The following is a 72,089-nucleotide window of genomic DNA, read 5'->3' on the forward strand; positions in this document are numbered from 1 at the left end:
TAATAAGAAAAAGACAAAAAAAAACGGAACTTTGATTTATATATGTTGGCGGCAGCAAGACTATTTTATGCACAAAAATGGAAGGACATTTCAATTCCCACCATGGATGTATGGCTACAGAAGCGGATGGAGTTGGCAGAGATGGCTAAATGACTGTTTCGATTAAAAAAAAAAGAATATAAATACTTTCGTTGCTACATGGAAACCGCTTCTGGACTTTGTGCTTGCGGTGGATTTGGGGTTTTACATTGATTTGTTGTTATAGAAAAGGCTAGTTTATATTATGGAAAAGCCAAAAGTTGAATTTCCATGTTAATGCTTTATTCTACTGCAATAAAGAGAATAAGAAGTCAACACTTTTCTTCTTCCACTGCTCATTTTTCTTTGCCCCATTCCTCCCCACTGTGTCTTACTATTTGCTTTTGTATGTTTGTATTTTATTTTGTAATTTAATAAAATGTTTCAAAATGAACAGTAAATACAGTGAAATGAATGCTACTGTATCCAGTGAAAACGCTGGAAAGCCCTAGAATAGTACTTTGAATAGAAGCAATGCAATTAGACCAAATAAGAAATAGGTAACCACAAAATAAACATTGGGATAAGATATTCGTATAAACTCTCAAGGAGGATATATCAAAAAAGAACCATAATCCAGGTGCTGATAGGTTTCTATTTCCAAAACATTTGGCAAAGTTTTTTTTTTCTGATTAAGCATCTCTGAAAAAAAATCTAAGACAATCTACATGTTCCAAAGTTAATTGTTTCCACTTTATTAAATGATTGATCTGACTTGTTTTTCAAAAAATGTATTAAAAAGTAACTTGAGAAAGTTTGTATATCAATAAATATGGTCAGTTTGGTCTTAAAAAGCTGTGTTGCTTTGTTAAAAGCTAGCTAGGATCTAAGAACTCGGGTTGGTGTTCTGCAAATTTAATCATGGAACTATCAGTTGCTGCACCAGAGCACTTGATCAGCGGGCAGAGAAGTGCCAGGACTGTGGTGCAAGTTTAGCAGTGATCGTGCGAATCGGATTCTTCCTGATGGATAAAGCCCTCCATGGTAGTGGATCTGGGTACTTGAGAGACCGCCTCCTGCCAATTACCTCCTTACGACCTATTAGATCACACAGATTAGGCCTCCTCCGAGTTCCATCTGCCAGTCAGTGTCGACTGGCAACTACGCGGAGGAGAGCCTTTTCAGTAGTAGCTCCGACCCTTTGGAACGATCTCCCCGTGGAGATTCGTACCCTCACCACCCTCCAGACCTTCCGCACAGCCCTCAAGACCTGGCTATCCCGTCAGGCCTGGGGTTAAAGATTATAATCCGTCCCCTCCCGAATGATGAATGAATGTTGCTTCTATTTTTAAATTATGTATTGTTATTATATGTCATTGTGTGTACTCCCTTCCCTATTCGTTGTAAGCCGCCCTGAGTCCCCTCAGGGAAAAGGGCGGCCTATAAATAAATTTATCTACAATCTACAATGTACAATCTACAATTGACAGTAAGCTTCAGTTCAAAATGTATGCGGTGTTTGGAAAAGCAGAAACTAGAAATCAAGTGTTATACAACTAAAAGAAAAAGATGAGATGAGGAAGCTACAGGCAGCTATTCTGTCTTTTAAAACATGTTTCTTTCTTTTCACATCCAGAGAAATATTCTGCCTTTTCAATATTTCCTAGGATATTTCTCTCCTTGATTAATTTCCATGCATTGTTTCTTGTTCTGCCCTTGGGCATTTATTTTATAGGATTTATGGAATCCTAACCATAGTTTGGGAGCCAGTTTTGGTGTAGGCTAGAAACGGGGGGGATCGTGAGTTCTAGTCCTGTCTTGGGCACAACGCTAGCTGTGTAATCTTGGCCTCTCTCAGCCCTGGGAAGGAGGCAAATAAATCGTCTGAAAAACCTTGCAGGGACTTATCTAGAATCGTCTCCCAGAATCTCAGGCGAATAAACGAAAGAGAAAAAAATATATCTGTCTTCTCTTATTTTTTCTTTAAAACTAAGATATGTGAAGTATATTGATATGGAAGCATAAATACCATCAACATAGAATGGAGTTTGCTCAGAAGCTGAAATACACCAATGAGAGGAAGAGTGGGAAACAGAAGGGAGAAGAAAGATGGGAAGCGAGGGATAGGAGAGAGGAAGAGTGGGAAACAGAGGAGAGAAGAAAGATGGGAAGAGAGGGATAGGAGAGAGGGTAAGGGGGGAAGATGAGGAGGATAAGGAGGAGTGGAATGAAGAGAGAGGAGAAGGAGAAAGGAAGGGGAAGTAGAGTAGGAAAGGATGATGGAGGGAAGAAAGGAGGTAGGAGAGAGGCAGAAGAAAGAGCTGTATGGAGAGCAGAAGAGCTAATAATGGGTTTTTACCTTTCTGGGCGTTGATGACGAGGAACTGATGTAATGACCACTTAATATAATAGGATATTGGCTATGTAATAGTATACATGTGATTATATGCTATGAAAATGGAAAATAAAAAAGTATATTTAATGAGAGAGAAAAAAATCACGGTTAGTCAAAAATCAAGCTTAGCGAAACGGAGTTTATTCCCAACCAATAATCACAGACCGAAGGTTAAATGATACGTTTTTTTTTTGCCAAGGCAAAACGAAAGAAGCTACTGCAGATGCTCAGACCGACGCCCCAGTTCGCCCACTAGCGGTTGATATGGTCGCTGCAACGCTAATACAGACGAGGAGGCAGCGTTCGTAGAGATAGAAACAAGTTAGAAAGACCATTTGGACTAGTCATCCATTGAATTATTTCTCCATCTTCCGAAGCAAGTGATGTTCTCTAAATCTTAAGGCTGGTCGTATAAGCACAGTGGTCTTGGCAACTTTAAGACCTGTTGGACTTCAACTCCCAGAGTTCCTCAGCCAGCTTTACTTTGGGATATTTGGGGAATTTTGGAGTCTTTTGGGAACTTCCCTTATGTCCATGATATGAGATATGTTGGCATAGTTGGAGAAAAATGTCTAGCAGACATTCTCCTTTCTCAGTCATCTAAGTCAGTGGTCTCCAACCTTGGCCACTTTAAGACCTGTTGGACTTCAACTCCCAGAGTTCCTCAGCCAGCTTTGCAAAGCCTTAATGACTCAGAACATGGATATCTAGGACAATGGCTCCCAAACTTGGCAACTTTAAGACTTGTGGACTTCAACTCCCAGAATTCTCCAGCCAGCAGAGCAGAGCTGGCTGAGGAACTCTGGGAGTTGAAGTCCACAGGTCTTAAAGTGGCCAAGGTTGGAGACCACTGGTATTAAGCATCATCATCATCATCCTGTGTCCATAAGGCTGCCTGGCTTTCTTCTTCATATTTTGATGGGACATGCTAGCGACGCCTCCCTCCCTCCCTCCCTCCCTCCCTCCCTCCCTCTCTTTCTCTTCCTATCTCTAGAGCCGTTCTCCCTTTGGCTAGCTTCTCTGTGCTCTGTGCACTGTGCTTCCGTGCTCACGTGCCCGTCCCGAGTGGAGGATCTTCGTAGAGTTGCGTGAGGAAGGGATGGGGAAGGCTGCGGGCGGGGAGGAGGGTTTGCCTCCTTGGGATCCTTAGCATCTAAGGGGAGGGGGGCAAGAGAAGGGAGAGGAGAACTTTGTAGGGAAGCAACCAGAGAAAGGGGAAATCAGTTGAGCGTTGCAAGTCTGCGCGATTTCTTGGCTGAGAGCCATGGCAGTCACGTGCTGCAACCAAACCGTGGTGTCTTGCATTAAACCACAATTAGAGGAGTTCCAATACCAGATCATCATTTGCAAGCTACGTTAGGGGTTAATGCAACGCACCAAGCCAAGCAAAACAAATTCAACAGCGACTTGGAAGCCTGAAGGTCTCTGGATTGCGCTTAAGCACCTCGGCTGAGCGCCCCAGGAAAGCTTCCTTTATTATACTTTTAGTACAAAGCACGTACGTTTTTATTCTTCCAAGTCCTTTGAATATGGTAGTGTTGGGGGGGAAAAATCCGGTCCGGTTTCTAGCCAAAAGGTTCTGGAAATAAAATAAGAGACTGATTGGAAAGGAGGACTCTTGTTTAGTGATAAGCAGCACAATTCTGGGACGGTTGACAAATTGGTTTGATGAGTACATGGATTTTTATGTATATTTCATACTATATTTCAGTTGCTGCATATTTCATACTGGGGAGGGGGGCTTCTTACAGTAGTATATTGTCAGACAAGGCAAGCTACTATATATAAAGAGAGCAAACCTCTCTCCCTTCTAACATTAAGGTGTTACCCAGTCTGATAATGAAATCTGCAAGCAATCAACCAAACTCAGAGAGCCTCGAGGATTCCATAATTGCAGTAACGCTCAAATGTTCCCATTTTCTTCATATTTTTTTTCATATGTATTTATTTTATGAGGCTTATATGCCACTCCAGTCATCGACTGATTCTTGAGTGGCTTAACAATCCTACCTTGCATTAAAAATGTTAAACTAAATTGCATCTCCATTGAGTTATGGGTTATTTACACAGGAAAATCCCTCTCACGTAATGAACCGTTCAGAGCACTGTTACAATAACTAGGCTTAATGGTTTCCTAAATCTCAATAATGCCAGGGTACGTTGAATCTTCAGGGGAATGCCGCTGTAGAGATGTGGGCAGCAACTTCTCAAGAAGACCAAACTCTTGGAAATCTACAGTATAAACAATTTCAGAGAGGGGACTTGCTGGGAACAGGGAGGTCCCCTAGATCAGTGGTTCCCAAACTTGGCAACTTTAAGACTTGTGGACTTCAAGACCTCTGCTGGCTGGAGAATTCTGGGAGTTGAAGTCCACAAGTCTTAAAGTTGCCAAGTTTGGGAACCACTGTCCTAGATATCCATGTTCTGAGTCATGAAAGGCTTTAAAGATGTCAACTGCAACTTGAATTGTGCTCAGAAGCTAACTGATAATTAGTTAGCATTCTTGCACCATCGACATTAAACGGGCATACCCATAACTGTTGGAGCTGCTGCATTCTCGATGACATTAGTTTCTGAATGCTTTTTAAGGGCAGCACCATGTAGTATCCTAATTTATGTGTATATTTAATGATGTAATGTTCATGTTTTGCTTTCATGATTAGATTAATAAATTTTACGTTCTTTGGAATATGAATAGTCAACAGCCGAACATAATACCAACAACGCGAGAGTGCATATCAAATATGGCATATTCGAACAATCGCCATAAATTAATAACTTTACTGTATGCTTTTTATTTAGCCTGGTTTTCATCACTAGAGTACAATTGGGAGCTCAATTTTCAGTGTATGTATTTGTACGGTCTGCTTAATGCAGTGGTTCCCAAACTTGGCAACTTTAAGACTTGTGGACTTCAACTCCCAGAATTCTCCAGCCAGCTCTGCAGAGCTGGCTGGAGAATTCTGGGAGTTGAAGTCCACAAGTCTTAAAGTTGCCAAGTTTGGGAACCACTGATTTAATGGAATGAATATAAACTAAAATTGAGCAGAAGTGGACAGAATAAAACGTTGTTCTTGTGAATGGGTTTCGCCTGGGAGGTTTTTCAATTCTGTTACGTTTCCTTGATTTGATAGGAAAAAAAGAGATGGCTTTGGTTCCTTATGACAGCACAGCTCTTTGGGGAATGCAGAAGTTACGTAAATCTTCCTCTACATTCTGTTTTGCCAACCATACAATTCACATTAAGCAGAATTGGACCCAGCTGGGCGTAGCTGCTGTGGTTTGGGACGCGGTGCGTATAATTTGCATTGATTCAATTGTGGAGAATTGTAATGGTTCACTCGGGAGGTCTGTAGGAACTGGACGTGGCACTTTAGCCATTGAACTAATATCTCTGTCCTCTCTGAGGTCGTAATGTTTATTGTGTGCAAAAACGAAAGGGACAGAATTCTAAAATTATAAATCCTATTTAACCGAAGCAGGGAGATGCTTGGAGAACTTTTCATCTGAGAGACAAGCTAGGAGTCTATGCTTTCTGGAAAAGATATGTCAGTTATACAGGGAGAGAAATAAGTAACAGATTTGAACTTCCCGTGACCCGTCAAAAGCGCGGACGGCAAAAGCGCGATCGACAAAATCGCGCCTTTGACGTCATCACAGCGCGACGAAAAAGATCGAAAAATTCAAATAAAAATTAATAAAAATTAAATTAAAGCAAGCCGATTCGCATAAAGGTAAGGGTTAGGGTTAGGGTTAGGGTTAGGTTAAGGGTTAGGGTTAGCTTTAGAGCGTTAGCGTTAGCGTTAGGGTTAGGATAAGGGTTAGCGTTAGGTTTTTCGTTACTTTAACGGTTAGGTTTTGGGTTAGGTTTAGGGTTAGGTTAAGAGTTAGGTTTAGGGTTAGGTTTAGGGTTAGGTTTGGGGGGCTTAGGGTAAGGTTTTCGCTTTATTTTTACAATTTTTCGATCTTTTTCGTCGCGCTGTGATGACGTCACAGCACGCTTTTGTCGAGCGCGATTTTGTCCTACGCGCTTTTGTGGTGGAACCGAACTTCCAGGATTAGGGATAATAAGAGAGAATTTGCATTTAACCCCATGGCAGATGGTAATTATCTGCTTTATATGGCTTCATGCTAGTGGACAGTCCAATTCTTATATAACCTTATAATATTGTGTGTCTGAGAGCCTCTGGCTGAGTGGTTCATTCAATTTTTTTTGCTAAGGTTTTGATAGGGAACTTGACATTTTCCAGATTAGCTAGATTACAACTCTCATCATACCCCAAAATGGAAAACCATCAGAATGAGGAAGGCTGGTGTAGATTTTCCATTCCTTCCTATCATGATTACCTCTTGTTCCCTTCCATCCCATCCAAAATTTCCAACAGCAATGTTTTTTGAGAGGATAGTAATGTAATTATGGAATGGTAGATTTTTCACATTCCTCATTGAGATTCCTATTGTTTTTCCTCACTGGAATTGGCGCTTAGATGAAAAAGTCTTTCTGTGACATGGAGCTGAATATGTTTTCTACTTCATTTGCAGCCAGCAATCAGCAATAGCTGAGATCAACAACAGACCATATAACTTGCACCCAAATATCTTCCTTCAGATAGACCAGTGTCTCTCAACCTTGGCAACTTGAAGATGTCCGGACTTCAACTCCCAGAATTCCCCAGCCAGCATTCGCTGGCTGGGGAATTCTGGGAGTTGAAGTCCAGACATCTTCAAGTTGCCAAGGTTGAGAGACACCGAGATAGACAACAGGAGACTGTGAGTTCTAGTCCTGTGACTTTGGGCCAGTCACACACAATCAGCCCACTCCCCTTACACAGTTGTTGTGGGGAAAATAGGAGGAGGAAGGAGCATTAGGTATGTTTTCTGCCTTGAGTTATTTCAAAACAGTAAAGATAAACTAAACAAAACGAGATTTTTTTTAATAAAAAAAATAATGAACTGTTTAGGAAGAGGCTTAGGCTGGGATTAATACAGATCTATTTTAAAGATAATTTAATTGTGGTGATACAAAACATGGCTCTCCAAGAGAGACTGTAGTTTACTTTGTGGTGGCAAGTAGTTCATTAGAGTTTCTTTCACAGTTCTTAGTTTGTCATCTCCTTAACTTGTCATAATAACATTGTTACAGAAATCAACAATTTCCTGACAACTGTAACACCTTGTGTTGAAGACACTTGGTAAATAAGTGTCAATATTTTATATTGGTCAAAAATAGTTCTCTAAAGGTGGAAAATTGAAAAATTACAATATATATATTTACTAGAAATTCTTATAGGGGCTCATTTCCTATAAGTGGATCTAGGACTGCAACCTGATGGAATATACTCTCATTTATATTCTTGCTGCCTTGCTAAAATTGTTTATTTCGGTATGAAAGAAAGTGATAAAAGTGGTATTTGTTTTCTGAGCACTGAATTGTTCAAAGATCTTCAAAGATGTCCGTTTAAAATTTTTAAAGATATTAGTTATATAGCACTGATTTTAAGATAGGATAACCTTTATTGCCACTTTTTTGTGTGAACACACGTGCTATATATGAATATACATACATACATGTGTGTGTGTGTGTGTGTGTGTGTGTGTATACCTTAAGTTGAATCGGTTGAATGTATGTGTGTGTGTGTGTGTATACACACACACACACACACACACACACGCATATACACATACAATACTGTGCAAAAGTTTTAGGCAGGTGTGAAAAAATGCTTTCAGAAATATAAATAATGATTGTTTATTTTTGTCAAGTTTCAAAATGCAAAGTGAGTGAACAAAAGAAAAATCTAAATCAAATCAATATTTGGTGTGACCCCCCCCCCTTTGCGACAACAGCCAGCGCGGAGAAAGAAGGGCGCTTTAAATAGCGTTTTGAAAGCAAACCGATTCAACTTAAGGTAAGGGTTAGGTTTAGGGTTAGGTTAAGGGTTAGGTTTAGGGTTAGGTTTAGGGTTAGGTTTAGGGTTAGGTTTAGGGTTAGGTTAAGGGTTAGGGTTAGGGTTAGGATTAGGATTAGGTTTAGGGTTAGGTTAAGGGTTAGGGTTAGGGTTAGGATTAGGATTAGGTTTAGGGTTAGGTTTAGGGTTAGGTTTAGGGTTAGGTTTAGGGTTAGGTTTAGGGTTAGGTTAAGGGTTAGGATTAGGATTAGGTTTAGGGTTAGGTTAAGGGTTAGGGTTAGGGTTAGGGTTAGGTTTAGGATTAGGTTTAGGGTTAGGTTTAGGGTTAGGTTAAGGGTTAGGGTTAGGGTTAGGATTAGGATTAGGTTTAGGGTTAGGTTAAGGGTTAGGGTTAGGGTTAGGTTAAGGGTTAGGTTTAGGGTTAGGTTTAGGGTTAGGTTTAGGGTTAGGTTTAGGGTTAGGTTTAGGGTTAGGTTTAGAGTTAGGTTTAGGGTTAGGTTAAGGGTTAGGGTTAGGGTTAGGGTTAGGTTTAGGGTTAGGTTTAGGGTTAGGTTTAGGGTTAGGGTTAGGGTTAGGATTAGGATTAGGTTTAGGGTTAGGTTAAGGGTTAGGGTTAGGGTTAGGTTAAGGGTTAGGTTTAGGGTTAGGTTTAGGGTTAGGTTTAGGGTTAGGTTTAGGGTTAGGTTTAGGGTTAGGTTAAGGGTTAGGATTAGGATTAGGTTTAGGGTTAGGTTAAGGGTTAGGGTTAGGGTTAGGGTTAGGTTTAGGATTAGGTTTAGGGGGGTTAGGTTTAGGGATTAATTTTAGGTTTAGGGTTTACAGCGTGCTTCTGTCTCCGCGATGTTGTCACCCTTTTGATGATGTCAAAGACGCGGTTTAGTTGGGCGTGGTTCAGTCGAGCGCGGTTTTGTTGGTGAACCCATTTAAAAGTTCCAAAATAAAGACTTTCACTTAGCCCAAAAATCACATCTTGTGCTTAAAACATTTTTTATAAACTTCTCATAGAGGTGACGGAAGAAATGCTATTTTCTGACTGGGCTTGTATGAGTATTCTTAATTAGATTTTGTTTCCTCCTTGCGTAGGCAGTGATCTTGTGCTCTTTCCTGGAGACGGGGGGCATTGATCTGCAGGGACGCCGGGTGATCGAGTTGGGAGCTGGGACGGGCCTCCTTGGAATTGTTGCTGTGTTACTTGGTAAGTTACTCTGGATCCAGTGTAGGCTAGCAATCCATTTTGGCATCCAACAGGGATCTCAAATGGTAGTTTCCTTTTAGCTTTACTAATATTAATGGAACAAAAAGGATGTGTGCATTCATCTTTGAGTTTTCCTAGAATATTGCTTATCTTTATCAGTTTTCCCCCTAAATTTATTCGAATAAGGATTCTCTTCACAGTCCTCCATGTTTCTCTTCTTTTTTTAATTGAGTTTTTAATTTTTCCATTTTCATAACATATAATCACATGTATACTATTACATACCCAATCTTGAGGTGGCACAGTGGTTAGAGTGCAGTACTGCAGGCACTTCAGCTAACTGCTAACTGTAGTTCGGCGGTTCTAATCTCACCGGCTCAAGGTTGACTCAGCCTTCCATCCTTCCGAGGTGGGTAAAATGAGGACCCAGACTGTGGGGGCGATATGCTGACTCTGCAAACCGCTTAGAGAGGGCTGAAAGCCCTATGAAGCGGTATATAAGTCTAACTGCTATTGCTATATTGTATAATTAAATTTTACATCAATTCACCTTACCATCAGTTCCCCAAAACAATTATTGGCTCTTCTGCTCTCCATACATCATATTTGTCACTTTCTTCTCCCTCCCTCTCTCCTCCTCCCTATCTCTTTTCTTCCCTTTGTCATCCTTCTCTACTTCCCCTTCCTCTCTCCTTCTCCTCTCTCCCCTTTCCTCTCCTTGTTTCTCTCCTCCTCTTTCCCCTTGCCCTCTCTCATATCCCTCTCTTCTTCCCTCTATCTCCTTTATTTCCCACTCTTCATCTCATTTACTTGGTGTATTTCAGCCTCTGAGCGAGCTCCATTTTATGTTGATGGTAAAAGAGCCAAGGTGGTGCAGTGGTTAGGGTGCAGTGCTGCAGGCCACTTCAGCTGACTGTTATCTGCAGTTCAGCGGTTCTAATCTCACCGGCTCAAGGTTGACTCAGCCTTCCATCCTTCCGAGGTGGGTGAAATGAGGACCCAGACTGTGGGGGCGATATGCTGACTCTGTAAACCGCTTAGAGAGGGCTGAAAGCCCTATGAAGCGGTATATAAGTCTAACTGCTATTGCTATTTATAATTCCTTTTCAGTATACACATTTCATTTTGACATATATCTTCCTCTAATTTTTGTGAAAAGAGAACAAAAAGTATACATATATAGTCATTGTACTTTTAAACCCACCCACCCCCAGCCTGTTTCTGTCTGAGATGTAGACCTGGTTACAATTCCCAGCTATTCTCATCATTATATTTATATAATTATACATCCTTACACGCCCCCAATTTGTGATTCTGTCTTTAAATTTCAATAGTTCCCCATTGTAAATATATTTTATGTTCCCTTTCCATGTTTCCATCATGTTTTCTCTTTTTAGGTGCTCAAGTTACAATCACGGACCGAAAGGCAACATTGCCCTTACTTGAGTCAAATGTGCAAACGAATTTACCTGTCAACCTTCAGTCAAGAGCAACAGTACAGGAACTCACCTGGGGACAAGATTTGGCAGAATTTTCTCCAGGAGAATATGACATCATCTTGGGTGCAGACATCGTTTATCTGGAAGAAACATTTGCAGATCTTCTTCAGACACTGGAATATCTCTGCTCTGACGAGACTGTAATCCTGTTATCATGCCGTCTCCGCTACGAGCGAGACCAGAATTTCCTGAAGATGCTTAGAGAACATTTTACAGTGCATGAAGTGCTCTATGACCCTGGTACTGATGTGCATATATTTAGAGCGCAAAGGCATGTCCTGAAGAGGGATTTGTGATTGGTCTGATGATGATTTCTTGCCAGCTCATGTCTTCTCTTTCCTTCTCATTGCTCCAATACTTGGATCAAAAACTCCCATGCAGCATCTCCCCCCCCCCTTTCTCTCTGTCGCAATGAAAGTACTTTATGAGAATAAAGTGAAACTAATCTATTTTTTTTTTGTTTCCTTATTTGGAGTTAATCGGGTTGAGTTTCCTATAAAGACCGTCTTCTTGATTTACTCATTGTTAAAATAAAGAATTAATCAGGTGAGCCATCGAAGGATAGCAATCTATTACCGTATTTTTCAGAGTATAAGACACACCTTTTTTTCCTCAAAAGGGGCTGAAAATCTGGGAGCGTCTTATACACTGAATACAACATTTTTGCCTCCCGAAACCCTGCCCCCTTCACTAAAATGGCTGTACATAGTTTGTAGGAAGCTTTTAGAGAGCTCCTGGGGGATGGGGAGGGCAGAAATGGCCCGTTTTTGCTCAGTTTTACCCCCCCAGCCCCCAGGAGCACTCTATAAGCTTCCTAAAGGCTATCCCGTGGCACGTCAAAACCGCGCTAGACAAAACAGCGCGGACAAATACACGTCGACAACCACGCTTAGTCATTAGCGCGCCCACATTACCGCGTCGATATCGGCGCGACGACGGCAGCGCAAAAGTAAAGTGAATGCTACGTTTGTTTAAAGGTTTATTTAAATATTTAAAGTGAATGCTACGTTTATTTAAAGCGCGGCTTGCTTCAGTGACGTTTAAAGGTTTATTTAAATATTTACATGCTTCAGTGATTGTTGCTACGTTTGTGTAAAGGTTTTAAAGGTTTATTTAAATATTTAAAGTGAATGCTACGTTTATTTAAAGCGCGGCTTGCTTCAGTGACGTTTAAAGGTTTATTTAAATATTTAAATGCTTCAGTGATTGTTGCTACGTTTGTGTAAATTTAATCACTCAGCCTGATCTAGTAGGATAGGCAGAAACTATTGGAAGTAGGCAGCCTTGCAGAAACCCTGGCTCCATGTCATGCAAACCTTTAAAGGTACAACCAGCATCTTCAACCGCACTCATTCGGGGGGGGGGGGATTATATGGATGAATATTGTAATGCACCCAATACTCCATGAATTGTTATGTTTTGGACCAGCTGAAGCTTACAAATGCTCTTTGAGGCCCACGAACTCTATTGCTACAGTTCAGTTAGGAAGTGACTTAAGGCACAAGTGGCCATAAACAGTGCTTCTTGATCTGGGAGTAGGCACAACGGTTCCACCACAAATGCACGCACAACAAAAGCATGCCTCACTAAACCGTGGTGACTAAAGCGCGGTGACAAAACCGCGCGACGAATGAGCAACAAATTAGCCCTAAAGCGCGCCGACAGAAGCGCGCTGTAACATAACCCTAAACCTACCCCTAAACCTAACCGTAAACCTTACCTTAAATTAAATCGCGCTTCTGTCGGTGCGCTTTTGACATCGCGGTTTTAGCGCCACGGTGTTGTCGGCGCGCTTATGACGTTAGCGCTTTTGTCGGGTCACGGGCACAACTATAGTGCACAACGTAATCGTGCAAAGGCCCTCCTGCACAGTTGTCCCCTGCTCCCAAAGTATGCTGTAAATCTAGAACCTTCAGATTGCGCATTAACCCTGCCTTTGGGAGCATGACTCTATCCAGAATTATCCAGAGCAAATTACTGGACGCTAGATCTCCAAACCCCAGATCCAAACTATTTTGAATTGAAATTCGGAGTCCTTAAATAATGTGTTAAACTACTGTAACACCAAAAAGCTGAAAAACTGATGAAATATTGTTTTGGGACAGCCTATTTCATAACAAAATTCTGCCCAGTGCAGAATTTTACGGGGTTTTCATATTTAGCACAACACTTTATATTTGTATATTCTAGGTCTAGTACATGGGTTCAGTTTCTTGAGCATCCCATAATAATTATATTATTTTGATTAGAAGAATGGTTATTTTTCTCTTGTGTAATAGAAACAATAAAGATATGGTCCAGAATAGGGGTGTGCATTTCCGAGGGACATTATATTACATTTTTAGAAAGCTAAACAAACGTATAAATGCACTCAAAATAGATGCAAATTCAAATTAAGTATGGCGAGCAGCCAAAGAGAAGGAGGTGAAACGTGGCCTGGGAAGAATGGTATATACAAGAAAGGGCAGCAGCGTGTCAAGGAAAGGGTGGCAAATCATGTGAGTGAAAAAAGACAGGGAGTTAAGATGCAATGATGAAATAGCCAAATAAAGCACATGGTCTGTGCCAATTGCATTTTTGCATTCCTGCTTCAAGAAACACATGCTTAATCTTTTTATATTTGTCTCAACTAATTGACAAATGATTCCATTTAAATATATTATCCCATCTGAAAAAAGAGACTTCAAAAAGATTTTAAAAGCAGGTTTATGTATCCGCACATAGATGTGTAAAAAGAGTTTTATGACAGTTTATACCACAAACTTTACAGTAAGAAAAAAGCACTTTATGACAGTATTTCACAAATTCACAAATATCACTTTAATATACAAAGCAATAACTAGCTTCTGAAACGTAAAGCAGTTAGTATGTACATAATGTTAATAAAATGCAGTATAATTAAAAAAAAACACAAAAAAATACAACTGGATAAATTACAAAATTAAAACTGGGATATTTCAAAATAATAAGGAATTCTCAATTTAACTTAATCCATTTCTAGTTCATATTTCTCTGCCTAGTAATTTAATTCGCAATAAAAACATTTTTAAAAAGTTCGGTACCCTGTTTTTTTTTTGCTGATTGTTTTGGATAAAGAATCAGTTACAGGGAGAATAAATTTTATTAAATAAAACTAGCACAGCTGTCCCTCCTCCCATAATATTCTAAAGAATATTCATGTGAGCCTCAGATCCAAACAGAACAAGAATAAATTGATCAGAAGTCGCACAACTCTCCCATTCCTCAAATTAGAGGGTGAATCATACTTGAATAGTAAAATCTTAAATGGAATTAAAGATCTAACATTCCATGTATTGTTTCACAAATAATCTCATGAGCCCAAAATGGAGTGGCACTTGGATAACATACAACTTATAGAAAGCATTTCAAAACTATCCTAGAGTTTTTGTTACGAATTTGTCATTACAACCAGCTTGCTTTATTCTTGAAGCTTGTTTTTCAGAATGTCAGTAATGCATCTGGCTAAGTCTGAGACTCAGGTTGAACAATATGATACAATACTCCCGTGAAGTACAGCAAATACTTGGTTTTGAAACACTTAGGCATGCACCAACATTTTATTTGTTACATGATCAACAGGTCAATTGATAGATAGCATTCAGGTGAGGAGAACTCCACAGATACATAAGAGTGTTGAAGTGCCCTGTGCTCATTGGGGGTTTAAAAGAAACCACATGTAAACACAGCTCAATTATGTTAAAACATAAACTATGCCACAGAGTGGCAATGTTAAAATGTACAGAAACCCTGAGAAAGTGGGCAAGTGGATGCAAAAAGATATATGAGGTTCCTTGCAGATGTAACTAGGAATAAGTATGCATAATAACAATTCTGAATTAACTCCAAGAATTCCTAACCCTAGAGGCAAATTTTTAAAAGGCTTGAAATGGCTAGTAGGAACCAGTACCTGCAATACCAAAATACACTTATATTTATTATTTGTTTGGGGCTACAGCTGCATTTTTAAAAAAAATAAATGTGAGATTGAAATATTTATAATTCAATTCTGACCATTGGCCATGTTTATGCTATATTCAAAATGAAAATTGTCGTTACAAAGCTGTAGATTGCTAAAGTTTCAGCACCATTTCTTTATTTAACAGTCCAAAGGTGGCTGTGCTTTGTCAAAATATTCAGAACTCTTTTGAGTGCTCAGGGTATTGTACATGTATCAATAGGCATGACATCTGCAAACATGGATCCATACAAGGTAAGAAATCCCAAAGAATGCTATAAACACTACATGCGGTAACTAATACAATCTCATCTCAATTGGCACTGGGAAATATTGTGCTTTTAAAAATATTTATCTATTGCTCATTCCCTAGAATTTCTTTCTCTTTCAAATATTCTAACCATTAAAGATCAGCCTTTCTCATTGGAATCCCCCTGACTTGAGATCTCAATCTTTGGTATTGCCTTGTGTAGGTGCCTCTAAAAAAACCAGCTGTCTCTTAGAACAGTGTTTTTCAACCTTGGCAACTTGAAGATGTCTGGACTTCAACTCCCAGAATTCCCCAGCCAGCATTCGCTGGCTGGGGAATTCTGGGAGTTGAAGTCCAGACATCTTCAAGTTGCCAAGGTTGAAAAACACTGTCTTAGAATTATCGTGAGTCCATTGAGTAACAACATCCAAGCATAGAAATATTAAGCAGGAGCACCTTAAAATTACATTAATACACTCAGATGTATCTGCTGCTGAGCCCCATTCCTCTGCAGGCTGTAAGTGGAAAAATGAACACTTGCATCGTTGTGTAAGAAGAATATTTCCACACATCAAAACTGTGATGTCAGAAGTAGAAAGCATCTTTCTCATTGAACATGCTAGCTTTTTTTTTTTTTTAATGTTCATGAATGCTTCATCCTTGGTACATATCCACAATAAAACAGGTATCTGCTGATCATGTAGTTATAATTTTGATGAAAGCTCTCCTCTTTCATAAAATTATATACTTGTCATTATGCAATTTTATAATTGTTTTGTTTTATAGAACATGGTAGATTGCAGAATGGACATACCAATTGCCAAATGTATGTATTAAGCTTTCAAATTCTAGTTACAATGCTTTCCATTACTTTACGTTTAGGGTAAAATTATGCAAATAAAATATTGAGCAACTACTTTTCTCTTTCGTTCCCTCTATATAACCCAAATGTTTTCCAATTGTTTTGTCTTAAATGAATAGCTGCCCAACAGACAAAGCACAAAGTGAAGAACTTGGGAACAAGAGGAATTTTAAATAGTTGCTATCACTTCATAATTCACCATCGTAACAAATACAAACCGCAGTGAAATAAAGTAACTGAAAATGGGTAAGTAACAACGGTACAACATATCAATAAGCGCCAGAATAATATAGCTCAAAATTTGGGAGGGGGGGGAGGGGTGGAAGAGAGAAGAAACTATAAGCATGTATCTGCAAACATACATACTATTTTTTCTGACCTCAATATACTATAATATTCAGCATTCCTGACTTAAAAGCTCTCAGAGCTATAGATTATATACTGTGTATATATATTTTATATATGTACATACTTTATACATAAACCTTTCCAAGAATATCTTTTAGAAGAACACCTCAGGCAATATTTGTATTGCCTGAATAATGTTTTTTTTTTCTTTTGTAAAATATAGAAATTGTACTTCAAATCAATTCTATGTATGATGACTATAAATGGAGCTAGCCCTTTCTATGCCAGTTCTTTTAGTTCAATCTGCCAATAAAACTCAACAAAATTTTTGTTATGGAGCAAAGGGGCCGAGTGTATAACAGAGACTAACTATTCAATAAATTTATTAACTCAATAAATTATTAGTAATATACAAACTGAGGGTTGGTTTTTCAGTACTATCCCCTGTTCATTTTGGCTGTTATTTGTAAAACACATATTGGAACCAACCAGCTCTATACTTGGGATAATTAAAACATAAATCAAAGTATCTATGGAATGCCAGATGCCTACGTAACACGGTGTAGGATAAATAAAGTGAATTGAAATGTTGTTTATTGCTGGTGAAAAATCTCAGAATGTAAATTTTATATTTACTATAGAACCAGTACAATAGATCCTGTGATACTTACAAGTGATTGAGATTTAGCCTCTATCATAGAGCACTTATAAAAGCTGTAAAGGGTATTTATCTACCCCGGGCCCAAATAGCCCGCTCAGCTGGTGGCTTATCTGCTAAAATACAATCATATCCAATAATTACAAATGATGTCAAAATAGTGGAGAGAGTTATGGTGGTTGCTTTTCTAGTACTTAAGTCTTTAAAATACATCTTACATTATTGCATAATTTTTATACAAGTTAACCCATTTATGTGATCCCAAAACAGCAAGCTTTTATGAGATACTTTTTCAAAATTATCCAAACAAAAAGATACCACATACCATGACGACAATGTTACAAAAATGACTTCTGCAAAATCAGTGAGTTCATGATTCTACCATATTTTCAGGGAAAAGAAGAAAAATTTCACAACGAAGCTACAAATTGTGGATTTCAATTCTCTATAGCAGTGTTTCTTAACCTTGGCAACTTGAAGATGTCCGGACTTCAACTCCCAGCATTCCCCAGCTGGGGAATTCTGGGAGTTGAAGTCTGGACATCTTCAAGTTGCCAAGGTTGAGAAACACTGCTATATAGTATATCTTCCCAAATCTTTGCTAGACCAAAGTACTTGTTTTTTTTAAAGATACAATGAAATTTTCGGAATAGCAGCACTTAATCATTAATTTATATGCTTTCATTCTGTTTCATCCAATTTATGAAAGAGCACAATCCATATATAAATTACTTACACAGATGTTCAGGTTTATGTCAGGAGGAGGATAAGCAAGTCTGTCTAGCAAATTAAAAGGAGAGTGGAACATTTATCTTTTCCAATCTAGAATTTGTTTTGACTTATAATATAAACAAAGAAAAAATTTATTTGTTCCTATATAAAAAAATATAATGCTTTTAAAAATGTAGTAATCCCTATATATCATCACATTGTTAAATGCACCTGATAAATTCTCCCTAATATACCATGGCATTTTTATCTTTCAGAACAGCAACCATTTAAGTTTATTTTAAATACCTTGTGTATGTATATATACATACATACATACACATTGAAATAATGACTGGGCTTAGACAATTTTCTCCACGCAATTCCCATTCTAACCCTAATGGATCCTCAGCTCCAATGAACTCCAGGATATGTTTTCTTCACCCCAAAAAAATTCTAATGGTTTCAAAAGATTTAATATTCACATGGTGCCAGATTCTTTTATTAGCTTCTGCAAATTCTGATTAAAATCTTTGCATATGGCAAATATATAAATCTTATATATATATATATAAGATTTTTTTTTACAACCCCCGGTATGCCCAAATATGGGAGGAAGATCACTACTTCCATTCTCTGTCCTTCGGCTCGTCACAAGAGACCATCCAGGCAGAAACCCAATATTTTTACTGTTGCCTTTTTGTTACATTTTGTTGTATTTGTGCTGATAAATAAATAAAGGGAGACTAGTATAGATCTATTTCAAGCTACTTAGCTCTCATCAGCTAGCCAGGTTCAAATCCCAGTAAGGGTATGGCTAGCTGATGAGAGCTAAGTAGCTTGAAATAGATCTATACTAGTCTCCCTTTATTTATTTATCAGCACAAATACAACATTATATATATATATATATAGTAGGCTGCATGAAATGTGTTTGATAAAAATGTCCAGGGGATAAATGTAACACCATCTGAATATACAATAGGTAGGATTTTAACCAAAAAAAAAAAATCTTTATCATATCCACACTATACATGCAGATGATGCAACAGAGAATGTATTTACCTTTTTTTAAAGATATATCAAAGGAGGTTTTAAGCAAAACAGAAAAGTCAAACATTTCGAGAGGCAAAGTTTCAAAATTATTACTTGCATGATACGATTAGGACAGCTGTAAGGTTTCTTTTCCCAAAGTGTGCATTAGGCTAACTATGCTTCTAATCGTTACCTTGGATAATCTCGCTTTTGGATACAGAAAAAGGAAACAGTAGTGAATGTACTATGATGTTCCCATCTTAAACATATACTTCTCTATTGCTTCCTACCAGTTCACATCCCAACCAAGGTTAACGCGAGAGTTGTCATTTCAATTCAGAAATCTGGTTACATTAAGTTTATTAAAACATTATAGAAAATAAGTGGGGTTTTTTTTGTTGTACAAAAATTGGATTGGGTTCATAATTGTCCCACTTGCCTCTTCCTTAATTTCTTCAGCTTACTCCTATTCCTCTATGTTTAGTATACCTGAAACGCACCTCCTCTGGCATTATCCCACCATATAGATGTTAACTGTACTGCTGCTAACATATATTGGAAATTATGCAATAACTTGGCAACCACAACCACCTCAGTACATCATACCTTGGTTATATATGTGGCCCACTGAGTATTTCAGGGCAAAAGTCCAGGGTAACACTAAGAAGGCATTCAGATGACATTATGCTGACTCTTGAAAATTATTGTTAAGAAACTTCCAACTCTTGCAACTTCACAAATGAAGATTATTATTTCTTGAAGAGGAAGTTTGATTTTTTTTTCTCTTCAGAACCAGGGTGTACTGTGATGAAATTGATTTCAGGAGGGGAAGAACTGAAGGCAGATGTGCAACATTCACAGTTTAATGCCAAGCACAGATGAATCAAATTCCTTAGTTGCTTTTCAGACAGTTGTGTATGTAGAAAAAAAAAGAAAAAGAAAAAAAATGCTTAGAAAATAAAAAAGTTTGTTTTGTCTGTTTGGCTATTACCAAACCAGTCTTTTTTCCCCATTAACAAACAAAAAACGGGGAATTAAAATTAATCTGATTTGTGGCAATAGAGGTCCTTAAGTGCTTTTAATTCTTCAATTAATGTCTTGTTTTGGTTTTCAAGGACAGCTACTCTGTTTTCTAGACATTTGACGTATTCTTTTTTCTTCCTGCGACACTCGCGTGCTGCTTCCCTGTAGGCAAAATAAGAGAAAATATTCAGGCTCGGGACAATTTTCAACATTCATAGCTGATTTTAACTTCAGTAATATAGTAATTTTAGAGCTAGAGCAAACAGAGTTCTCCTTCCCATCCATATAAGCAGTAAGTTACCACATTGAAGGGCTATAAGTTTAGAAACCATCAGGGATAAACAGAACAAGTGTAATAACACCTTCCATTACCAAATCTCTTGTAAGTAGGCAGTAACTAATTCTCAAAGCATTAAAGGAACCATCTTCTCTACAAGGCCCAGTGCAATTAAAGGTTTTGTCTCTATATATTATGCCCTGTGACCCCATTAATATGCATTCTTCTGTTCTTGAGTTGGGATTTTCAGCATAAGCTGTGCTCCCTCCATAAGCCAGGTTTACATTTCAGGCAATTTTGCTGCACTTGCACAATTTAGTAAGAGACCATTCAGGGCAGCGGTTGAGACTGATGGCTCTCCGCTATCTGTTCTCCTCCCACTGTCCCTCCCAGCAAGAAAGCCAATCACTCTCCTGAATATACAGTGGGGAAAAGTTAGGGTTTCAAGACAATTTTTATTATGCATTTAGCCTTAATTTATTATTTATTGGATGCTTCTTCTGACAAGATTGTTATTTATACTCCTCTCTCTCAGTCTCTCAAAAGTCTGCCAGATTTGGAATACAAGAAAAACCCAAGCTAGAGAACACTTAGTGCTGAACTGAGAGTTGATTGTCAGACTGATAAGAATTCAAACAATTGTTGTGTCAGTAATTCACCGCTGTAGATTTCTCCACTTTATCAGAGTTCTGCTTCCTCTCTGGTCCATAGTCAACAGAGGTGAAATGAAAAATGGAATCAGGAAATCTACTTGTATTCAATACAATCATTCTAAATGAAAAATAACTCATTTTTTATTGAATACTGTACCTCTGCTTGCATCAAAATAAAGCTTTGTAAGAGAGAACTCGGAGATTTCTGCTTGCAGAACAATCACTTTCAGTCTAGTCAGCTCCAATTGGTGCCTCTGAATTCCCCCACCCTCCTTTCTCCCTCCCAAAGCTAATTTTCCCCATAAAGCTCTTTGGCCAAGGAAAGAGTATCTTCTATCTCTCGTCATTCCACATTTGTGTATCTCCTAAGTTTTCCACTTTTTACAATTTCCCCTATGTAAGGGTTCATGCATATACACACTCCCAAGTAGCAGTTTAACTGCTTTTGCTTCGTCAGAATAGAATAATTTGCACTTTCCACTGCTTCTGAGGTCCCTTCCAGCTCTATGTTCTTCTAGTGGTCTCTGGGAAAAAACTGCCTCCAACCTGGTCCCTCTAAAGGTATACTTTATTTCTTTTTTAATATATTGAGATAAATCTCCTCTCTGGTATTTGATATCCCATGGTTAAGCAATTTTCAAAGGCCTGCTAAACTTGTACAGATTCTTAAGAGTCCATGACTGCGTTCTTATTGTAGTGGTTGTCCTAGAAATCAAGCTTTCTTGTAAGCAAATGCTCCTATTAGATGTCCGTGCCAATAAGGTTCAGGAGGAAACCTCTCTATGCAAGTCACATATCAAAAGTATAACGACAAAATCAGTGAGTGCAAGGGCTAATGTTTCTACGCATTTATTTCCTGTGTGCCATCATAATATTGTGAATAAAAAAGATGGTTGGGGAGATTTTTATCTAGAGATAAAAAAATTCTGATTTTATTCTGTAATACTGAGGCTCAGGTATTGATTAGAAATACATGGAAGCTCATTCCAATGGCTGGAATTATGGGTAATATAGGACACGTGGATTCAGTATGGACAAACATCAGTGCTCAAATTAATACAGGAAGGATCTGAAGACAAGATAATGTTTCCCTTACTGCTTAGTTATATTAGTTGCACTGCACAGGTATTATACAAAACAATTGTGCATTCAGATAACTACTGAAAGAGCCAGTTTGAGGAGAGTTAACCAGATCTTCCAAGTCATTGTTCTACTGCATTTTATGGTAAAGATTAATGAGAGGTTTAGCCATTTAAAACTCGTTTATATTAAGACATTCTGCAATGAATGTTTAAGAACTCAATCCCTTGCATATTAATTTCGATGTAAATTTTACTATGTTCAATGGTTTTATGCTTTGATAAGGTTAAAACTTCTCAATTACATTAAAGGGAAAAATTCCATCTTCCCATTTTTCTCTTGCAACAAGTTCCTCATTTTCTGTCTTTTAGGCAGTAAATCTGCCTAAAAGTTATCTAAAATAAATGCTCACAGGTTACTGTCTCAGAAATGCTTCAAAAATTATAAATCACTTGGTCTGAGAGGAGTGAAATAAAACGTTACTGCATGACAGTTTTCATTACTGTTCAGCTTTTTCTTTAATACTTTTAATATTTTTACATCTCACATATTTTTTTATCTTTGAAAGGACCCTAAAAACCAAGTAATATTAATGTAAAAGTATTATTAATTAATTAAGAGTGGCTGTTTTTTCCTCTCTGCTGCTAGTAAGTCACTATTGCTTAGCCTAAGGGCTCTTCTGAGGTATTGAATAATTTATTGAGCCAGCTGCATAATAAAACAAGGTAAGACATGGTTTAATGATCACTAACAAAGTGCTGTCACATGCTGTATTTGCTTCCCCCCCCACCCCCAGCAAGAGGGTCTATCTAACAAATTAAAAATGCTCCAACTCTGCTTGTTTATAAAAATGTGCTGCAGAAAAGTCCAATTGTTTGTTTCTTTTGGCACATTCCAAGCAATAACAATAAAAAGGTGAGCTCCTTCTTCAGACAATAAACTAAAGGAAAGATGCACAATTAAGGATGACATTAGTTTTTAAAGAACAGGAGCCATGTGTGAGTAGAACTTCTAAGGAGCTTTAAGTTACACACTGACTACACAACTTTGCATTGAACAGATATTAAAAGAATAATCTATGGTTTTGGTTGATATACTTGCATGGGGAGCCAACAAATATTTTCTTCGATAAACTATAATTGGACTGATCAAATCATATAAGTTGACTGAAGTAAGTATCATTCTGTTGTCTTGCTTGAAATGATATGGTTCTGACTATCAACAAGATTAATTCTGGGCCCATGACCAAAGAAAAAATACTTGTCCTGAACTTTCTGGTTCTGTTAACCACTGCAACACAACAAGGGGGTTGCAAATCTCCTTCCCAGTTATGTATGTTTTCAGATAAACTAATAGGTTTTTTTGTACCATCAATTCCATTTTATATAATAAAACTTTCTTTTGAATGGGAGTAAAGAAAGTTGTTGCTCTGCTTTTCAAATACAGGTAGTCTCATTCACTTACAACCATTCACTTAGTGATTGTTTGAAGACCGCCTGCTGCCAATCACCTCCACTAGACCGATTAGATCCCACAGATTAGGCCTCCTCCGAATTCCATCCGCCGGCCAGTGTCGACTGGCGACTACCTGGAGGAGAGCCTTCTCTGTGGCTGCTCCGACCCTCTGGAACGAACTCCCCGTGGAGATTCGAACCCTCACCACCCTCCAGGCCTTCCGCAAAGCCCTTAAAACCTGGCTGTTCCGACAGGCCTGGGGCTAAAAAGCTTCTACCCCCTTCTCGAATGGTATGACTCTTGTGTGTTTTAAATTATGTATTGTGGCGTGTCGTTTTAATTTTTGTCTGTATCCCTCTCCCTTGGTTGAGTTGTGAGCCGCCCTGAGTCCCCTTCGGGGGAAAAGGGCAGCATATAAATAAAATAAACATTCAACATTCAACATACAATGGCACTGGAAAAAGTGACTTATGACTGTTTTTCATACTGACAACTGTTGCAGCCACCCCCATTGTCACATGATCAAAATTCAGATGCTTAGCAACTACCTCATATTTAATATGGCAGCAGTGTTCTGGGGGCTCACGTCATCACCTTTTGCGACCTTCTGACAAGCAAAGTCAACGAGGAAACCAGATTCGCTTAGAGAGCCGAGGTGGCGTAGTGGTTAGAGTGCAGGACTGCAGGCTACTTTAGCTGACTGCTAGTCCGGCAGTTCAAATCTCACCGGCTCAGGCTTGACTCAGCCTTCCATCCTTCCGAGGTGGGTAAAATGAGGACCCGGATTGTTGTTGGGGGCGATATGCTGACTCTGTAAACCGCTTAGAGAGGGCTGAAAGCCCTATGAAGCGGTATATAAGTCTAACTGCTATTGCTAACTGCGATTAACAAACGTGGTAGTAACTTAACAACTGCAGTGATTCACTTAACAACTGTGGCAGAAAGGTCATAAAATGGGGCAAGACTCACTTAACAATTGTCTCCCTTAATAACAAAAATTCTGGGCTCAATTGTGGTTGTAAGTCAAGGAGTGCCTTTAAAAACATTTTTGGCTATTGCTGAATTGTATACAAACCTATTCTTCATTAGACGGACTTCTCTTTTCCGCGCTGCTTCTTCTGCTGGTTGAGTGGGAAGAGCTGGGGAAGATGCCATGACGACACCAGGTGCAATGGTGCTTGTGGGTGCTGTGCGAATTTGGTAGGTCTGAACATCTCCTGAGGCAGCTAGAAAGAATTACAAAATATTATATTTGACAATTCTTAAAAAGATTTTAAGCTCTTTTAATACTAATTGGCAGTTCTCTTCTTCCTTTAATGCAGTGTTTCTCAACCTTGGCAACTTGAAGATGTCCGGACTTCAACTCCCAGAATTCCCCAGCCAGCATTCGCTGGCTGGGGAATTCTGGGAATTGAAGTCCCGACATCTTCAAGTTGCCAAGGTTGAGAAAAACTGCTTTAATGTAACTAGCATGGTTGACTCACTCATACAGACTCACCGCAAAAATACAAAGTTTCTGCTGTTCTGTATTTATAGAAATAATATACAATTCTCAAGCATTTCTTTTTGCATTAAATATCCTCTTTTGACTTCGGTCTCCTATCCCTCTTTCTTAGTTACTTTGCTCCCTGGTCACTTTCCTTCTGAAACTACTTAAAACAATATCTCCCCCTTCCTGTTCATATTTCCTGCCCAAATCACCTTTGAGAGTCAAAGGATATTTTAATCTGAATACCGCTTTTACCCAGTCTTAAGCGTGTCTTCTCGCTCTCCAACCCCTTCTCCCACAACCATTGCTTTTGTTCTGTATCTCTTTTGCTCACAATATATTTACTATCAAGTATTCTATCTGTTTTCCGCCTTTACATTTCCCACATGTTTTCTCCTAAGGTTTCCTTTCCTGTCTCCCGTAGGCTCCTGATTTACATGTCTTTTGTAACTCAACAAATACATTCACCAAAGCCAGAACAAACTACTGGGCTTTTCAGAAATCATATGATAGAATTACCGTATTTTTCGCAGTATAAGACGCACCAAGGTTTTGAAGAGGCAAATTAAAAAAAAAAGTTTTTTGCACTCTGCAAATCTCCTAAAATGGACTGTTTTTCGTGAAAACAGGCCCCCCCTTTTTTTTTTCCAAATAAAGGGCATGAATGCCATTTAGGAGGCTTGTAGAGTGCTCCGTGGGGGTGGGGCCACAAATGAGCAAAAAACGGCCCATTTTTCATCAAAAAAAGGGCATGGATAGCCTTTAGGAGGCTTATAGAGTGCTCCTGGGGGCTGGGGGGACAACAAAATTGAGCAAAAACCAGGCCCTATTTTGCTCATTGCTGCCCTCCCCAGCCCCCAGGAGCAATCTGAAAGCCTCCTAAAAGCTATGCACGGCCATTTTATAGCAATAGCAATTAGACTTATATACCGCTTCATAGGGCTTTCAGCCCTCTCTAAGCGGTTTACAGAGTCAGCATATTTGCCCCCAACCACAATCCGGGTCCTCATTTTACCCACCTCGGAAGGATGGAAGGCTGAGTTTGGTGAAGGGGCGGGGTTTTGGGAGGCAAACAAATGCTGTATTCAGTGTATAAGACGCACCCAGATTTTCAGCCTCTCTTTTGAGGGAAAAGGTGTGTCTTATACGCCGAAAAATACGGTAGTTTTTATTGTACTATGATTAACTATGATTAAAAAGCATTATCAAAATAATATAAATCCCAGATGCAGAGAAAAAAAAATCTATTCAGATGTAAATAGACAGGTACTATAAATGCATCAATTTACCATGTATACAAACTATGACCATATTATAGTCTACTGCTGTAATGGTAAACCATAAGATCCATCCATATTTTATAAAATTGTAGTTCCTGCTTCCATTCTTTTAATTTTCTTCTTTTTAATAAATGATATTTATTTCAAAGATAGGGTATTGAAAACTACAAAATCAGAAAGAAAAAAATAATAAAAAGTATGCACAACATATATAGAATCAACCAGTGGTGGGATTCAATTTTTTTTACTACCAGGTCTGTGGGCGTGGCGGGCGTGGCAGGAGAAGGATACTGTAAAATCTCCATTCCCACCCCACTCCATTTTACTGCAAAATCCCCATTTCCCCCCTATCACCTGGAACTCGGGAGGCAGAGAATGGATGGGGGCAGGGGCAGTCAGAGGTGGTATTTACCGGTTCCCTAGAACTATTAAAAATTTCTGCTACTGGTTCTCCAGAACTGGTCAGAACCTACTGAACACCATCTCTGGAACCAACATTAAACATACATCGTCTACACTGGTTGAATATTGACAAACATATCTCAAATAAATCTAATAGATTCCCTCCCTTGCACAGTGGGTCTACAAATAATTATAAACTTTCTGATATATACTTGCTATTTATTATACTATTTTACATCACAATTCTTTAAAAAATATCTCAAATCTAGAAATCTAATCTCTTATCAATCAGATTGACCTCGTATCTGTTAACTCTAAAAAGGCCCCGTTAACTACTGGCCCAAAGAAATAAGCTAATCTTAACATCTCCATGAACAATCCATTATTATATTAAACTTGCAAAAACTCCATGGATGGCTTCCATTCTCTTATAAACATGTCCATAATATTGTCTCTAAGTTATATAGTTAATTTCACCATATCTACCAACTCAATCAGTTCCAGTTGATAATCTTTCATTTTATAATTTCTGTTAGAATTAATTTTATATATTAATATATTTTCCCACATTTTCTGATTTTCGCAGATAAAACTCTTTTGAACCCTTTCCCTCATTTTCTAATAGGCCTCTAATTCTATTTTAACTTTGCTTCTAATGTGGCAATTAAAGTGACCTTGTTAATTGACATCCCAATTATGTTATCTAGTTTTTTTCAATATTTGGCAATTAATTATTTTAGCTACTTTAAATATTCTTATTTTTAAGTTTGAGACATGGTGCTGTAAATAAATGCAGAAAGCCTAATTCTGGGGAACATTCAATTCTTTAAGTGACAGTATCTCCTCAAACTTTTACCTCAAAAAGTTATAGCTTTATCAAGTTTGTTTTTGACAACCTGTCCAATATTTGGAAGAATAATTTTGATATACACGAGCCCATCTAACTGGAGTCAAGTGCCAGCAATGTATAATCTTCCACTGCAGTTCTTGCATTGAGACAGAGATTAATCCATCCAGTTTTCATAATTTTTGCCAATTTGCCGTACGTATGTAATTACCAGACCAGTATCCTAAACTTCCTTTAAACTATGTGATGGATCTCCTGTCAGTTGCCACCTCACAGTTGCAACCATTCAATATCAGCTAGTGGGGGCTAGACAGGGAGGGGGATGCATCAAGGTTCAATGCACCTCGGTACACCCACGTTACACCTATCCTCCGCGAGCTGCACTGGTTATCGATTGGTCTCCGGATACGCTTCAAGGTGCTAGTCGTCACTTATAAAGCCCTTCATGGTATTGGACCTGGGTACTTGAGAGACCGCCTGCTGCCAATTACCTCCCAAAGACCCATTAGATTGCACAGGGTTGGCCTCCTCCGGGTTCCGTCTACCAGCCAATGTCATCTAGCTACTACCTGGGGGAGGGCCTTCTCTGTGGCGGCTCCGGCCGTTTGGAACGAACTCCCCGCAGAGATTTGGACCCTCACCTCTCTCAGGTCTTCCGAAATGCCGTTAAAACCTGGCTGTGTTGGCAGGCCTGGAGTCAATGAGTTCCCTTCCCTTCTCGAATTGTGTGGCTGTTGGTTGTTTTTAAATGCCCTGTACTTTTGTACTTTTTGTGTTTTTTCCCTTCCCCTCCTTGGGTTTGTGCGCCGCCCTGAGTCCTCCCGGGAATAGGGCGGCATATAAATAAAATGAAACTCAAACTCAAACTCAATGTATCTTTCAGAGAGTAGCTTCAAGGTCAACCAGTTGGGAATGGAACACAGCTGCATACCAAACCTATGGCTGAAGTGACTGTTCTGAAAACACCTTGTTTGAATTTGATTAGACACGAGGGGCCAGTTATGGGAGGCAACTAAGGGGAAACTTAGACTTGGGAATTTTGCCGTATGATTTTCAGTTCTGGCTATGCATTACTGTAGTTTACTTCTAGTAAACTATACATTTCTCAACAAATGGGTGTTAAGGATCGTTCTTAATCAGAGGTTCAAGCTGGGACAGGTCTCACATCTCCTATTTCTAATTGCAATAATAACCTATAGTTCTGATAGTATAGTTGCTCCAAAAACTGTTGCTACTAATAAAGCTGAATAGAATTTGGGGAAAATCTGAAACAAAACTTTAAAGAAAAGATTAGAGAGACCATTTGCTAAGAGTTTAGAGGGACGCAATGTGAAAATAGCCCAAATGAAATATTGGGCTAGTTTCACATAAACCCATTTCTAATTTAAACCCCATGATGCAAGATGTCAAGATAAATTGCTGGTAGAAATTATCTATCCCATTCCTGCACTGTCTACTTAAAAGGGACAGAAAATTGTAAGGAACGAGGTATTAAGGCATGCAGAGCGTGGCCTCTGGAATTCTTTCTAACCTCTTTACCAGGGATTCAAAAACCTCTGAATTTATTTCCTTACGTTTGTGTTGTGATTGTATTTCTGTTCTCCCTTAAGTTTACATATTTGTATCAGAAAAAAACAAAGTATGGTTATAGCTCTTGCTTGTTTCAGCTCTATTCCTTATCTCCCAGCAGATTTCATGTGAAGAACAGGAAGAAAAGCCTCTCCTATTCGAGTAACTAGCACTTTAACAATTTCACAAATAAAAGAATGAACGACTCAATAAATAAGTAAAGCATCAACCTTGAGTAGATCGTTTAAGAATGACCTTATCCTACCTTGTACCACTACTTGGTTGCTGGGTACCAGAATCTGTTGTCCGTCAGTAGTCTGCGCATACTGTAAAATGGTGGTACCAGGCTGGGTTGCAGCAGCATTGGTCATAGTTAGAGTCTGCAGGCCTTGGACTCCATCCGTGCCATTGTTTGCCAACTGGATTGCCCCTCCCTGGGTGATAGCAACTGGAAACAGGCAGAAGCAGGTAAGCAATTCAGATATTAAGAACATTGTGAATAATCTGAAAATAGCAATAGCAACAAGACTTATATACCGCTTCATAGGGCTTTCAGCCCTCTCTAAGCGGTTTTACAGAGTCAGCATATCGCCCCCAACAACAATCCGGGTCCTCATTTCACCCACCTCGGAAGGTTGGAAGGCTGAGTCAACCCTGAGCTGGTGAGATTTGAACAGCCGAACTGCAGAACTGCAGTCAGCTGAAATAGCCTGCAGTGCTGCATTTAACCACTGTGCCCACCTCGGCTCGAAAATAAGGTTGTTTAAAACAATTAATTTTGTGATGTTTCCTGTGATTACATTATGACTCTGAATATATTTTATTCATTACAACGATTAATACAGATGTGATCTTGATGCAGCAATTTTGGTAAGTGATAGATAAATCACCACACGAGGCAATGCTGAAAACCATTTTGTCAATGGTATGTTTTTCTTAAACCTGTTATGGCAGGACAGTTGAAGCATTCCCCATCCCCTGAAATGATTAAAAGAATGTACTCATGTACTTCTGAAGAGATATTGAATTTTGTTCACCATGTAGGAAAGTGTAATTTGTTATATGCATTTTGCAAGATGTGATTTTTTTTTTTAAAGATTACAATTTATTTTGTAATTCAATCAATCTATCAATCCAGATGCTACAATTTAATAACAATGTGCATTTATTGTGTGACTCCTCGGTTTTTTGGTAATGAAAAGTATATGTAATTTGGTGGTAATTTTTTGCTGATGATTAATGAATATAGTAAAAATTAGCAATTTGTTTCTGATAACCGAACTCTATATTCATTCCAATGGTCTGATAGTTAAGGCACCAGGCTAGAGAGTGGGAGATTTCGGTGAGTTCAGTTCCTATCTTAGCTATGAAAGCCACTAGTGCAGTGTTTCTCAACCTTGGCAACTTGAAGATGTCCGGACTTCAACTCCCAGAATTCCCCAGCCAGCATTTGCTGGCTGGGGAATTCTGGGAGTTGAAGTCCGGACATCTTCAAGTTGCCAAGGTTGAGAAACACTGCACTAGGGTGACTTTGGCTCAGTTACTCTCTCAGCCCAACCGCTCTTGCAGGATTGTTGTTGTGAGAAAAACAGAAGAGGGAAGATGTGTTGATTATTTTTGTCATCTTGAGTTATTTGTACAAAAAACAAAGATAGGATGCTAATCAATAAAATAAATAAACAATGATGTCCCCTCTATCTTATATATTTTGTTCTTCTTACATCTTTTTATCAGTTTCATCCTTCATCAGTCGCTCTGCTCTGCTGCCTCTGTGTTAGTTTCCTCTTGCTCTTCACATACAATTACTGTTCTTAATTTTTTCTGTACTTATTTCCGTATCCACTTTTACGAAGCTCCTCAGTCTGCTACACCTCACTCATACTGCATCAAGAATACCATTCACACATGGTCCCTCATCCAATGCTGCCAGCATCAATTCCTCAGCTCTACCACACACACACACACACACACACACACACACACACAGCACATTCATGCAGACAATACCTGCATGCACAGCATTGCCATATTGATGGTGGATATCAGCAACACCAGTCCCTAAAAGAAAATCAGGACCACACTGGGGACCAGAGCAAATAATAATCATAAACTCTATGTCCTTCATCCACCCTCCCAGCCTTGATCACTGACGATGTAAAGGTGATTTCACATGGCAATGCTTCTGTCATGAGATAGACTAGAACACAAATCGTGCTTTCATGCAGTAACTATTGTGAGCAAAGAATTATGTATTGTAATAATTCTCCATATGAATGAAATGCAACATTTTACTGCCTGGGAATTTGTCACTTCAACTGATGGTGTAAATTGGTCCTTAAAGCCAAGGTTGTATGTGGATAGGTGAAGATTATTCTGTCCTTTACAGTAAAGTGGGCAGTGAAATACCTGTTGGGAAAGTAATGGGACTGAACTATATCCATAGCATTAAGAAGGGCGCTAGAAGGCACAAGCACGTTAATTTTCCAACTTATCTTTAATCAAAAACAAAATACCTGTATGTAACTAAGTTTCATTCGCCCTGCTCCTTTGTTGATGTGCCACATTTGTATGCTAACGGTTCGTTTAATGACAAATGTTTTGCTTTGCCAGCAATCACTGGGTATATCGTTAAGTAACAGCATGACTGCACAAACATTTTTCTTAGGTTCTCATAATCCCTTGGTATCTTGTCATGTATTGTTATCAGATGGGACACAATTTCAAAGTCCAAAAGTGACAAATATGGAGCTCCCAACATTTTTTCAGAGGGGAAATTATAATTTGGATACTAGGTGCATTTTTGATGTTTAATTAAGACTTTATGGACCAGTGTTTCTCAACCTTGGCAACTTGGAAGTCCTGTGGACTTCAACTCCCAGAATCCCCCAGCCAGCATAGCTGGCTGGGGAATTCTGGGAGTTGAAGTCCACAGGACTTCAAGTTGTCAAGGTTGAGAAACACTGTTATAGACTTTCTTTATTGAACATTTATAGGCCGCCCTTTTCCCTGAGGGGACTCAGGGCGGCTTACAACAATGGGGGAAGGGAGTGCAAGACAAGACATAAAAGAAAAACGTGAGTAAAAAAATTAACCATAAAACACAACATTCACTCAACATTCGGGCGGGGTGAGAGTAAATCCTATCCCCAGGCCTGACGGGATAGCCAGATCTTGAGGGCTGTGCGGAAGGCCTGGACTGTGGTGAGGGTACGGATCTCCACGGGGAGGTTGTTCCATAGCGTCGGAGCTGCAACTGAGAAGGCTCTCCTCCGCGTAGTCGCCAGTCGGCACTGACTGGCGGATGGAATTCGGAGGAGGCCTACCCTGTGCGATCTGATGGGACGCAGGGAGGTAATTGGCAGGAGGCGGTCTCTCAGATAGCCAGATCCACTACCATGGAGCGCTTTATAGGTGGTAAGTAGGACCTTGAAGTGCACCTGACGATCAACAGGTAGCCAGCGCAGCTCACGGAGGATCGGTGTTATGTGGGCGAACCGTGGTGCGCCCATGATCACTCGCGCGGCCGCGTTCTGGACTAGCTGAAGTCGCCGGATGCTCTTCAAGGGCAGCCCCATGTAGAGCACATTGCAGTATTCCAGCCTAGAGAAACTTTTAGTTTCCTGCTATTGTATAAGAAACAGAGATCACCTACTGTATTGCCCACTGCTTGTTTGATAAATTGGAGTTGGCACGGTGACAGTAGTAATAGCCGGTGCTGTTGCTTCCTCTTCAGATTTTTCTTCTTCAATCCTTGGCACCCCTGGGGCGTCTGAGGACAAATCATTCAATATTTTCCTAAAAAGAAATAATGTTGGAGAAATATTAACCAATCCAGTAACTACCAGCTTTATAGTCATCTTACAATACATATAAGAGAAGACTTGTAAAGAAACCTGAGAGCTGAGGTGGCGCAGTGGTTAAATGCAGCACTGCAGGCCACTTCAGCTGACTGTTATCTGCAGTTCGGCGGTTCAAATCTCACCGGCTCAGGGTTGACTCAGCCTTCCGTCCTTCCGAGGTGGGTGAAATGAGGACCCGGATTGTTGGGGGCAATATGCTGACTCTGTAAACCGCTTAGAGAGGGCTGAAAGCCCTATGAAGCGGTATATAAGTCTAACTGCTATTGCTATTATGAATCCAACCTTTCTTGGAAGTTTAGCATGAAAGCAATCGTACTTCTGCTCTTGCAAGAATTCAGACATATGCTGCCTCTGAATCAAATATAATAATCTATAATATACCTGTCCTCTTATCCATGAGTTGTTAATAGCACTGAAATTTAAAAACATATTACGCACTATGATAAAGTAAAAGAGTCTTTCTTTTGTCCTCCAAATCAACTACTCAGAGAAATTACTGAATTCTGTATTACTGTCTATTACTGGGGCAGACTAACCAGAATACTGCATTATATCTTAAAATGAATCATACTATAGATTTGTTAGATTCTACTAGATCAGGGGTGTCAAACTCAATTTCATCGAGGGCCAAATCAGGATTGTGTTTGACCTTGGAGGGCTGGGGTGGGCATAGTCAGCATGACATCACTCATGTTGGGAGGCACCTGTGGTGGGCCCACTATAAGAAAGCATTTGATTCAGTTCCCCATAGCTGGATCAAGAAATGCCTGAAAATCTTTGGCATCAGCAGCGACATACAAAAATTCATGGAAACTTCAATGAACCTCTGGAAAACGAAGCTTATAGCTAATGAAGAAGTACTGGGTGAAGTTGAAATTAAACAAGGCATTTTCCAGGGCGATTCCCTTTCACCCCTACTTTTTATACTCTCAATGCTACCACTGACAATCATTTTGAAGAAGATGAACTGTGGATAGGAACTTGCAAAGAAAGGACTGAAAATTTCACACTTGGTGTACATGGATGATTTGAAGCTGTTTGGTAAAACAAAAGCTGAACTGAATTTATTAATTGATTTATTAATTTAATAGCTGTCAATAAGAAAGACAAAAAGTCTAGAAAGTGGATGTGGCAGTGATCTGGAGACAGTGAAATAGAGGAGAAGAAAATGGAAAAGATAACAAAATACAAAGACCTGCAAATAAAAATAGAATGTTTGTAGCAAAAGAAAAAGTAATAGGCCCTTGGGGTGCAATCCCAAAACAACTGGAGCACCACTTGAATACCATCTATATTGACAAATTCACCATCAGTCAATTGCAAAAAGCTTTACTCAAAAAAATATTCCAACCTGGGGAGGCGGTTCTCACGTCACGGCGATACGACGTGCGATCTTGCAGCTCCAAGATTGCAGTCGATATCTCTGCTGCTGGACGGTCCTTTTGGACCCAAACCGTTCCATAGAGACGGTGACAGAGAAGGGGACATCCTGCTGATCCCAGGGACATCGCAAAGTCCCTGGTTGATCCAGGAGAAGACTTTTTTTTCTGGTGGCTACAAGGCAGCCATCAAAGCTGAAGTTGGGGAAAGCTCTGGTACGGAAGAAAGAGCAGGAGAGAAAGTGTGTCGATATGGTGAGAGGACTTTTCATCATTATTATTTGAGAGAACACCGTAAAATATTAAAAGTTAAATTAAAATTGAAGACTGAAGAGGCTAAGCAAAGAGATTAAGCCAGAGTCAAGTTGAGTTTTTTTCCCTTCCTTTTTATTGTTGGAATTTGGCTGGATTTCTGCAAACGTCTATTACTTTTTAAACTGGACTTATTTTTTTTCCTTTTCTTTCTTAAATATTTGCATAATAATTTTTACTGTTTAAGACTTCTTTCCCCCTACTTTCCCCTTAGTATGAATATACTATCCAGAATTTTATATTTGTTCCAGACAATTCCAATTAGATTAGGGAAAGATTATTTTGACGATTTAAATAAAATAGTGTTGAAGTATATTTGGCAGGGAAAGAAAGCGAGAATAAAATTAGAATTGTTACAAAATGCTAGAACAAGAGGAGGATTTGGTCTACCTAACTGGGAGTTATATTATCAGACAACAAATTTGATATGGGTTAAGGAATGGATAACATTAAGAAATTCTAGATTATTGACTGTAGAAGGGCATGATTTGCTGTTGGGATGGCACACTTTCTTATGGTATAAGGGAAGAAAAACACAGGGGTATTTTAGAAGACATTACATACACGAGGCTTTGCTATTAAATTGGGGGAAGATTAAAAGGCAGCATTATCTAAAAATTCCAGTCTAGTTATCAACTATTGAAGCATTTTCATATCCAATAACATACAAAAAGGAACAAAACAGTTAGATATGGTGAAATATTGAATGCAAAGGGTGAACTTAAATCTATGCAAGAACTGGAACAGCAAAGTATAAAGATGAACTGGTTTTCATATGCGCAAATACATTCTAGATATGATAAAGATCTTAAAATGGAAGGAAACAGACTGAGTCTAAGCTGGAAAGGCTAGCACAGAGGGCTAGTCAATTTGATAGACACAGTCCTATGGGATACTGGCTGGAATACCCATGTCTGGATGATGTCTCCACCTACTGGGAGAATGACTGAGTTAAATAAAATTTTGATAGGTACTGATGAAAAGGTGATTAAAAAAACTGTAGAGGTTAAGTTTAGAAGAAGAACAAGTTAAAGAATCCATGATTGCTTGGGGGAAAATCTTTGGATGTGGGATTGACTTAGAGAATTGGCAGAAATTGTGGTCTCAAAATTATAAAATGACAATGTCAACAGCATATAAAGAAAATTTGTATAAGATGTTCTACAGGTGGCACCTATCCCCGCCGAGAATAGCAAGAATGTTCAAGAATAAATCGGAAAAGTGTTGGAAATGTCATCAGATACTGGGTTCATATTACCATATGTGGTGGACATGCATAAAAGCTAAAAGATATTGGACTAAAATCCGCACTTGGTTGGAAAAAATGATACAAAAACATATAGACTTTAAATCAGAGATCTTTTTATTGGGAATCATACCGGAAACATACAATAGAGAATTGAAATATTTGATAGTAAATGTGTTAACAGTAGCTAGAATTGTATTTGCTAAAAATTGGAAAAATGAGAAAATACCAATGGAGGAGGAAGTTATTCACAAAATAATGGAATGTGCTGAAATGAGTAAATTGACATTTGAAATTAGAGAACAGGAAGATAAACAATTTTATAAGATATGGGATCTATTTTATCAGTGGTTAGATTAAAAAAAACATGGAAATGAAAAATGTTAGAGGATGTTATAAATACAAGAAAAATAGAATGATACAAAATATAACATAAAGATATATTATTGGATAAATTTAAGATGATGTAATGACTTGTTATAATATAAATGAATCCAATACCTAGAATATCTTGTTTAAAATGAAGGAATAATAGTGATAGTCAAATGAATGAGGTACGATAATAATGTATACAAATATATTTGATTTGATAATATGATATTTTATATAAATTGTAAGTGATGACTATGGAAAAGATGCACAAAAACCTTGTAACCAATTGACACACTGTATGTAATTGAAGATGGCTTTATGTTTTATGTTTTGTCTATGTTTGTCTAACAATAAAAACTTTCTTTAAAAAAAGTATTCCAACCTGCGACAATACCTTGAGCACTCACCATAAACATCAACATCTGCCTATCCCACTCCTTGGAAAGAACAGAATAGCTGGATAAAAATGGCAAATCCAGTCTGAACATCTGGCTGATTGTGCAATGAACCATAATTATATATATATTGCCAAGTCATAAGATTTCATGATTAGAGAAATACTTACTGAACTGGTAATAAGTACTAAGAATATGACTTTAAGTAAGCAGGTTAGGAAGTAAAAATTGAAGGGAATAAACTATAAAAACTATGATACCAAAGTTAAAAGGACTATGGAGCTACAAGATTTCCAGTGAAAGTGGTTAAAATACGAGAGTGGTAAAGACAAAGACAAGTAAGATTAATCAGAGCTGCAAGCAAGTAATTAAGAGAGTTAAGAAGTTGAGAGCCGAGGTGGCGCAGTGGTTAGGGTGCAGTACTGCAGGCCACTTCAGCTGACTGTTATCTGCAGTTCAGCGGTTCTAATCTCACCGGCTCAGGGTTGACTCAGCCTTCCATCCTTCCGAGGTGGGTAAAATGAGGACCCAGACTGTGGGGGCGATATGCTGACTCTGTAAACTGCTTAGAGAGGGCTGAAAGCCCTATGAAGCAGTATATAAGTCTAACTGCTATTGCTATTTTATGTTGTCTAAAGAATAGAATTTGGAGACAGAATAGCATTTTCCAGCTATTGATACAAATTTGCTAGTGAGGTGGTGGTGGGGAAACTGGCACTTGCTGGCAGAACACAAGCTTAGAGTGAATCCTAAGCTTCCTCAGATCTAACTCTTACTTCCTGTTACTTGTGAAAGTTTAAATGTTCCAGGAATTCAATGGAGAATCAACACACTTGGGCTCCCTTCTTCCATTCCACTCGTTTCACAGCAATTAAAATATTTGACTGAATTTTATTACAATGAGATGAAAAGCAACCCATCTGATGTTAGTATGCCTGCATTCTAAAAAAGCATAAGGAAAATCTGATGTAAACTGAGAAAGGGCATATAGTATCTCTTCTGGGTATTCATCAGTTAAAATAAACAATATTTCTTACACAACTGGCTTCAGTAATCTGATTCTTTGGTAATCACTGGTTCTCAATAAAAACAATTGTGGAACTTTCATTTACAAACAGTGTGCTCGAAATAATACAGCAAATAACGGTTAACACTTGCTGCCCAGTCATGATACATACTCCAGATTTCCCTGCTACTATATTCTAATAGGATGGAACAACTAGCAAATTTTTCATGTGTTGACCGACTGAATGCAGGCATTACAATATTACATTCATACCTGTAGGAAGGCCGCCTAGAAAGAATTTCCCTTCGTTTCTGGGTGTCAGTGGCACTGTCCACAGATTCCTGTGAATCTTCACTTTCTGCAATAGTGGAGATCTAGATATAAGAGCATAGTAATTTTATGATTTTAAACATTATTAACAAGGTACTATTTGAAAATCATAAAATCATCTTTATTATATGAATGTTGGCAGGATTAGGAAAACAGAGATTGCGTAGTAAGCAGGATATCATTATTTATTTAAATTAATGAAAGTCTAAGAAAAATTAAGGAACACAAAAAGTAAAATGGAAAAACAGTGATCTTTATTTAAATAAAGAAATAAACATCTTTTTGAGTATGTATCAGTTAAAACAAAGCACAGTATATCTAACTGCTTGAAAATGGGAGCTTTTCACTCCGTTTCCAATCCTCCCAGGATCGTTCAAACACCTTTCGCCCAGATGAATACTGGAAACTTCTGGGGTGCCTGGTCTCATGCGAGTTCAGGCACCCATCTGGCCTTTGCAGAGAATGGGTGCCTGACATCCCACGGGAAAAGTGGTTGCAAGCTAATGAGGGACTTGGAGCAACGTGAGTTTGCTGCCCCAAAGCCTCACTTTGTGCAAACACTTTTACGCACGGAGCCTGGAAGTCTTTGAAGGAGACTCAATGAGGCAGGGCACGCTCATCCTGCTCTCGCCACTCACCGGGAGCAGGCGAAGAATCAGAGACACTGGAGAGGAGCGAGATTTTCACAAGGTAAGCGACCCGACATGGCAGGGTGGGATGGGGGTGGAGAAGCAATTGTGGGAAGCATGAGGTATTTCAGTGGATCAGGGGAGGCCTTGGGAGGTCTGAAGCAGGTGGCCTGTTCCATCACTATCCCCCCACCCCCATTGACTCCCCCACCCTGAAATACCTCATGTGCACGTAACGAGCCTCGCATTTGATTAGGAGGGAATGATTGCGTTGAAAGAACGAGATTCACTCCCATGAATCCTTGGGTTACAAATGGAACGGGCAGGTTCTATTACATTCGTAACCCAAGGACTACCTTCTTTTAATGGACTTCATATTCTATCATTACTATTTTCAACCTGTTATTTCCCCCAGTGAACGTTTTGGGTATAAAATGAAGATGTGACACAACCTTGTTCTTAGTTTATTAAACACGAATCAGAGAGAAAACTTTATTGAGATAAACTTTGACAGAGGGAAACCATTTTAGCGATGAAGCTTCCAAGTCGCATCTGAGCACCTTCTGAAGTAGCTTTTTACCCTCAGTGTGTACAGTATATATTCTTATACTAGGGAAATCACAGTTCAAATTTAAGAATTTAAGAACAGTAATTAAACATAAGCGGTAGGGATTATCTGTGGAATAATAACAGAGGAGCACCAGAAGGCATTGTTTAGAACTCACATTCATAAAATTAAATGGGTGCCTCAGAGGTAGATGCCACCAAATGTAGCTCAATGTGCAGCAATTTAAAATTTACCTGAACTGTCTGGACTTGTGGAGACTGAATAACTGATGGCTGTGCAGCTTGAATGACGCCATGGACTTGAACTGTCTGTCCGTTAGGCAATTGCACTAAAGTCACAGTGGGAGCGGACGATGTTGCGTGAGCTGCAGGCATGGATACCTAAGGAAAGAGAGGGACACATTATTTTAAAAACATTTAATGTCAGCGTAAGGATAGGAGACCCCCCCCCAGTTGGCAGACTATTTGCAATTCCTAAATGGCTCTTGTGTGGCTTGCCACAGATCTCATCAGCTGTCTTGCACCAACCCTTGCTTCTACCAACAATATATGGCTAAGTTCAAAATTCACCAGCAAAACAGAGGCCGGGGTGGGGGGCACTGTGTGCATCAATCCGAAAGTCGTTTCTTGGCTGCAGAGGCCTTTCTTGAAGGCCTGATGGTAAAATGGAGGTTGGGGGGCGCTGCATGAGCAGCGTTAAAACGCCACAGAAGTGGGCTGGCAGCGGCTCCTGCTGGGCAGGGCTGTTGGAGCCGTTACCGTGAAGTGAGAGAGTGGAAGACATCCCCTGAAAATAAGACCCAATGTCTCTTTTGGAGGGGAAAAAAGGACCGGGTCTTATTTTTGGAGAAATATGGTAGCAATGGTTATTGGAATCAGATTATTTCTCTAACAGAAGGTATAGTAATTCTAGCAGCTGTATATAATACTCTCTGCATTTTCCCACTCTAAATTTTCCTTCTGTCCCTTGCTAGTCCAATCCGTTACCCCTTACATCATTTATATTAGCAAATTTATATAGGTAAATATTGTTCTGGTTGATACATCTATTAAGAGAACAATTATTTTTGGTCTACTCACAGTATACTATAAGGCTGTTTGACTTACTGCAATTAATGGGATTTTAAAAGCCCTTATTTGTTTCAAATAAAATACAGTATTACAATTCTAAATATTTTTTTTAAAAAGGTGTTGTTGTTTTTTTGCTTTTTACTCTGAATGTGAGGTTTGCCACAAAATTTAATTGGACAATCATTTGACCACAAAATTAATAGCTACTAAGGCTACTTCTTGAATCTACAGCGTGGGCAACTACATGGCAACTAGCAGATTTCTTATTGTACCTGACTTTTTAAATGCAGGTATCCTGTAAAGCAAATTGTCAGCCTCCATGCTTACTTTTATTTCCAAAACTACCTCTTGGCATCAAATAAAACCCATAAAATGGTGGCAGCTTTAATCTGAAATATGCCTACGTAGCTGGAAAAGGAAAAAGAAACCTATGTAGGGACTACCTAGATTGGCAGATTGTATTTTGGTACATTCATGTTTCACACAGATGCATAGAACATTACAAGTTAAAACATTCTCAGATTTATGCAGCCATATTGGACATTTTAGCTTAAAATATCCTTAAGTCTTTTCCCAAAACAACCAAATAGGGACTTTTCTTATTTTAAGAGTTTTAAATTCTTCAATTGACTTATTACTGTAAATTGTTTAAAATATTTTTTAAATGAACAGCTGATACTATTTCCCTCTGATTCTAAAAAAGAGATATAAAATGTATTTAAAATTACTTTAGTGCTTTAAAATGTGTCATTTCATTATGGCAGTAATTTTGTAAACGGTTGCCCCACCACTCGTCTCCTTTGAAAATGCCACAAAAATATCTCAACATTTCCAATTTGTTCATCAAACCCAAAATGTTGCAGATCCCACAGATGGAAAATAAATCAATCTGTACAAATCTGTACCTGGGCCAATGTTGCAATTTGTGGTTGTGCCTGAACAGTCATCTGTTGATTTTCTGCCTCTGTAACAGCTGCATCTCCACTCTGTTGGTTCTCTGCACCAGATTCCATGGTCATTTAGTTATCTGTAATTATCATGATCATCATCATTCCCAAGTAACAAATGAAGAATATTTATGATAAAAACAATAAACAGATATTTATTATTTTATGTTATTTTAGAACTTCATTTACATAGAAATAGTCTTGAATTTATGACTGACTGTTTAATGATGTTGAAACTTATGATGGTCTAGGAAAGGATGCTTTGTAGGCCATCGTAAAAGGTTGCACCACCTTTCTCCCCAAGTTACATGATTGTGATCTGAGTGCTTAGCAATCTGTTCACTCTTAAGATGGTAAGTTGAAGTCCACAAGTCTTAAAGTCGCCAAGTTTGGGAACCACTGCAGTAATTGAACAAATAGTCACGTTTCACTTAATGACCAAGATTCCAGTCCCAGTTGTGGTTAAGTGAGGACTGCTTTTTATAATAAATTAATTATGCAGTTCTGCACACAATTAGATTTAACACTACAAAAATAATACACAACTTTGCATTTATTCAGGAGTAATTTCAAGTAAAATCAACTGCATTTATTTCCTACAGAAAACTTTAGCAATAGCAATAGCAATAGCAATAGCAGTAGACTTATATACCGCTTCATAGGCCTTCCAGGCCTCTCTAAGCGGTTTACAGAGAGTCAGCATATCGCCCCCAACAATCTGGGTCCTCATTTTACCCACCTCGGAAGGATGGAAGGCTGAGTCAACCCTGAGCCGGTGAGATTTGAACCGCTGACCTGCTGATCTAGCAGTAGCCTGCAGTGCTGCATTTTAACCACTGCGCCACCTTGGCTCTAACCACTGCGCCACCTTGGCTCTAACCACTGCGCCACCTTGGCTCTAACCACTGCGCCACCTTGGCTCAATTACTTTATACAAAGTAATTGGCAGAACTTGGCTCCCTTGTACTGCTCCTCCCTTGGCAATCTCCCAATCCTCTCAAACAGACTCCTCGGAAGATTAGAGGACCTACTGAGGAAGTAAGATATGATGCAAAGTGAGAAGAAGGGAGAGTCACTTTTTATTTTCAGAAGATGTCTCTGATGATTTTTCTATTCTTGCTTAAGAGTATTTTCCTACGTTACATGTTTTATCAAAGATAAGAACTGGCATAAATTATAGAAATAGCATAAAAATAAATTATGAAACAATAATGGTGGCAAAAGGTTTTTGCCAAACAAATTGCAACAAAATATCAACTAGCAATAGCAATAGCAGTTAGACTTATATACCGCTTCATAGGGCTTTCAGCCCTCTCTAAGCGGTTTACAGAGTCAGCATATTGCCCCCACAGTCTGGGTCCTCATTTCACCCACCTCGGAAGGATGGAAGGCTGAGTCAACCTTGAGCCGGTGAGATTTGAACCGCTGAACTGCAGATAGCAGTCAGCTGAAGTGGCCTGCAGTACTGCACCCTAACCACTGCGCCACCTCAACTGAGTGATGCTAAGATTTGAAGGGTCTAGTAATTAAAAATATTAAAATTATCTATTACTGCGGACGTGGATTTTTAACTGAAACCCTCCACCAAACAATAAACTCTGATAACCTAGTTTATGATAAAACTTGCTATTGTTAAAATTTAACCTAGCATGGAACTATGAGCATGCTGGGCTCTGGTTGCACAAGTGACATTTTGGCTAATGTGTGGCCGGACTGACCACTCCTGTTCTTATTGTTAAGCAGGAAGAAGTACAAGAGGCACAACTTCAACGGCAATTGACTCCATCTTACAAAAAAGCATTATGGGAAAACCTTCATTGAGCCAATCATGAAGAATGAAGGAGACAAATGTTGATCTCGGTTGATCTAGTGCCAACTGTGCTGTATAAAACAGTGTAAATTAAAACGTAAGGAGTAAATGACGGAGCCTCATTTAAGAAATGGAATGAAAAAATACTTTTATGCCTGGGGAACTAAGATGAGGAAGATTATAACCGATATCAACAAAGCCAATTTGATCTTACGATGTGTAGTTGATTAGTACATGCAGGGAAGTAGATGTATACAGGTAGTGTCGGCCTCTGCTTTGCTGCTGCTTCGGCTGCCATTGAAACGGGGAGGGAGGGCATGGTATTTGGGAGGGGTTTACTAATTGTGCTGGAGGAAGATTCTGGAGTTCTGCTGCCTGTCGGATTGCGCATGCGGAGGAGGTTCCCCGCCAAGGCCAACGGGACCGACATTCCATCTTGGTGATGCCTTTCGAAGTTATCTCACACCTGACACTTGGGAGAATTGTGATTGGACTGCAACTGGGATGCCAAGGGGTGCGGAATGGGTTATTTTATATATCACTTGCTTTCGCGCCTAAATAATCAGTCTTCGCTTTGCTACACTTCTAATCATTTATAATTAGTAAAAGTACACTTGATTTCTATCAATGGACTCCTGTGGTTTTCTTTCCTAATTATTCAATGAAAAGGTGCTGACAGGTAGTCCTCAACTTACAACAGTCCATTTAGTAACTGTTGAGAGCAGAGGTGGGTTTCTACCGATTCAGGCAGATTTGGCCGAGTAGGTAATAACTTGGCCTGCCACGCCCCCAAACCGGTTCTATCATTACTGGAGCCATCTTGATTTTCAGTTCTGCACATGCGCAAAACAATTATTGAAAAAAATGTATTTTCCCCTTTTCTAACGTGCACAAGCGCAGACCTTTTTGGTGCAAATGCGCACACGTGCGGAGCACTCGTTTGGCGTGCGTGCGAGTGAAGTGAGCAAAATAGGTTGCACACTGAACCAGCAGTAATGCTGGTAGCAACCCACCCCCAGTTGAGAGGCACTAAAAAAGTGACCTATGGCCATTTTTCACACTTATGACTGCTGCAGCAGCCTCCCCGGGGTCACATGATCAAATTTCAGATGCAACTGGGTTCATATTTATGAAGGTGATGGTGACTGGGGTCACGGGGTCAGCTTTTGAGACTGTCTGACAAGCAAAGTCAATGGGGAATCCACATTTATTTAACAACCATGTTACTAACTTAACAAATGCAATGATTCACTTAACAAATGTGGCAGGAAAAATCGTAAAATGGGACAAAACTCACTTAACATTTCACTTAGCAACATAAATTTTGGGTTCAGTTGTGGTCATAATTTGAGGACTACCTATAGTGTAATAATGAATAAAGAGAGCTGGAATATAGGTCAGGAAGTTACTCCCAGCTGATTGGGAGGAAATGGGCATTGGTTCAGAACACCCCTGGAGTGGGGGGGGGGGCGAAGAAGGGGCAGCGTCTCATCAGACCAGGGGGAGGCAACAGGTCCCTCGTAGGTCGGAGATTTGCCCAGCAGCATGGCAACGTGGCTGCACAAGAAGCTGGCTTCCAGCCAAAGCAACTGAACAGGAGTGTGAGGACGAGATGAATGACTGGTAAGAAGATTCATTTAACCCACTGCCATAAATCATAAAAAGGGCAAAGAATCTTAAGTCTTTTGTCCCATTTCTCTGTTCCTGCCTTCTCCCTTTTCTTTGTTTTGACACCTCCACCCTCTTCAATTTTCCCCACTCCACCATCAAATAAATATTTTATATTTCTCTTCATTGGGACATAACCTCCTATTTCAATTTTCCTTATGCCACTGTCAACCTCCGAAACATCTTTTGTCTGCTTTTTATTCCCTTTAGTTGACAGAGATCCCTCCTTTACAATTTTCCCTTATAACACTGCCAAGCCCTATATAGTTTTTTGTGTGCTTTTTATTTCCCACTGTTTCTACCCCTTCATTGTCTCTCCCCACTAAGATCTTGAGAGTACAAATAATATTAATAGACAGGTCTGGATTTTGGCAAAAGAAAAGAAGGGGAAAATGGAGGGTTGAAACACTACCCTCCAAAAAAAACATCTTTTTGAAACAATTCGGACAGAAAGGGAGAAAGCAGAGAAGTGACAAACCCACTCAAATACAAACTCTAAATTTGGTTTTGGATTTGAAATAGAAACCAAACATTCCAAGGTGATTTACTTCGTCCGAATTTCTTCCAACTAATATATCTTAAGCAACTCCAATTAATGAGAGGTGGAATGCAACAAGGGAGAAAAATCAAGAAAAAAGCACTATTTTCTCACTGATAACTGATAACCCAATCTTGCCTGTGCGGGAAGTTTTAATTAACCAACTGCCATAAATCAGAACTTGGAAAAGTATGAGAAGAGAAACATACCCAAGTTTGGCTGTATGCAAGTTTGTTCCAATCAACTGGGAATATATGTCATGACAAACCTGCAAACTTTAAATGACCTATCAACATTCAAATTATTACCATACTTGAAGTAATTTTCATTCTCTTTAAATCTATTTTACCACCACCTGATCATATTAAGAAAATATCTCTATTTTTCCAGTTACCCATGAATAATGTTGTAGATTGAAGATTAAAACAATATTCTAGTCTACACCAAAAACAATGCCTAAAACCTCAAATACTGTAGCAATGAAAGTCATCTTGATTTTTGATACTAGTACTAGCTCTGGCAGGCAACAGTAATTGTCTGCCAGAGCTTAATGGTAACATAGCCAAGATAATCTAACATCATTCTTGGCTTAGTTAACATTAAAGATAATCCTCAATTTACAATAGTTCATTTGGTGACCATTCAAAGTTACGACACTGAAAAAGTGACTTATGACCCACACTTCCAACTGTTGTAGCATCCCCTTGGTCATGTGATCAAAGTATAGATGCTTGGCAACTGACCCACGTTTACGACAGTTGCAGTGCCCTGTTTACCTTCTGCCTCCTTCTGACAAGCAAAGTTAATGGGGAAGCCAGATACACCTAAATAATTCACTTAACAGTTGCAGGAAAGTTTGTAAAATGGGACAAAACTCACTTAACAAATGTCTCATTTAGCAACAGAAATTTTGGGTTCAATTGTGGTTGTAAATTGAGGACTACCTGTATTAATGTCACCTATAGGTGGAAACAGAGCTGACTTATCCATATATGGTGGCTGCAACATGAATCATTGTGTAATAAAACACCATATTATCTGTGTACAGTTTATGTTCATTAGACATGTAAATCAATAGAATGTGCAAGTTTTGTTATAAAAAATGAAACTCACGGTGACAAAATTCGTAGAGAAGGGATTTAAAGTTTTAATAAGATATTACCCCATTTTTAAAACACATTTTGAGGCCTGAACTCAGCCTGCTCAATTTTTATTTATAGAATACACAGCAGAGTGGATTTGATTTAAATCAAGTCGATTTAAATCACAATTTAAATCACTAGTAAAAAGGCTTCATTGAAATCAAGTCGATTTAAATCCTAATTTTTAAAGAGCAACTGTTATCTCCGCCCCACAGTAGCTCTTTTTTGACCTGCTGTTGACTCACTGACAGTCCCATTCACTTAAATGGGATGGCTAGTGATACGGAAGTGACACAAAAAGGTGAGGGATGTGGCAGGCAGCAGGTGAGTGGATGCCCGCTAACGTGCGCTGCCTGATGGATCTGAAATGACAGGTGCTCTTTAAATGTAAAGACTCATTCTTGTTGATAGTTAGAAATTTTAATATTATTATTTGCAAACAAAATGAAGGTTTCCTATTTAGCTTGCATTTATTGGATTTATTGAATGAGTTTACCAAAAATATAAATATTGCAGAATATACAGCCTTATGCTCAGGGGTGGGTTGCTGCCGGCTCGCTGTGCGCAGTTGATTGTATATTGTCTGCGCATGTGCAGAACATGAAAAAATTACTAAAAAACATGCTGGAAATGGCTGCAGGAAACCGGTTTGGGGGCGTGGCCAGCCTGGGTTGCTGCCAGTTCTGTGACCAAGGCCAAAATACCACTACCGGTTTGCCCAAACCAGTGCGAACCAATAGCAACCAACCTCTGCTCATGCTACCTAACTAAGCTCCATTTCATGCTGAATAAACTGAATTATTAATGTATCTTAAATAGAAAATTACCTTTAGATTTTTACTCCAAAAGCAGTTTATTAAAATACAAATTTTAAAAATCCAATTTGAATAAAAAAAAAATCCGTTTTAAATTTTAAAAAAATCAATTTTTTAAAAAATATCATTTTTATACACCGATACACAGGAATGTTACAGCCTTGGAGATAGCCCAGAACTCAGTAGCATAGGACATGGTGTATTTTCAAAACACACCATTGAATCTATGCAGATTAAAATGACCAATTAATTGGCTTTCATAAGCAGTACAGTACTGGATTATAGAAACAAAGTTTGAGGATTCTGCATAAGTTTCTTGTTTATAGTGTTCAGCCAGCTTTTTCTCAGCATACTTCTATGCCAGTGTTGGTGAACCTTTTCGGCACTGAGTGCCGAAAGGGGAGCATGCACACACATGCATACTGGCCACCTGGTTTCTGGCATGCATGTGCAAGCCAGCTGCCCAGCGCGCATGCATGTGCCATAAACCAGAAGAGCAGCTGCTTGATGCGCATGCATGGGAGATGATCTTCCGGTTTCCGGCACACACATGCGCACCAGCCACTTAGTCTTCTGGCACACAGGGAGACCAGCTGGGTGGTGTGCATGCACCCACTAGAAACCAGAATATCATCTTCCCAGCACCGTGCATGTGCGCCAAGCAACTGCTCTTCCTGTTTCTGGTGCTCCCACGCGTGTGAAGAACAGCTGGCTGGGGCGCCGGAACCCGGAAGAGCAACAACTTGCGTGCCAAGAGATGGCTCTGCATGCCACTTCCGACACATGTGCTATTGCTTTGCCATCACGGTTCTATGCTGTGAAGAAGATTGGATTTGATTATTCCGAGCAAACTTTATTTTTATATACGTGAAACTGAACTGATTTTTTTGATATGTGGAAAAGAGTCACCTGATCAATTAAGCAACCTGCAGAGTACTGACAGAGAAAGTCAGATTTAAACTGTTATCTGTTTTACCAAGAAACTGGGGAGAACAGGATGAAAACTTGTTTCTCTCCCATCAAGGGCACAAGAGAGTTCAGTTTCCTGAAAATGTTTTTATTTCTATTTTACTTTTAAAAAGCTAAGACTTCTTTAAAATTATTTTGCAAGTTTAACTCTTCAAGATGAGTGAATTGTACCTTAATATACTGTGGTCTGATAGCTTGGCTGAACCTATAGATTATCTTTGAGAAATTCTATAACTGACAAAGTGCCAAATGATCAAGAGGGCCAACTTCCCAGTCTTTGGGGGGAAAAGTGGGGAGGGGGAGAATTACTTCCAGCAAAGTAGACAAGAGTTAATTTAACCCTAATATATGGTGAAATTCCAGAATGTATACCTTGAAAGCACTGCAGTAATAACAGGATTCAGCAGTTTTGCTGAGAACAAATTGTGCCAGATTAAATTTATTTTGATTTGAGTAATTTTCCCGAGTATGTGTCTTTGTGTGTATGTGCATGTACACACACATGCTTTCAAGTGATTGTTGACTCCTGGTGACTGCCAGTCTCAGCAGTTTTCTTGGCAAGATTTTCAAGAGTGGTTTGCCATTGCCTTCTTCTTAGGGCTGAGCAAGAGTGATTGGCCTAAGGCCACCTAGTTAATTTTGTTCCTAAGGCAAGCTAGCACTCACATCTCCTGGTTTCTAGAATAAAATAGAATAGAATACAATTTTATTATTTGTATACCGCCCTTCTCCGGGAGGACTCAGGGCGGCGAACAATTCAAGGGGGGAAAAGGGGAACATAAAAAACGAAATACAAATAGTAAAAGTAAGCAACAGTCGCACAGCCATACATGTCGAGAGGGGAGGGAACTCATCACCCCCAGGCTTGCCGGCAAAGCCAGGTTTTGACGGCTTTCCGGAAGGCCTGGAGAGAGGTGAGGGTCCGAATCCCTGCGGGGAGTTCGTTCCAGAGGGCCGGAGCTGCCACAGAGAAGGCCCTCCCCCGGGTAGTAGCCAGGTGGCATTGGCTGGTAGATGGCACCCGGAGGAGGCCGACCCTGTGAGATCTAATCTATTCTAGTGCCTTCAATCACAGAACCAGTTTCCTTAATAGACTGCAGGAATGCAATGGGCACAATGCATCTTTGACATCACCACAGCACATGACGAACAGCGGTAACAGTCTGGGCTTTTAACAAGCTTGTTAAGTGTGGAGTGGCAAGATTAGATGGGTACATAACTGGCTTAAAAACATCCAGAGAGCGCTCACCAATGGTTCTTCAAATTAGAGACAGAAATGAAGAGATCAGTCTCCATTGTTAAATGTTTTTATTAATGACTTTGATGAAGAGGCTGATGGGATGTTCATCAAATTTGCACTAATGCATATTTGGATGCTGTAGCTAATGACCAAGAACAAAAAAGTATCCTTAGAATTACCTTGATAGGTTGGGGGTGGGGGGGAGCTGAAAACAATAGAATGAAATTTAACAGTATAAACATGAATGTGCATTTCTTCACTTAGCAAACAAAAATCAAATGCAGATATAAGATGGGGAATACCTACATCTAGTAGGATATTGGTAATGCTACTGGTTAAAAATATTTTGGAACAAGTGTTGACCACAAATTGAATATTAGATAATATGTACTATTATTAATACAGTAAACAAATTCTGTGAGGCTACAGTGAAAACACATTAACATTTAGGGCAAATGTGATAAATTTTTAACAGGGAAAATTTGCTGGAGTCAAAAAAGAAAGACAAAAGATCTTCAACTGTTTTCTTAACTTGAATGAAAGCAGTTGATTGAGTTCTTTGGTTTAAGATCAGCTGTAAGTGTTGGTTTATAGATCAATTAGAAAAATTTCCTTATCTAGATTTTGAATTTCCCTTCTCTCTAAGATTTGAAATAAGCAAAGAGAAACAATTAGTCTGTGCTTATCTGATGATACACTACAAATTAAAGAAGTATGTCATTATGCTCCTCTGACATGTGGTTAGCAAAGGGAGAAATTCTCTTTGCTAACCACTATTAAACCAGTATCTAAGGATATCAGGTTTCAATAGGATTAATAACCCACTCAGAGTATAGTATTCAAGGGTCTCACTCACATGCATCTCTTCCTTTAGTACTTTGCTGTCTACTTTCAGTTTAATTATGACTGAGTCTGCCATTCATTTAATTGGAATTGAATCATTTGAATTCAATAGCAATAGCAATAGCAGTTAGACTTATATACCGCTTCATAGGGCTTTCAGCCCTCTCTAAGCGGTTTACAGAGTCAGCATATCGCCCCCAACAACAATCCGGGTCCTCATTTTACCCACCTCGGAAGGATGGAAGGCTGAGTCAACCCTGAGCCGGTGAGATATGAACAGCCGAACTGCAGAACTGCAGTCAGCTGAAGTGGCCTGCAGTACTGCACTCTAACCACTGCGTCACCTCGGTTCTGATTCAATGTAACTTTAATATAAATGGCATGCTTAGGGCAATTATGGAGCATACTATTAACTGGATATACACCTATGCAACTCTAATCTTAAGAGAAAAAGGCACATACAAAAAAATGATACAAATGTCCTATTAAAATGCAGTCTTAACTACTTACAAATGTTGAAGGTAGCGATACCAGTTCAGTTTTTAGTTCACAGATGTTTTTTTTTAAGGATTTTAAAACTTGCATCTTAATTTTCTTTCTATATAAATTTATGATATTCTAAACATTGTGACATTCATTTTACATAATCTAGATGGTAATATCACTTTAGATTTATATACCACTTCACAGAGATTTACAGCCCTCTCCAAGGGGTTTACAGAGTCAGCATATTTTCCCCAACAATCTGGCTCCTCATATTACCAACCTTGGAAGGATGGAAGGCTGAGTCAACCTTGAGCCTGGTGAGATTCGATCTGCCAAACTGCTGGCAGATGGTGATCAGTAGTAGCCTGCAGTACTGCACTCTAACCACTGTGCCACCACAGCTCCTATAACTAGCCCAATAGGCCAGTGTTTTTCAACCACTGTGCCGCGGCACACTAGTGTGCCGTGACATAGTGTAAGGTGTGCCGTGGGAAAAACACCCACCTATAGTCAATATAGGCACAGAGTTAAATTTTTTAAACATTTTCTAATGGTGGTGTGCCTCGTGATTTTTTTCATGAAAAAAGTGTGCCTTTGCACAAAAAAGGTTGAAAAACACTGCAATAGGCAATGCCTACACTATTAATGGTTTATTTATGATACAATATCATCCCAAACTTCAGGCTCTGGATGGTGCACAATTTTAGCAGTCACTGAATCTATATACAGCTTTCTGTGAAAATGAAGGTTTGATCATCTATAAAATAGAATATTAACAATTTGTAAAAAACATGGGTATGTTATTTTGGGGTGCTATATTGTTTCTCCAAAAATGAACACTATCTTTTAAAAAACTACTGTCTTTACCACAATTAGTAGAATTTTATTTATTTATTTATTTATTTATTTTATTTATAGAGTTTGTATGCCGCCCACTCTCAAGAGACTCAGGGCAGCTTACAGATAAAAAGGAAGGGGGAACATACAAAAAAATTAAAAAAAAAACATTAAAATTCCACAACATTCATAACTTAGAATGGGGCTGGATAATTCAACAGCCCCAGGCCTGCCGGAACAGCCAGGTCTTGGTCGCTTTGCGGAAGGCTGGAAGGGTAGTGAGGGTCCGGATCTCCACGGGGAGATCGTTCCATAGGGCCGGAGCAGCTACAGAGAAGGCCCTACCCCGGTGGTTCGCCAGCCGACATTGACTGGCAGATGGAATCCGGAGGAGGCCTAGTCTGTGAGATCTTATAGGTCTCTCGGAGATAACTGGCAGGAGGCGGTCTCTCAGGTAGCCGGGTCCGATACCATGTAGGGCTTTAAAAGTAACGACTAGCACCTTGAAGCATGTCCGGAGACCAATGGGAAGCCAGAGCAGTTCGCGGAGGATAGGTGTAATGTGGGTGTACCTAGGTACGTCCACTATCGCTCGGGCGGCTGCATTCTGGACTAACTGAAGTCTTCGAACACTCTTCAAGGGCAGCCCCATGTAGAGCGTGTTACAGTAATCCAGTCTTGAGGTGACGAGAGCATGAGTGACCATCCGAAGAGCCTCACGGTCCAGATAGGGTCGCAATTGGTGCACCAGGCGAATCTGGGCAAAGGCCCCTCTGGTCACAGCTGACAAGTGATGTTCTAGCGTTAGCTGCGGATCCAGGAGGACTCCCAAATTGCGAACCCTCTCTGAGGGGCGTATAGTTTCACCCCCCAGGCTAAGAGATGGAATAGCTGGACCATCCTTGGGAGGGAGCATCAATAGCCACTCATTAATAATTTTATCAGAGCAATTTACAATTGTAAATGGCTCACGGTAAATTCTTTAACAATAGCAATGTAACAGCACGAGAATTAAAGATGCATTAATAATATATTACCAAAGCAATTCTACTTCCAAAGGAAATTGTTTGTTTGTGTCTCTCTTACACAAAAGCTATTTCACAGCTTTGTCTTGTGGTATAGAATTGCTCCAACATTATGTATGGAACCTGCTCTCCTACAGTTCAAGTCCATTAAGACTCAGCTATTTTCACAAGCTTGAAGTTAATGTGTTTGTGGAGCCTTTTGTTTAGAATAATGTTTTGCTGTTTTAATTGTATATTTGATATACTGTAAGCTTATTTCAAGAACGCAGAAAGTTGATCTAATAAATATTTTATCTTTAATTTAATGGAAGATAATTGCCATACTTGCAAACAAAGCATCTGAAGGCAGAATAAGAGCAATGGATAGAAACTAATCAAGGAGAGATGCAACCTAGAACTAAGGAGAAATTTCCTGTTAGAACAATTAATCAGTCGAATGAATGACTTGCCTCCATAAGTTGTGGGTGCTCCAACACTAGAGGTTTTTAAGAAGAGATTGAACAAATCCTTGACTGAAATGGTACAGGGTTTCCTGCTTGAACAGGGAACTGAACTAGAAGAACTCCAACTCTTTGTTATATTAAAACGTGGGTATCCCAGTCTTTTGCCTTGCCTGGGTGGAATTGAGTGCAGAGGAATTGTTTTGGGACACATATAAAATATGCAATATAGTTAATATGTATAAATAACAATGTTAAACATTTGCAATTTTGTGGGGCCGCATCACTAGTTGTCCAGGGCTACATGCAGCCTGTGGGTCAGAGGTTGGACAACCCTGTATTGAAATATTAGATATTTTATTTGGACAAAAATGAAATTAAAAATGAGTCTGGGCTAAATAAATCATTTTATCTGCATTAGATCTAAATAAACACCCATCGTTTCATTGCTTTCTTATTCAAAAAAATGCAATTTTAAGTTTTTGCATAAACCTGGTTTAAATGGGTGACCTAAAGACCAATATTTTAATGGAGGTTTAATGTTCCAAAATTCAGCCTTACTTTCAAGTGATGTGCATAAGTTTGCAGTTGAGACATGTAACTAGGACACCATAACTACAACTATAAGCCTGCTGAAGTGAATCAGAGGGGAACTGTACACTTCTTAACAGTCTTGACGGATGACTAATGACAGACATGTTTCTCTTAAGTTAAGCTATTTGCATTACTTGTCATATGCTAAATAAATATATATTTGCATTACCAATTTGCTTCTGTGTAAAGCTGCGAGTGCTGGGTATGTTCTGGGTTGGTCATTCTCAAGTGTGCTGGACTGAGTGCTTATAATGGAAACATTTGAGTTATCTGCAATTTTTTAGGAGTTGCAGGCTTGGTTCTCACTTTATACAATGTGCTTAAATGCTGGTTTTGTCTTATTTTTTTCATGACTCCAATCACTTTGATAATAAAACTACCATTTACAGCTTAGCAAATGTACCCCAGGCATAAGATCGTAAGGCAGATAAGACTTTCTGCTATCATTAATGAAGTAAAGATGGGATCTTTAGCAGACCCATCACTGGTAGGCATTAAAATTGTGGGAGAACTTCTCCCACACATTTCCCCTCAATTCAAACTTGAGCCACAAGAGCTGTTACTTTAAAGTTTCACTTTGCAGTTTATGACAACATCATGACAGGCCATGTATTTTTACCATGTGCAGGTCTATTTGTCTGCTATACCAATTTGGAGTAGTGATTAAGGCACCAAGCTAGAAATTGGCAATCCTGCGTTCTAGTCCTACTTTAAGCACAAAACCAGGTGACCTTTGGCTAGTCATTCTTCTCAGCCCCAGAAAACAGGCAATGAAAGACAAATCACTTCCATTTTTTTTCCTTTTTGCTAAACTGCAGGTAACAGTTCAGGCACTTGCCAGGAGTCAAGATTGACATGAAGGCATGGCAGCACCCCCCCCCCCCCATGACGTAATTGGTACAGAAAGTGTGAAAATCAATTGTCAGCACATGCAGGGTAAAAAGGAGTAACTAGTCTGGGACAGCTTTATGAATTGAGCAAGATGTTATGTTTGGAGCTTGTTTAGTAATATATGAATCCAGCTATTTGATGCATAAACCATGATTTGTGACTTGGTATGATATAAAAGAAGAGTCAACTGTGGCTCATTGAGATAATGGCTTAATAGAACTCCAATTGATGAGAATTGTTTATCTTCAAATATGATCCTGATACAGGTAAACATTCCAGAAAAATTGAAATTATTGAATTAAAAACTAATTTTCTATACAATGTACAAGTAGGCTACGCAAATTGTCAGATCTTTTGTTTTTATATTGGGTAAACAGCAAATAGATGGAAATATACAAAATCTGAATTTTATAGTTGAGGTTGGGATTCAAGTTTAAATAAGGTAAAGGTTGTCCTCGCACATATGTGCTAGCCGTTCCCGACTCTAGGGGACAGTGCTCATCTCCGTTTCAAAACCAAAGAGCCAGCACTGTCCAAAGACGTCTTCGTAGTCATATGGCCAGCATGACTAAATGCCGAAGGCTCACAGAACGCTGTTACCTTCCCACCAAAGGTGGTTCCTGTTTTTCTACTTGCATTTTTACATCCTTTTGAACTGCTAGGTTGGTAGAAGTTGGGACAAGTAATGGGAGCTCACTCCGTTATGCGATGTTAGGGATTCGAACCACCAACCTTTCTGATAGACAAGCTCAGCATCTTAGCCACTGAGCAACCACATCTCTTAATAATAGACCTTAAATAAGGCAATTAAAAGGTATATAGTATCAGGCTTTTCAACGTCAGGCTTGTAACACATGGCTGAAGTACATTTAATTCTGAAAAATCTTTACGTATAATGTAGCAATTAGAAATGTCAAATTTTCAAAAAAACCGGAGGGAAAAATATTATGTATTCATTTGAAAAAAAATTACAGTAGCCTATTATAGTCTACAGAAAACTGAACTACTGCAACGTTCATTCAGCTCTATTTTTTAAGGCTACTAAATCAGGGTACAAAAATCTGAATGACTACGGTAGTAAGTTGGTAGTAACAATGGAACGGATGATTTTGGGCCTGCCACTCTCTCTTAACCCATCCTGTCTCTTGGGGTTGTTATTGTTGGGAAAACAGGAGGAGGAAGTATCAGATATGCTCATCACCTTTGACTTATAAATAATAAAGACTGGGGAAAAATCAAAGAAAGAAGATACCAAAAGTCTTGTTCCTGCCCTCTTATAGTAGTCTGCATTTTTTGCAACCAGGTTTATTAGCCCTATTATATTTCCCAAGTTTTTCTTTATGCTAATGTTTTCAGAGGCATTTTTGTGAAGGTATTTATGGCCTGCAGCTTAGGCAATCCAATGGAAAGCTCCCCTTACAAGCAACATCTCTTGGAAAATAGATTACACACTTTTCTTTAAAATATTCATCTTCTGATGATGTCCATATGGAACGGATTATGTGAAAAATAGTCACTGTATTTTAACAAATAAGGTGTTTGACCTTTGACTAATATATGGAATTATACAGATAATAGATTTACAAAGTCTGCTATCTTTTTAAGAAGAAACCAGAAACTTTTATTCAAAGTACAGGAGGAGGAAAGCAGTGAATAAATGCATCCCATATTATTGTGCTTGGCATATGAATACGATCCTACTAATCAAAAGAATCAGAATGACTGATCTAAATCAGGGGTGTCAAACTTAGGGTGCTTAGATCCAGCCCGCGGGGCCAGCCTGGAAATAGCAAAGGACCGGCCAGTGGTGCTTCTGCTAGTGAAAATGGGCGTGGGCGTGTGTGTGTGTGTGTTCCGCCTAGACGGGTCTCCTGCAGCACCCTGCTGGCCAAAATGGGGGGGGGGGCTGCAGGAGGCAGTCTGTCCAGCCTCCTCCCACACCAGCTGGCCTGCGGAGGACAACTACAATGCTGATCCAGCCTTCCAAAAAATCCAGTTTGACCTCCTTGATCTAAATTCTAAAGGATATAGTAATGCAGTATAACCCTCAATATATGAAAAAAATCCAGAACTTTTTGAATGACTTAAAGGCATAGCTTCCAAACATTTTTCTTTCAGCACTTCAAGAATCTCAGCTTCTACGGTTATGAAGTTTCCCACAAGTATATCTGAGTGAGAAATTTATAACTCTAAATGTTACAAAACAACCTCTACATCCGTGTAGTTCAGTGCTATCTGCATACTATCTGCACTATATAGTATTATTTGCACTACACTACATGAAAAAGAATATATGTGTAGAATACAAAGAGATAGCAATAGCAATAGCAATAGCAGTGGACTTATATACCGCTTCATAGGCCTTTCAGGCCTCTCTAAGCGGTTTACAGAGAGTCAGCATATTGCCCCCAACAATCTGGGTCCTCATTTTACCCACCTCGGAAGGATGGAAGGCTGAGTCAACCCTGAGCCGGTGAGATTTGAACCGCTGACCTGCTGATCTAGCAGTAGCCTGCAGTGCTGCATTTAACCACTGCGCCACCTTGGCTCTATGACTTTGGGTCATTTCTCTCAGCCCAATTCACATCACAGGGTTGTTGTGTGTAAATAGGAAGCAACAGCATATACACTGTGTCAAGTTAACCAAAAATCAAATAATCTACTTTAAACCTTGATAAGATAATCCTGATATTTTTTTCAATAACTAACATGAAGTATTGGACTGAAAGACAATTATTAGGGAAGTTTAAAAAAAAAGGAAAGGGAGCACCTGTGTGTCTTATGTTTTAGCACTTTTAGGCCCAATTTTTATTTTTTGTCAAAGCATGTCGCTGCCAATTACAGATAAGATGACTAAGAATGCAATCTGCGAAATCTAACTAAATCAGCCTAGCATCAACAGGAACACCCAGTTTAGCCTAATCTGATAGTCCAAGCCTCTGGTTTTGAAAGAGCCTCTAATCCCCGTGAGCACTTTTTCAGAGGCTTGGAAGGGCAAATAGCATCCAGTCTGCAAGAGGGTTGAATAATATTTTGAAGAATTCAAAGTTGTAGTTTTAATCGCCAATCTACGTGGATGTGATAGTTAAATAACCAATTCAAACATAACGTATGTTAGACTCATCTGAAACGGGAAAACTCTACATTTTAAGTGTAAAACCCCCATACTGTCTCGGCTTTTTGAGTGCGAGCTATATTTCTATGAAAGCTAACAACATAGCATGTGATTTACATGTTCTCAGACCTTAGAATATTCTAATTGAACTGGCAGATCCGGAGTGCACAGAGATACAGATAACTTCAAAACAGAAGCACAAATATTGTCTATTACTATCACTTGACGTTTTTGCAGCACAGCTCCAGCAGCCCCAATTCTTTAGTTTTTAATCTTTAGCCTTTAATCCGACCCTAATTTAATTTTCTTTACAGTACCTTTAGCACAATATACATTGTATAGTTGACAAAATCATATTAACAATAAAGGGTTGCTTCATTTAATATAACTCTTAACTTTACGGCGGTCATGAATTTACTATGCTAAGACAGGTCAAGTACAAAAAATGAAACTGAAGGAAAAGTGAAACGATCTCTCTCAAAAGCTGATGATACAAGTTTGTTTCAGATAGGCTCAGCCTTTCACAACATATAAATATAAATATATATATATATATATAGAGAGAGAGAGATACGAGGGGGGGAAATTGTTCTAGAATGGAGGCTTGATTCAAAGAACTTTATTAGAAAGGGATTCTGAAAGCTGGTTAACCTCGGGGCCACAATTTGGGCAGTCGTAAAGATTAAAACGTTGGACTTAAAAAACATTGGGCTATATGTGGAACTCTTAAGAAACAGAGGAAGAACGGCAGAGACTAACTTGGGCCAGGCTGCCCCAAACCCCGTCCCCAAACTACCAAGGGACTCCCTTGCAGGAGAGGGGCGGGAAAATCCAGGCGGGTTTCGGGGCTGGGCCGCCAAACTCTCTCCCTTACCCAGGGCTAGGGCGGCCAAGCTGCCACCTTGGGCGGGGAGGTTGGCGGGGAAGAGAAGCCTGGGGGAGAAAAAAAGCGGGGTCGGCTGCCAGGGCAAAAACCGCTGCTCCCGAGTCGAGGCCGGAGCTAAAGCAGCCGAGGCTTAGGCAGGCTGGAGGAGAGGACGCCAAAAGGGAGGAAGCCCAGGGCCGCTTCTCTCTGCAGGCACGGAGGTCAAGAGGGCGGCGGCGGCGGCGGGAGAGCAGAATTCCCTCCCCGGAACCTCGGGCGGTTGCCGCCGCCGCCGCCGAATCGTCCCCTCCCCACCGAGGAAGCGCGGCTCCGCTGCTCGCTCGCTCGCCCGGCCGCCGCCGCCGCCGTCTCCATCCGCCATTATTCTTTGTTCTTCGCGCGGGCCGGCGGCGGCCGGGCTCGGCGGGAGAGCCGCGTCTGAGTGGGGGGAAAAAAAGACGAGGCGCCTCCATTTTAAATCCGAGGCCACCCCCCGAGAGCAGCGCCTGAGGGGGTGCAGACGAGTCGGCGGCTGCTGGGGCGGCCAGACCGGGGCTCGCCTCTCCCTCCGCCGCTCCTTCCTCCCCTCTCGCTCCCCGCGGCCGCCGACTCCCTGCCCCCTCCCTCCCCCCCCCCGCGCTCGCGAGGCAACCCCGCCTCAACGGCTGCTGGTGGTGGCGGCGGCGGTGGTGTCGATGGCGGCCCTGTGGCTGCTGTTGCCGCCGCCCCTCCTCCTCCCTGTTTTTCTCTTCTGGGGCTGTTAGTCGCCTTCCTTCCTCCTCTTTGCTTTTCTCCTCTTACCGGCTACAGGCTGCTCCGTCACTGCTTTCGTTCGCGCCGAGGCTCTCGCCGCAGTTTTATTCTCTCCCCCACGTAACACACCGCGTCAAACTACACCTCCGCCGCGTCACTCACATAACACACACACGCTCCCTCTCAGGCTCTCTCCCAGCCCCGGCGACAGGCAGGCAGGCAGGCAGCAGCAGCGGCCGACTGAGGGGAGAGAGAGAGGAGAGAGAGAGAGAGAGAGGAGCCAGCCAGGGAGCAAGCGCCGCCGAGCATGCCTCGGCTCCCCTCCGCCCCCGCCCCCCGCGCACGACCCCTCCCTCCTCTCCGCGCACGGAAAGAGCCGAACGGCCCCCACGGAAACGCCCGAAGGGGAACTGAGCGGGCCGGAAAAGAACGAGCGGCCAGGCTGCCCGCGGAATGGAGCGCGGAGGGGGAAATCGCGCCTGCTGTTCGTTTTAGTTGACCGAGGAAGCGCAGATCGACCATTCATGATCCGAGAGGAGGGCAGGGCCACGAGGAAGAAGAAGCACGCCTCTCTCCCTTGCTTTCTTGCAAGCGGAGGGAGGGATGCCGAGGTGGCACAGTGGTTAGGGTGCAGCACTGCAGGCCACTTCAACTGACTGTTATCTGCAGTTCAGCGGTTCAAATCTCACCGGCTCAGGGTTGACTCAGCCTTCCATCCTTCCGAGGTGGGTGAAATGAGGACCCAGACTGTGGGGGCGATATGCTGACTCTGTAAACTGCTTAGAGAGGGCTGAAAGCCCTATGAAGCGGTATATAGGTCTAACTGCTATTGCTATTGCTATCTATCTATCTATCTATCTATCTAATATCTATCTATCTATCTATCATCTATCTATCTAATCATATCTATCTATCTATCTATTATCTATCATCTATCTATCTAATCATATCTATCTATCATCCATCTATCTATCTATCTATCTATCTATCTATCTATCTATCTATCTATCTATCTATTATCTATCTATCTATCATCTATCTATCTAATCATATCTATCTATCTATCTATCTATCTATCTATCTATTATCTATCTATCATCTATCTATCTATCATCTATCTATCTATCTATCTATCTATCTATCTATCTAATATCTATCTATCTATCTATCTATTATCTATCTATCATCTATCTATCTAATCATATCTATCTATCATCCATCCATCTATCTATCTATCTATCTATCTATCTATCTATCTATCTATCTATCTATCTATCTATCTATTATCTATCTATCTATCTATCATCTATCTAATCATATCTATCTATCTATCTATTATCTATCTATCTATCTATCATCTATCTATCTAATCATATCTATCTATCTATCTATCTATCTATTATCTATCTATCATCTATCTATCTAATCATATCTATCTATCTATCTATCTATCTATCTATCTATCTATCTATTATCTATCTATCTATCTATCTATCTATCATCTATCTATCTATCAATCATCTATCTATCTAATCATATCTATCTATCTATCTATCATCCATCTATCTATCTATCTATTATATATCTATCTATCTATCTATCTATCTATCTATTATCTATCTATCTATCATCTATCTATCATCTATCTATCTAATCATATCTATCTATCTATCTATCTATCATCCATCTATCTATCTATCTATCTATCTACTATCTATCTATCTATCTATCTATCTATCTATCTATCTATCTATCTATCTATCTATCTTATCTGGCAAGCGAAACGGAGCGTCAATGCCGGGGGTGCAAATTTCCCAATTGCATCCGAAGACAAAGCAAGGGGGGATAGTCCGAGAGGAGGGCAGGGCTACGAGGAAGAAGAAGCACGCCTCTCTCCCTCTCTCTCTGCTTGCTTTCTTGCAAGCGGAGGGAGGAATGCCCCTCGCTTTTTGCCCGCTAAACCCTCCGCCGCTGCCAAACGGAGGTTTAATGCGTCAATGCCGGGGGTGCAAATTTCCCAATTGCATCCGAAGACAAAGCAAGGGGGGATAGTCCGGAGAAGGCTGTTAAGGGGAGGGGAGAGCAAAGCCGGTTGGAGGATTTAGGCAAGGCGGGCCGGAGGGAGATTGCGATTCTTGCCTGGATGGGAATTGACCGCTTTTTGCAAAAGCGGTGCCAAGAATTGGAAATGCAAACGGAGAGAAAATGAGAGAAAAAGTTAGCTCAGCAAGAAGAAGCTTAAGGTCAATGTAGAGATGTCGTTAATTTCTTTATTTCTTTTTTCTCAATAGACTTTAGACTGTGTTTGTTAAAAATCCATACCGTGTACGGGTTCTGGGAAGTGGGGGGGGGAGGAGGGAGGGGTATACATTAGGCTAGCCCAGTGTTTCTCAACGTTGGCTACTTGAAGATGTCTGGACTTCAACTCCCAGAATTCCCCAGCCAGCGAATGCCAACCTTGAGAAACACTGGGCTAGACAAGAATTTGGTGGTAAATTAGAACTATTTTGACACACAAAAAATTGTACTCCGATGTCTTACTGATTGAGGAATGATGAAATGTTTGTTTTAAAAGAAATAAAACTTTTGAACCGGGGAAAAAAAAAGAATTGGAAATGCAAACAGAGAAAAAAATGCTTGAACGGTTTTTTTTTGTTGTTGTTATGTTTTGAAGAAAGGTGATCGCACGTGAGGAAATAGAGAAAGTATTTTTGGTAGGAGTTAGAAGCGTGTTTGGTCTTTGGTAGCAAACAACCAGACTTCTGGAAGCAACTGTTCCGTTTTAGTTTGATAAAGCACACCTTTAAAGTTTATTATTTTTTCTTTAAAACTAGGATATGTTAAGTATATTGATATGGAAGCATAAATACCATCAACATAGAATGGAGTTTGCTCAGAAGCTGAAATACACCAATGAGAGGAAGAGTGGGAAACAGAGGAGAGAAGAAAGATGGGAAGAGAGGGATAGGAGAAAAGGTAAGGGAGGAAGATGAGGAGGATAAGGAGGAGTGGAATGTAGAGAGAGGAGAAGGAGAAAGGAAGAGGAAGTAAGAGTAGAAAAGGATGATGGAGGGAAGAAAGGAGGTAGGAGAGAGGTAGAAGAAAGGTGTATGGAGAGCAGAAGAGCTAATAATGGGTTTTTATCTTTCTGGGCGTTGACAAGAGGAACTGATGTAATTACAACTTAATACAATAGGATATTGGCTATGTAATAGTATACATGTGATTATATGTTATGAAAATGGAAAATAAAAAAAGTATATTTCAAAAGTTTATATCACTGAAATCACTGAAAATGAATACCTTCAATTGTTAATCCTTTTTGTGGTGGTAACTGGTTAATGGTAATAAAAAGCTAGTTCCATAGTGCTGTAGGAAGTTATCACCCAGCCCTCTCCCAGAAAAAATGAAATATCCTAGGAAATATTGAAAAGGCAGAATATTTTTCTGGGTGTGAAAAGAAAGAAACATGTTTTAAAAGACAGAATAGTTGCCTGCAGCTTCCTGCCCATCCCCCTTTGTCAATGGGCCATTAAAGCCTGAGCTAGTCCACTTTACATAATAAAGAGTTTTCTCCTTCAGCTCCAGAGTGATGGGATTAAGGCATTACCCAACTGACCACATGGCATCTGAGAACTCAACCAAACCTGGATTCAAAACGCAGCCTAGAGAGTTGCCCCTGCATGGCCCCATGGGAGTCTGACAACCAATTAGAACACAAGATCAAGATCAAAGGCCAGAGAGGGCATAAAACCAGGGACTTTCAGCATCTCAGCCCTTCCTTCTCTTCTTCTCCACCAACATTGAAGCATGCGATCACCTTTTCTGTTCAGGGCTCAAGCCATGTGGTCCTGTCCACCATTAAAACCATCTTTCCAAACAGCCTCCATGTCTCCACCATATTCTATCCATAAGCACTGTGAAATGGACTGCAAGATTATGAACTAGACTGCATTGTAATGTGGGAAGTTGTCATCCAGCCCTCCTAGGAAATATTGAAAAGGCAGAATATTTCTCTGGATATGAAAAGAAAGAAACATGTTTTAAAAGACAGAATAGTTGCCTGTAGCTTCCTGCCCATCCCCACTGTTAATGGGCTATTAAGAAGGCCAAGCTAGTCCCTTTACATAATAAAGGCTTCTCCACTTCAGCTGCAGGGGGGATGGGATTAAAGCATGATAATGGCCCTTTACCCAACTGACCACATGGCATCTGAGAATTCAACCAAACCTGGATTCAAAACGCAGCCTAGAGAGTTGCCCCTGCATGGCCCCATGGGAGTCTGACAACCAATTAGAACACAAGCTCAAGATCGAAGGCCAGAGAGGGCATAAAACCAGGGACTCAGCATCTCAGTCCTTCCTTCTCTTCTCCACCAACACTGAAGCATGTGATCACCTTTTCTGTTCAGGAACTCAAGCCATGTGGTCCTGTCCACCAATAAAACCATCTTTCCAAGCAGCCTCCATGTCTCCACCATATTCTATCCATAAGCACTGTGAAATGGACTGTAAGATTATGAACTAGACTGCATTGTAATGTGGGAAGTTGTCATCCAGCCCTCCTAGGAAATATTTAAAAGGCAGAATATTTCTCTGGATATGAAAAGAAAGAAACATGTTTTAAAAGACAGAATAGTTACCTGTAGCTTCCTGCCCATCCCCACTGTAATGGGCTATTAAGAAGGCCAAGCTAGTCCCTTTTACATAATAAAGACTTCTCCACTGCAGCCCCAGGGGGGATGGGAGTAAAGGCATGATAATATTGGCCCTTTACTCAACTGACCACATGGCATCTGAGAACTCAACCAAACCTGGATTCAAAACACAGCCCAGAGAGTAGCCCCTGCATGGCCCCATGGGAGTCTGACAACCAATCAGAATACATTTCTTACACAGGAACAGGAAACAGAGAGGTGGGACTGAAGAGGTTATAAAAAGCCTAGCAAGTCCCTCCCTCGGCCCTTCTCTTCTTCTCCACCAACATTGAAGCATGTGATCACCTTTTCTGTTCAGGAGCTCAAGCCATGTGGCCCTGTCCAACAATAAACCATATTTCCAAGCAGCCTCCATGTCTCCAGTGTCTTTTTCCCCACTTGGAGCTGAACCCAGAAGGACATTTCTTCCAACAGTACCTAAAGCTGCCGAGAGGTTTAAAAGGACCAGGAAAGGGTACACTTCCTCCAGCCAGGTCAATGCAAACGAGAATCAGGAATAACCAATGTTTCCATCCTAGGGCGCAATCTTTATAGCAATAATAGCAATAGCAGTAGACTTATATACCGCTTCATAGGCCTTTCAGGCCTCTCTAAGCGGTTTACAGAGAGTCAGCATATTGCCCCCAACAATCTGGGTCCTCATTTTACCCACCTCGGAAGGATGGAAGGCTGAGTCAACCCTGAGCCGGTGAGATTTGAACCGCTGACCTGCTGATCTAGCAGTAGCATGCAGTGCTGCATTTAACCACTGCGCCACCTTGGCTCTTTACTGGTTTATTGAGACAGCGAAGAGGAATAAGGAGATAATATTGAAAGGGTAAGTCAAAAATGGTGGAAAAAAAAGATTAAGGGTACGGGAATGGGAGAGAAGTTGACAAAGAAGATCAAGATAATCTTGTCTTGATTCTCTTTCATATAAGTGGTCAGGTGTGAGAGAAGGAGGGGGGATGGAGAGAGGAAAGGGAAGGGGAAGGAAAGGAGGAAAGGAAAAGAAAGGGAAGGAAAGAGGGAAGGAGAGAAGGAGGGAGGGAAGGAAGGGGAGTGGGAAAGAAGAAACAAGGGAAGGAAAGAGGGAGGGAGGGAGGGAGATACCTAACCTCTGATGTCTATAATGATTTTGATATCACGGGAATGTCTTGAAACGTAGTCAAATGTAAAGCGAAACAGTGGATGTTGTATTGTCTTTTACCAGCTATTGGTTGTTGTATTTTTCTTTTACTAATACAAATACTTTAAAAAATAAAATAAATAAATAAAAGTTAAAAAAAAAAAGTGGTCAGGTGGAAACTGCCAGGCTTTCAAGATTCTGTTATATCCTGCAACAATAAAGATCAGTATCTTTGTAGTAAGTGTTTTCCGACTTGACCTACCTTGAAAGGCTGTCGTCAATTTTGAACCGTTTTCAGAGAGGGATTCAAACGTACCTATTTTCATAAAAGTGGCACAAGGACATTGAGGTGCCCCAAGGTCAGCAAAAAAAACTTTGCAAACATTTATAGAATGTTCATCCCTAATTCGCTAGTATGCACAAGCACACTATCTCCAACTTTTAAAGAAAGAATATAAGTTTAAATAAATAGTTTTCTCTAGAACAAATAGCCCTGGTAGGACTTAAAAACCCTTCCCCCCCAGCTGCCCACTGAAGACTTTTTCTTATTTCATTGAGTCTTTTTTTGTTGTGTAAGTAAACACATCAAAGGGCATTAGGAACCAATGTCTTCGAAGTGAGACAGAAAGTGTGCCTTTCATTTCAGATTGTTGATCTCAGCTGAGAAGAATGGTGATATTTTCAATAAAGAGTTGATAGTGATAAAATCATTCCAAGGACAGGGACAAAGGAGAAAAAACTAAAAAAAAAATGGTTATAAGGAAAGACGGGTAAACTGTGATCAGGCTGACAAATCTCTAAATCAGTGTTTCTCAACCTTGGCAACTTGAAGATGTCCGGACTTCAACTCCCAGAATTCCCCAGACAGCGAACGCAGTGGCTCAGTGGCTAAGGCCTTAAGCTAGCCGATCAGAAAGGTCAGCAGTTTGGCAGTTCGAATCCCTAGAGCCACATAACGGAGTGGGCTCCCATTACTTGTCCCAGCTTCTGCCCACCTAGCAGTTTGAAAGCATGTAAAAATGCAAGTAAAAAAATAGGAGCCAGCATTCGCTGTCTGGGGAATTCTGGGAGTTGAAGTCCGGACATCTTCAAGTTGCCAAGGTTGAGAAACACTGCTCTAGGATGAACACCAACCATGATCTCAAATTATCTTTAAAAAAGGAAAGTTAAAGCCTGGGATTTAAGGATATTTTCTTAAGGACGGGGCAAACCATAGCTTCTTTCGATACAACTTGCATCAATCTCTGCCATAGTGTTGATTTCATTGTCATGTATTTTGAGAACCCGGAAAGTCCCACAGAGTTTCTGGCTGCCAACAGTTGCTAGTGCATTTAGTTCATACTATCACACTATGCAGGATGCACCATGAGGAGGGGAACTACCGTATTTTTGGAGTCTAAGACCCACCTTTTCCCTCCCTAAAAGAGGGTGAAAATGTGGGTGGGTCTTATACACTGAATGTAGCTCCACCCCCCCCACCGCCCCCCCACCCTTTGGTGTCTGCCTCCCAGAGATTTACCTCCTTGTAGCAAACTGGCAATAGGCTATGGTAATCCCTGCAACCTGAAACAGCTGATCATTGGGAGGCCCTGCTGAAACTGAAATCGAAAGTGAAACAGGCTGTTTACTGCAAGGAGGCAAATTGCTGTGCATGTTGACCAAATGATTTTCAGCCTTCCGTAGGGACGGGGGAAGGCCGTTTTCGCCCTCCCCAGGTTTCAGGAAAGCCTCCGAAGTCAAGAGAGGGCAAAAAACAGTCCCATCGGGCCAGGGGTGGGTTGCTAATCCCGTTCCAACCGGTTCGGTTAGAACGGGGCCGGCGGCGTCCTCGTGCACGCACGCAGTTCACGCATGCTTCTTAGCGCCTGCACGATGCTCCAGCTGCTCGCGGAGACTCGCGCAGGCGCTGTATGTGCCATCCAGCTGCTCGCGGAGAATCGCGCAGGCGCTGTATGTGCCATGCGCCTGCGTGGAAGCGCAGAAGCCTTCAAAGACCGGTAAGGAGCGCGGGTGGGCGGGTGGGCCCTTCGCCGTTCCCGGAAGTTACTTCCGGGTTTGCCGACCAACCGGTTTGCGGGGAGCACCGCGAACCGGTTGAAACCCACCCCTGCATCGGGCCAACCAGAATGCTGGCTGGGGAATTCTGGGAGTTGAAGTCCGGACATCTTCAAGTTGCCAACGTTGAGAAACGCAGACCTAGAGGATCAAACTGACTGTTTAGTGTGAATAAATCATGCCTGTTTACTGATATTGTCCACTGTCAGAATTTGTTCGTCAGATGTTTTGAGATTTTCCTAGGTCTTGGGGATATTGAGTTTCCGCCTGTCCTCTTAAAACTCTTATTCTTTTCCCCCTCAGTCATTTGGCAGGAGGGTTCTCCAAGAATGTTTCTGCAGACAAATTCTAAAAAAGGAAGAGGCTAAAAAGTAACGGACAATTAAAAATAAAATGAAAGAGAGATACAAGTAAGTGTGCTGGACTTTTAAATGTGATATGAGGAACCCTTCCACTTTGAGTCATAAAGAACAACAAAGTGCTTTTGTTCCAGAGACTTAAACTGGATTAAAGCGAAGACCTTTTGATGTGTGAAGCCAGCAGCAGTGGTTTTCCAAACCACAGTTGCTATTCAGAGGACAAACAGTATGACACAATATTCTCTGTGCTTAGAAAATAACTTGGAAACACAGCTGGAGGAAGTGCTGGAAAGGCCATGTGATTTTGGCAACTAGTAACACGATAGATGAATCATCACTGCCATGTTCTTGCAATGTTCAAATTTCAGAACTTTGTTTTCTGTCTGCAGATATGAACTGTCTCATACATTTGGTACAGGATTTAGAGGAGCTGCTCTTTCCTATCCTCCAGTCCCCGAGAGAGACGAGAGACAAGTAATCTTAATCCTAATTTTAATCCTAACCGATTAGCCATTTGAGATCTATCCATGCTGGCTCAGGAATTCTGGGAGTTGAAGTCTATTGGACATAAAGGGGCCATAGTTGCCCACCCCTAGACCATGATAAATTTCATCATCTGATTTGATCAGATGTTACTGATGAAAGAAATGTCCTTCTGGGTTCGGCTCCAAGTGGGGAAAAAGACACTGGAGACACGGAGGCTGCTTGGAAAGATGGTTTTAGTGGTGGACAGGATCACATGGCTTGAGCCCTGAACAGAAAAGGGGGATCACATGCTTCAATGTAGGTGGAGAAGAAGAGAAGGGCTGAGGGAGGGGCTTGCTAGGCTTTTTATAACCTGTTTAGTCCCACCTCTCTGTTTCCTGTTCCTGTGTAAGAAATGCATTCTGATTGGTTGTCAAGACTCCCATGGGGCCATGCAGGGGCAACTCTCTGGGCTGTGTTTTGAATCCAGGTTTGGTTGAGTTCTCAGATGCCATGTGGTCAGTTGAGTAAAGGGCCAATATTATCATGCCTTTACTCCCATCCCCCCTGGGGCTGCAGTGGAGAAGTCTTTATTATGTAAAAGGGACTAGCTTGGCCTTCTTAATGGCCCATTGACAAAGTGGGGATGGGCAGGAAGCTACAGGCAACTATTCTGTCTTTTAAAACATGTTTCTTTCTTTTCATATCCAGAGAAATATTCTGCCTTTTCAATATTTCCTAGGAGGGCTGGATGACAACTTCCCACATTACAATGCAGTCTAGTTCATAATCTTGCAGTCCATTTCACAGTGCTTATGGATAGAATATGGTTTTATTTTCCTGTTAAATATAGTATGGACTTTAAAAACAAAGTCCTATCAGTGAGTAAAGCTGGTACCATCGTAACTCTCAAGCACACTGAACTCAACTGCATGAGAAAACTACTGTTGTCTAGAAGATTTGTTATAAGAGTGGTTAGAGAAAAACTTTTTTTTGGGGGGGGGGAAACATTAGGAGGACAGGTGGGGGCATGTGTGGTGTGGGTGAAGCAGTTGAAACACTATGGGATGAGTTAGGGTAGACCTCATCCCTTACAGATCTATTATTGGCCGAAAAAACAAAATTGTTTCTTGCAAATTTCTATCCTATGTACAGAGCAGAAAAAAATAGTTCTTCTGTTCCCTATGTGTCCCAGGACCATTCTTTTGTAAATATTTACCTTTATTCTATTTTTAATAATTTTAAAGCTCCTTGGAAATATGATTGCGCTTATCCTCCCGTATAAAATAAAGTCTAAAAAGAAACAGCAGCAAGACTCTTTGTATTTACTGCTTCCCCTTCATCTGCTGGGTACAGGTAAAATATTGTCACAGCTAGATCAAAACATATAGAAAGAATGGAGAGAGGGTGGAAAGAAAGAGGTAAGGAGAGGAGGATGGAAAGGAGAGAAAGAGGAGGAAAGAGGGTAGGAAGGGGAAGAGGAAGAGCAGGAGTAGGAGAAAGGTACGGGAAGAAGGAAGGGGAAGGAGAGGAGGAAGGAGGAAAGTAGAGAAGGGAGGGAGGGAGAAAGGAAAGGGAAAGGAAAGGAGGATGGAAGGGAGAGAAAAGGAAGGAGAAAGGGTAGGAAGGGAAAGAGGAAGAGCAGGAGCAAAAGAGAGGTAAGGGAAGAAGGAAGGTGAAGGAGAGGAGGAAGGAAGAAAGTAGAGAAGGGAGAGAGGGTGAAAAGAAAGAGGTAGGGAGAGGAGGATGGAAAGGAGAGAAAGAGGAGGAGAGAGTAGAAAGGGGAAGAGGAAGAGCAGGAGTAGGAGAAAGATACGGGAAGAAGGAAGGGAAAGGAGAGGAGGAAGGAAGAAAGTAGAGAAGGGAGGAAGGGAGAAAGGAAAGGGAAAGGAAAGGAGGATGGAAGGGAGAGAAAAGGAAGGAGAGAGGGTAGGAAGGGAAAGAGGAAGAGCAGGAGCAAGGGAGAGGTAAGGAAGGGGAAGGAGAGGAGGAAGGAAGAAAGTAGAGAAAGGAGAGAGGGTGAAAAGAAAGAGGTAAGGAGAGGAGGATGGAAAGGAGAGAGGAGGAGAGAGGGTAGGAAGGGGAAGAGGAAGAGCAGGAGTAGGAGAAAGGTATGGGAAGAAGGAAGGGCAAGGAGAGGAAGAAGGATGAAAGTAGAGAAGGGAGGGATGGAGAAAGGAAAGGGAAAGGAGGATGGAAGGGAGAAAAGAGGAAGGAGAGAGGGTAGGAAGGGAAAGGGGAAGAGTAGGAGCAAAGGAGAGGTAAGGGAAGAAGGAAGGGGAAGGAGAGGAGGAAGGAAGGAAGTAGAGAAGGGAGAGAGGGTGAAAAGAAAGAGCTAAGGAGAGGAGGATGGAAAGGAGAGAAAGAGGAGGAGAGAGGGTAGGAAGGGGAAGAGGAAGAGCAGGAGTAGGAGAAAGGTACAGGAAGAAGGAAGGGAAAGGAGAGGAGGAAGGAAGAAAGTAGAGAAGGGAGGGAGGGAGAAAAGAAAGGGAAAATAAGGTGGTGTTACAACAGGAGGAAGGGATGGTAAACAAAGCAACCCAAACTGTATATTATGACCTATTAAAAAATAATAAATGTATAAGAATGATAAATGTTAAAACACCTTTAACCAAACGACATGCTGTATGTGATGATGGATTTTATTTCTTTTTTGTGTGTTTTTTCTTTTTGTTTTTTCATTGTTGTGTGTATGTGTTGTTTATGTAATAAAAATATAAATTTTTTTTTAAAAAAAAGGACATATAGGAAGAACTGAATACGGTAAGAGCATGCTTGGGACACCTGCTGGATATATTCAAGGAGACCACAAGTAAAAGGGAATCATGTTTTCCCCTGCTGTCAGAGGATAATAAATCCATAATATAGTATCACCAGATGGCAGTGTACACCAGGGCATAGCATATTTATCTTCTCCAGCAAATTCACATCCTTCATTTTCTTTAATTGCAGCGGTAGACGAGGGCACTCATTGGTAGAATGAGCATTATGCAACATTCAGCAGAAACCTAGAACTGGGAATAATTTATCATAGCCATTAGAGCAGTGTTTCTCAACCTTGGCGACTTTTATAGTTTATAGTTTTATAGTTTTATTAAACACGTATAGGCCGCCCTTTTCCCTGAGGGGACTCAGGGCGGCTTACAATAATGAGGGAGGGGAGTGCAAGACAAGACATAAAAGAAAATGTGAGTAAAAATAATTAACAATAAAAGCACAACATTCACTCGGCATACGGGCAGGGAGAGAGTAAAGTCCTATCCCCAGGCCTGATGGGATAGCCAGATCTTAAGGGCCGTGCGGAAGGCCTGGACGGTGGTGAGGGTGCGGATCTCCACGGGGAGATCGTTCCAAAGCGTCGGAGCTGCAACTGAGAAGGCTCTCCTCCGCGTAGTCGCCAGTCGGCACTGAGTGGCGGATGGAATTCGGAGGAGGCCTACCCTGTGCGACCTGATGGGACGCAGGGAGGTAATTGGCAGAAGGCGGTCTCTCAAATAGTCAGACCCACTACCATGGAGCGCTTTGTGGATGGTAAGTAGGACCTTGAAGTGCACCCGGAGATCAACAGGTAGCCAGCGCAGCTCACGGAGGATCGGTGTTATGTGGGCGAACCGCGGTGCGCCCACGATCACTCGCACGGCCGCATTCTGGACTAGCTGAAGTCGCCGGATGCTCTTCAAGGGCAGCCCCATGTAGAGCACATTGCAGTATTCCAGCCTAGAGAGCACAAGGGCTCGAGTGACTGTTGTGAGGGCCTCCCGGTTCAGGTAGGGCCGCAACTGGCGCACCAGGCTGTGCTGGCTGGGGGATTCTGGGAGTTGAAGTCCACAGGACTTCAAGTCGCCAAGGTTGAGAAACACTGCATTAGAGGGACAATCCAGCATTGTACTTGGTTAAAAAAAAAAATCAGAATCCCCAAATGCAGCAGGGAGGTTTGCCACAAATTTGTACGTGAAATAATGCAGGTTAAAGGGGAAACTACTGTGATACTGAACACACACACACAATTTTAACAATGCCATAATGTTTAAAGGTAACCCACAGCATTCTTGTTTTGGTGGTTTTAAATCATAGTTGATCCCTTGTGACTTCTTGGTGACTGCCTAGCTGTCTGAATTAGCCCCCTGTGGTTTTCTTGGCAAGATTTTCAGAAGTGGGTTCGTCTCCCTGTGTCAGGTGCTCCTTCATTTAATAATCAGGAAAGAAACCACTCAACTCCATGCTTAAGAATTAAGTGTACTTTTACTAATTACAAACGATGAGTAGCAAAGCAAAGCTGAGTCTGAGTAAATTGGCGCGAAAGCAATAGATA

General features: G+C 40.4%; 2 protein-coding genes across 3 annotated transcripts; one reads left to right on the forward strand and one right to left on the reverse strand.

The window, feature by feature from the left end:
• The first annotated feature begins 3,452 nt into the window (after positions 1 to 3,452).
• METTL21A (methyltransferase 21A, HSPA lysine) lies at positions 3,453 to 11,465 on the forward strand. The gene is made up of 4 exons (XM_087706717.1): positions 3,453 to 3,496; positions 5,548 to 5,705; positions 9,406 to 9,517; positions 10,915 to 11,465. The coding sequence occupies exons 2-4, from the start codon at positions 5,559 to 5,561 to the stop codon at positions 11,310 to 11,312; spliced, it is 657 nt and encodes a 218-aa protein (XP_087562843.1). The 5' UTR covers positions 3,453 to 3,496; positions 5,548 to 5,558; the 3' UTR covers positions 11,313 to 11,465.
• Positions 11,466 to 18,853: 7,388 nt separating this feature from the next.
• CREB1 (cAMP responsive element binding protein 1) lies at positions 18,854 to 59,339 on the reverse strand. Of its 2 annotated transcripts, XM_087706739.1 has the most exons (9): positions 59,122 to 59,339; positions 41,001 to 41,122; positions 39,259 to 39,405; positions 37,772 to 37,872; positions 32,581 to 32,723; positions 30,936 to 30,986; positions 29,194 to 29,376; positions 24,417 to 24,567; positions 18,854 to 20,038 (listed from the first exon to the last, which is right to left on the reverse strand). In XM_087706739.1, the coding sequence occupies exons 2-9, from the start codon at positions 41,112 to 41,114 to the stop codon at positions 19,894 to 19,896; spliced, it is 1,035 nt and encodes a 344-aa protein (XP_087562865.1). In that variant the 5' UTR covers positions 41,115 to 41,122; positions 59,122 to 59,339; the 3' UTR covers positions 18,854 to 19,893. The 2 variants fall into 2 exon arrangements, with proteins under 2 accessions (XP_087562865.1, XP_087562857.1); XM_087706731.1 differs by lacking the exon at positions 30,936 to 30,986 and having other exon boundaries at positions 59,122 to 59,336.
• Positions 59,340 to 72,089: the final 12,750 nt, after the last annotated feature.

Source organism: Thamnophis sirtalis, unplaced genomic scaffold (assembly GCF_051295495.1).
Source record: "Thamnophis sirtalis isolate CommonGarterSnake01/CBP01778 unplaced genomic scaffold, rThaSir2_p1.2 scaffold_1, whole genome shotgun sequence".
NCBI lineage: Eukaryota > Metazoa > Chordata > Lepidosauria > Squamata > Natricidae > Thamnophis > Thamnophis sirtalis.

Bases quoted from the DNA above. Each gene is read 5' to 3' on its own strand.
- METTL21A (XM_087706717.1), top strand. From the start codon at position 5,559: ATGGCTTTGGTTCCTTATGACAGCACAGCTCTTTGGGGAATGCAGAAG. The intron at 5,706-9,405 runs GTGCGTATAATT...CTCCTTGCGTAG, and splicing joins CTGCTGTGGTTTGGGACGCG to GCAGTGATCTTGTGCTCTTT. The intron at 9,518-10,914 runs GTAAGTTACTCT...TTCTCTTTTTAG, and splicing joins AATTGTTGCTGTGTTACTTG to GTGCTCAAGTTACAATCACG.
- CREB1 (XM_087706739.1), bottom strand. From the start codon at position 41,114: ATGACCATGGAATCTGGTGCAGAGAACCAACAGAGTGGAGATGCAGCT. The intron at 39,406-41,000 runs GTACAGATTTGT...CTCTTTCCTTAG, and splicing joins AAATTGCAACATTGGCCCAG to GTATCCATGCCTGCAGCTCA. The intron at 32,724-37,771 runs GTATGAATGTAA...ATTTCTTTTTAG, and splicing joins TCTAGGCGGCCTTCCTACAG to GAAAATATTGAATGATTTGT.